The sequence below is a fragment of the Carassius carassius genome, chromosome 36 (assembly GCF_963082965.1).
Source record: "Carassius carassius chromosome 36, fCarCar2.1, whole genome shotgun sequence".
NCBI lineage: Eukaryota > Metazoa > Chordata > Actinopteri > Cypriniformes > Cyprinidae > Carassius > Carassius carassius.
Window position 1 is genome coordinate 29897991 of NC_081790.1, and position 71815 is coordinate 29969805.

A 71815-nucleotide genomic window follows, 5' to 3' on the forward strand; every position below is an offset into this window, starting at 1 on the left:
TTTGGTGACTTGCATTTGTTCATGAAGACTATTGGTGACTTGAATTCTGCCATGAAGAACCCCGGTGACTTAACTCTGTCCTTGAAGATCACCAATGACTTGACTCTGTCCTTGAAGATCACCAGGAACTAGGACTAGGAAGGTCAACAGGAACTAGCCCTGACTCTGGAAGGTCAACGGTGACTAACCCTGACTCTGGAGGGTCCATGAGCACCTGACTCGACTTTGGAGGGTCCACGAGCACCTGACTCTTTTCCATGATATTCTAATTTTTTTAGATGCACCTGTACATGAGAAACACAGTATCTGGAGTTACTTATTTGAAAAAGTAACTCAGATATTTCCTTCTATATTAAAAAGTAATGCTCTACTTTACTAGTTACTTAAAAAAAGGCAATCTGATTAAAAAAACTGTTCCTCAGGAAGGATTTCAAACTGATCTCAGCAAGGATGTAGTGTCAGGCTCAGGAACATCAGTAGCTGCGTTTACATGGACACTACTAATCCGATCAAAATAGGACTAGAAGCACAGTCAGAATAAAAATGTCACACGTAAACGCATCAATCGGATTGAATTGGCCCGATCCGACTAAAATTTTGATTGGATTGTAAGGGGTGGCTTATTCCTTTTGTAATCCGAGCGAGGGGACATGTAAACACTTGATTGGATTAAAAACCGACACTGGAAAGTACTGCGCAGTGACGGATACGTTAAGTAACGTTAAGCAGCACAACAGTTCATGTGCTGGTCGTCGTCTAATTAGGACCCGAAGTAGATAAATATCACGTGTGCTTTTTAAAACAGCAGCGGGAAACTCTGTATATTCATGCAGTGTGCGCATGTCAAAAGAGTAAATCACTTGTGACATGTAAACGAGCACATCAACCCGATTACTTTATTTACCGTTCATGTAAACACTACATTCGGATTCGTCAATCAGAATGAATTCATTCCGATGGAAGCAAAAAGTGACCATGTAAACGCACCTAGTGAGATCAGGCTAATCAGTCCGGCTGTCAGATCATTCCAGAGGTGTTCGCTGGGGTTGAGGTCAAGGCTCTGTGCAGGCCTGTTCTCACACACCCATCTCACCAAACCGTTTCTGGATGGACCTCTCTGTGTGTTCGTGTTCAAACAGGAAAGTGCCGTGTAAACAGATGAGCGTGAATCTGGCGGTGTTTTTATCACAGTGATGTACATATCGTTGGGAAATTAAATGTTCAGTGAGTGGCGCTAAAATCATGTTCAATTTTTTCTAAAATAAATAAAGGTGAATCTGGCCATGTTTTAATATAATTTAATTTGAATGTTTTAATGTTTTTGCATTATTTTATCACTTTAGCTGTACCGGGTGAGCAATAGAGCAAGTTTACTTCTCCAGAAAAGCCACATGTGTTATGTGATAAACACAAATCATGCACTATGGTAGACTTGTTTTGAGCTCATAACAGTATTGTTCAAGGAACTGCAAGAAAATATACTAATTATTAATGGCAACACTTTATTTTTTAAGGACAGATTCTCACTATTAACTATGACTTTTGACTCGATAAACACCTACATTTTTATCAGTAATTTTTATTTTCCTTCAGTGTAACCAGGAATACATTGTATTTCTTCAGTCAACAGCTCCAGCTTCATGATACTCGCATCAGAAACCATTTCATTAAGTTCTTTTGCTGCTGAGTTATCATTTTAGCAGCAGTAGTAAGAACAAATAGATTCAGTTTTTTTATTTCAGGAGATATTGAACCCATGACAGCGTCACACTGATGGAATTTTGTCTCTTTAGTAAACTACACTATATTCCAGAAAGGGCTGTGTGTTTCGATTTAGCATCCATTACCCAGTAAAGTGTGGCATGTTTGCTCAAAGGTGGCTCATGCACACATTTTCTGTAACTGAGGTACTAAGGTGTCCCTCTAAATTGCCCTTGTTTTTCATTTTTCTTACCCGCAGACTCTCCTGCGGTCACTCACGTGTCATCATACTCCTCCTCTGTTGGTTCTGCATGAGGCTCAAGCACAGCTTTGAGGAGAGAGCAGGGTAAATGTGCTGTTTAGACTGACAGAGATCGAGTTACTACAGCTCCTAGCTCACAGAACGGTCCCATACAAAGTCCTGCTGCCTGAATTAGTCACACATGTTTGCATATGTACACAAACACACCCAGCAACAAACACACAGGCAAACACGGCCACTAAGACACACATGCACGCAACACTGGTGGTCCTCTCTCTGTCTGTCTCCTTTATCTCACCTGGAGGCCCAGACAAAGGTGTATTCTCTGTGAATAAACAGGCCCATCATGTTTGGGCTTCTCTCCTAAGAAAACAGCATCTTCAGGAGGAAACAGCCAAGTGGTTAGCCAACATCGTGGTCCGTTTTGCATGCCAATCATATCTGCCACACAGTTAAAGAGTGGAAACATACCGAGAGATGCATGCTTTTCTGCCAAACCGCTTTGTGTTTGAGTCGTGGATTGAGGAGATGCATGCAAACAGCCTATCAGAGCTCTTCTTCAACTGCCCCGTCACAAACGTGCGTGTCTCGCTCTGCTGAGAACCATCACTTTTCATTCTCGCTGAGGATAGCCAGAGTTCATGCCGTTCATTCACATGTGCCTGGATGCCCGTAGACAGGAACGAGGGAAGAGTTCAGATCGTTCCCAGGTACCGTGTTTCGGCAGTCTTTTATTGGCCTTCTAAATGAGTCTGTGTTTGGCTTGAACTTTATCAGAGCCCTGGTCGCAGTGACATTGAAGTGCCTCCTGCTAAAGACTGCCATGAACAGCTTTATGGGGGCAGATAGCATTTTATCTGACCATCTAGATAAAAAAGCCAGGGTTGTTCCTGACTGTGGCGCTTGAGAGGGCTTTTCCCAGATCTGGAGCATGTTGAATTCCTAGGCCTGGCAGTAAATTGTGTTTGAGACAGATGTGTTTCTCTGGACTGATTTCACCCTGAAGAGGCTGGAATGCACTGCCTCGCCGTACAGAAAATGTAAATCAGCAGATCATTGCTACATTCTGATTTTTTGCCCAAGATTAAACTGTAAGAGACGAAAAAACTGTCTATAGTTGATGGTACAAGCTTTGTATCCAGTTGATGCTCTATGAAACAGCTTTTGAATCATCTTGGCAGTGTTTTGTCTCTCTCGTCAGTGTGTTTTCTGATCTGAAGACCTCACCTTCCCCTCATTCAGAAGCCGTGAAGCGAAGGCTCGTGTGTCTGCGCTCCTCCCTGCGCTCTGACATCACCCTGCGTTCACTTTGTCTCTTTGTTTGTCCGAAAAGTTGTTTAAATATGTATTTTCCACAACGGTAATATTTGCTGGATAAATCTTAATGTCAGGACACATAAAGAGCCCAGAATACCGAGAGCAGCAATGCGTAAAGATGCTGAACTCCCACGGATGATGTTTTCCTCATCAAGCCCTGTCAAAACTAGCAGGACACAAGACACTTACTGAGGACTACAGGCTTGGATATATATTACACTCAAACCGTTTCAGTTCGAAGAAATCATGGGGCTTTAACACATTGATTAACAGCTCTTGATGTCAAAACAGACCTCAAGCGAAATGTTTTCGGGGTTTTATCCTCGTGCACTGCATGAGAGTGGCGTCATCATGATCGGTCTAACATTAGCTCAGCATTACTGGAACAACAGGCTAAAGAACAGAAAACCGCAGATAAAGTCACCTGCTTATGTTGGGTTTCAGGCTCTGAGCTGTCTTATGACTATTCTAGTCCAGCAGAGAGACTAATCAGCTCTAATTAACATAATGCTGGTCATTCAGCAGCGTAATGGTGTGCGGATTGTTGTGATGATGCTTCATGACATTGATCAAAAACACTTTACTAAACCAACACAGAGTGGCTGTATTCTGGTTCTTAACCCTTGAGCTGCTCAAACACCCTTCACCTAATTTGGTGTTCCCAGTCAGAAAGGACCAGCCTTTGAAAAATGGCTTATAAATCTCTCTTTATGCTTTGTGCTGTGTTATTACCAGCTTGTTTTCTTTCAGTTATAGCACAGGTTTTGTACTTCTTTTTGGTCATAGGCCTCATTAATCTAAGCTTATGCTCTTCAGTTTTTAGATATGGCATAACAGGAAATTTATGAGCATATTTAGTGGCTGGTTACTTTTGATTGGAAACACTACATGTGTAACAAAGTGAGAAAAAAATACATAGAAAATACAAAAAATATTAGAATATTAGGAAAAAGAAAACCCTCCCCAGCTCAGAATGACACAACATGACGGTTCATCTCAGTCATGAATAAACATGCATTATTAATGCTATATAAAAAACTGAAATTCTACTATATGGGCTGCATCTTAACCAGCCATGAACTGCTAGATAGAGCTGATCAGACCATCAGATCATCATCGGCTGTGAATATATCCAATTCTGTGACTAGTGTTTAAATCACTGATAAAGCAGATTTCTCTCATATTGCATTGATGAATGATCATTTAAAGCAGCTGTTAAATACAGATGTTGGGGAATAAACTAGTATGAACTGTGTGAATATGAAGTGTGTTTAAGAAATGTAGAGTGTATTGTTTTGTAAGATGCAAGACGTATCATTATTTATCAGAGACATCTATAATTTCTTACACTGTTATTCCAATGACTTGACAACATATGAACTATTAAAGTGGCAATACAAACAAAGAATGGGAAAAAGACACAATTTTCAGCGACATTTGTCCCTTTGAACTGGACCAAGGTCCTCTCATGAAATCCCTCAGAGAGACAGAGTAAAGCTGCAGGAGGACCAGGACCTGTTTGAGGACCTCCAGGAGTTATGGCCTGCCACAGGAACAGAGGTCTCCTGGACTGTCCCTGAAACACTGCTGTATGAATCACCTGAAAACACCCCTGATAGGCCTGGTGATGCTTAGCACATTTGAATTAGTGAAGTAAAAAAATTGATTTCGATCCTGAACCTGCATAATAATAAAAGGTGGATTTACCTGCGATTACACTGATTTCGTGAAAACAATTATTTTGTTTAATAAAATATGTATTTGCTTGATAGAAAGGAGAAACCTCATTACAGATTACAAACACTATTTCATTTTCCAAATAAATATGACAACAGCGGGATAAAAATGACGATGCCCGTTTTCTTTTTAAACGACATTAGCGTTCATCTATAGAAAACATCACGCTCTGAAAATGCACATCTATAGCACGATTTTTTCTTTTTTATAGCTGCTTTTTTACATGCAGAAGCTGACTTCTGCATAAACACTGAGAGCATATGATGTGCACCTAGCACACAACCCTACACTCACCATCTCGCCAAACAGAAACAGAGAATCGTGCACTTTCATGAGATCGGGTTAACTCGCACGCGCACAGACACTTGTCCCATGCATTACACGACATCATCAGAAGCGGAGAGGTTACGTCGCAGTTTTAGAAACAGTTCAACTGAAGAATTATTAGAGAGGTACTGAAACCGAACATTCTCTCTCTCTCTCTCTCTCTCTCTCTCTCTCTCCCCCTCTGTCTGTCACACACACACACACACACACACACACACACACACACACACACACGTTTGCTTAGCTAAATAGGGACATTACAGACATACAGATTTTAACCTAAACCCACCCCTACTCCCAACCCTGCCCCTGACAGAAAACTAAAACAATAAATTAATTAATTAATTTAAAAAACCTTTTCTTTAGCCTATTTTTTTTACACCAGTTTAATTTATGAGGACGTCCACAAATGGAGGTTTTTTTTTTTTTGCATACAATGTTTTCCATTTGCAACTTTGTTTTAATTTATAACCAAATTACTAAACTAAACAATATTAGCAAACAAATCAGAGAATAGTCGAAAACATAACTGACTAATCTCGCAGTCATACAGAAGCTCTTGAGTGTTTGAAGGAAATGAATCCAGAAGATCTCATGCTAAACTCAAGTCAGGAATAATCTCAAATAAACAGAGGCATGTAAGTCCGTGCAGTAAAGCGTTCGTGTGCATCTTAATTAAAAGAAAAACTTTTTTAGAGTAATGTGGCACGCGCCGATGATAACCGATGTGAGGAAGTGATGTCATTTACACGACCTAGCTCAGTCAATGCAGAAATATGCTGCCATACACTTCTGGTGAACATATAGGTACGATTTCAAGCGAGATTCATTTGAATGTTTTTTTTGTTTTTGTAAATCCTTAAATGACGAAGCAACATCTTTAAACCCGCCAGTAAACCTTGTCAGTGCATTTATCTTTCATGCAATGAGCTCTTCTGAGATCCCAAAACATTACAAAATATATTCAATGGAACAGCAAATAAGAGTGGAAGTAGTCTAGCATCAACAGACCTTGAGTAACAGTCAGAAATACACGGCTCTCCACAACAATTAAAGGGCTCTGCTCGGCAGTATTCTTTATTAATTAACTTCATTTTTATTTTTAAAGAGAAAATGAAGAAGCGAAGACGGTGAACGTCACTTTATTGTTTGCGAGGCTTGAGGCTCATAAAACATCAGAGAAATCATAGTCTTTCATTTTGAGAATTTGACCTTTGTAGAAGCGACCATAAACTATAGCCTAATATAATTATTGTTATTGTAAGCCGCTTCACTCGTTAATTCAGTCATATATTTGATCAGTGCTTGTGTTTAGAAAAACTAGACTGAATATGGACATACAATTATTAATAGAGGCATCGATAGTGTGAATTCTAACACTTTTAATTCATTATTTTAATAATTAATGTTAATCATTGTAATATTTCTAATATTTTATATTAACATTTCTTGCTTTGCGCGACAGGTTTGTATTCGTATATTCATTTATTCAATGAATGCGGTCTTTTAAGAGCGTGTAGCTCTAGGCTATTCTATTTTAAAATAGTAAATATAATACACAGATTCTCTAAGATTTGATATGCGACAATAACACTTTTCCATTCGTGGAACATAAAGCATATGATTAAAACGCGTAACTGTTTTAATAATCTGTTTCAAAGGAGAAAAACAACAAAAATGGAGTAAATAAACTAACCAGAGAGTGAAATAAAAGTATAGATCTCATAAGTGACCAGCGATCAGCGCGCATATGACAGTAATTTGTGTACTTGATATGAAAGCACACATCCTCGTCCTCTATCAGGCGCGTGACGTCATGCGCCCGTGACGTCACTTGATATACCCGATAGAGGCTGCCCTGCCGCATCTTCAGCCGCATAAACTTGAACATTGCTTACCAACACACACTTGAGGAACTATATGCTATAAATGCATGGAGAGCGTTTAGGCTACACGAGAAAAGGAAGCAAACAGCGTTCAGACTGACACGTGAGTCACTATTCGCCTTTTAACAATGTTTGTTTGGCCTAATATTGTTTAGCATATAAAGTTGATGTTTTTTCTTATTATTATTATCACAGTGCATAACAGGTTCCGTTATTACCCGATAAATCTGCATGTTTCACTTGGAATGTTGTCCGGTCGTCCTGTGGTCAGTGCAGAGCAGATCTAAACACTGTGAGTAGCAGAGAAGTGCTCAGCTGAACAAACCTCTGCAGAAGATCGAGAGAGAGAGAGATAGTTCATATTCATAATTCGCCAAGGAGGTGATCATCACTAAAACAGCCTTGCGATTTCAGTTTGTTGTAGATTTGTATGTATTTATTTATTTTGGAGACACTGTCATGTTGTTCTCGAGACTGAGTGTTTTCTAAATCTAGTAGCTATAGGCCTATTTCCGTATCTTTGTTCAAAATCATCTGGAGGAGTATTTTCATATTGCTATAAATAAATAGTTTATTATTGCGTTGTCACGCGCAACTCATTATGAATGCATCTCTAAATAACAGGCTAATAATAATAATAATAATAACAGCCTATATTTATTTACAGTAAAGTATAGCTGTCACTACTAAGACCAGCTGCATAGTTGTAAACAATTATAATAACATCCACAAGTCAAACAATTATTCACAGGCTTCTTTAAAGCCTTCTATATGCTGCAGACGATTTCACTATAAAAAAAATGCTGGGGTTGTTTCAACCCAACTTTGGGTCAAATATGGACTAACCCAACCGTTGGGTTGAATTTTTACATTAATTTTATTTGACCTAAAAGTTGGGTTAGTCCAATTTTGACCCAAAGTTGGGTTGAAACAACCCCAGCATTTTTTACAGTGAACCCATCAAATGGGTTTTGTTGGTACATAAATGTATTTAGGTTGATTCAGTGATGCTAAATAATATCTTTGACTTGAATAAAATTGAATAAAACCCGTTAATTGGTATTGTTATTTTTTATACATTTTTTTTCAGTGCATGGGCTTCCTTAAAATATTATTCTATTGTACTGTTTATAATAATTATTTATCCGTTTGTCAAATGAGTCAGTCAGATGTGTCTGAATGTGTGTGCGAGCATCATTGTCTAAATGAACCTGATAAGCATCTGAAGCATCGAGGAGTTTAAACCTTCATTAAGAGGAAAATGAGAATGATTTAGTTGTGTGCTCTGGCAGTCAGTGACCGATGGACTATTATTATAACTGTGATTCCACTCTTTATCGCGCTCGTAGGTGTCAAAGCAATGCATTAAAATAAATAAATAAAACACATGATCCATTTATTTGAATGAATTAAACTGTTAGACTAACCTATATCAAATAAGGTAAGATAATGTCCATTTCTTAAAAATATCGAGGACACCTATATTACATGTTCTCCCATTTAAATAATTCTCGCGAACTGTCATTATAGAAATGCACAATTTTCTATTATTGAAATATATTCACCTGCAAACTAACGAAACAAATCTTTAGGTCTTTGTCCATGATGCTGTTTTTAATTGGGAGGATTATTTAAATGGATAGTTATTCACGAGAGTATGGCGACTAATGAACCAAAACTAAAGCAACAGATAGATGAAAATACAATTAAACGAAATAAACCGCAGATATGAGTCAATCCATGCCTACAGAAGAAAGAGCGTGCATCATGCTGTCAGATCTCAGCAATTATTATTACTGTTAAATGTTTGTGTAGGAAAATACAGTCTGACTAAATGATTTCTCCGTAAATTACAATAATGACAATAATAATAATAAAGTAGGCTATTCATTGAAAATAGGTCAGATGCTAAGGCCAAAAACAAGGTTATAAATATGCCGATGTTTTTATTATTTTATTTTTTATATAGCCTATTTTTTTCCAAAGCTACACCAGTAAAAACATTAACCTTCGGTTTCTGTTTATAAAATAAAAATATAAATTGTCTGCAGTGTGCAAATAATTAGATAAAGCTGGTGGCTGACTCTATGTCGTAAACATTTAGAAATGGCGCTTTTCTGAATCTAATCATTTTAGTTGAAGGGCCTCAGATGATTGTAAGGCGGCTCTCAGGCGGCTTTATTCTCACCAAGTCCCGCACAGAACAATCAGACTGAAAGTGAGATGTTTTCTGACTGACAATGAAACAAGGGTCCTGGACAGTCACTGAGCATAATAACGTGTTCATGAACCTCGAATTCAAAGGAGTTTTCCTCTGAACACACTGCTGGGTTTGGGTTTGCTGGTTCTGACATGTCGCAGGATTCAAAGAAACTGCTCACTCAACAAACTGAATTGGCAATGACGAATAAAGTCAGCCTCTTTTTAATGTTAACAATTAGCTAAGTCCTGACATTGCTTCAATGACTGTTCTTAAACCGCACGAGAATAACAGTAATTGGACAAAATATTTTATTTTTAGCTAACAGCCTCTTAATGTTCATGGCGCATGCAGCATGAGTCCAAAAACAGTGTTTCCGATATTAGCCGAAGCTGGACTGAAGGAAGAAGTGTGTGTGAGAAATGATAGTCTCTGTGGGTGGGACTGCCAGTGGACACGGGGGAGAGGAGAGAGGAGGTGGGTCCTCTTCAGGAATATACCTGCAGTCGTCTGGAGGACAGTACTGCGCGAGATCGCTGGCTGGGCACGGGTTTATTCATTAGAAAAGCGCTTTGTAAATACACCGACGCTTGCGTCGCAGCGCTGGAGAGTGTTTGTAACACGCATGATTGTTTTAAAGGTTGAATGAATTTGGACATGGCCTCATCTTTTCCTCTGCCGAGAAGCAACAGCACCAGAGAAACGTTAGAGAACTCGAGCAGCGAATCTTCAGATAATGAAACAGCAGGTAAACGACATGTATTTACATACCCCTCCATAGAATAAAACATACAACATTAACATCCCGAAATATATGCAAGCAAGCCTATTTAACTAAAAGCATGAGTTTACATGTTAAGAATATTGTCTCTTGCCATATCTGCTATGCCTGCGATTTTTGTTTTAGTACATAGAAATAACTTATTTATTTGCTTAGCTGTTTTTAGATTAACTTATCAGAAGCAGTGTAGCGCTTGTTGAACGTTGGAAGCTTGTTGCTTTGCAGTAGTAAAAACTAAATATAAATTCACGTTTAGTCTGTATTATCAACGCATCTGTTGCTTTCTCAATATAATTTCAACTGCTGGACATAGCCTGTTTTGATCCTACATTCCCTAAAGAGATCGATAACCGCTACCAGACCTGTTTCTAGAAATGATATTAGAATTAAATGCGTGTTTATTAGCTGGAGGAAGCTGTTGCATAAACTGCTAATCTTTATATGAAAGTAGTCGAGATGCGTAAACAATGAACTAGGCCTGAGTTTAAAACACGGCCGACAGTTCTTTCCATTGGATAGGCCTTTAACTTCTATGTTGGATATTTAAAATAATACAGCCGTGAGCATTGTATGCAAATAGTTCCCGTTTGAGAAACATGTTTTAATAAGACATGTTTGCATATTTATGTATTGACGAGCAGCACGTCAGTCTGAACACGAAGCGTGATTCCGTTTTGTCCGACTCTCGTTTTGAGTCCGATTCCTTCCAAATCTCTGGCAAAAATAGATGCGACCGAGCACCACATATCACCTCAAAATTATTCTCCCCAGAAAAGGAGAGGTCTGTCGAGCAGAGAAGTGACGATGGGAATGCCGAAGATTCCAAGAAAAAGAAACAGAGACGTCAGAGGACTCACTTCACCAGCCAGCAGCTGCAGGAGCTGGAAGCCACCTTCCAGAGGAACCGGTACCCGGACATGAGCACCCGAGAGGAGATCGCCGTGTGGACCAACCTCACGGAGGCCCGGGTCCGGGTACGACATCACTACACACATTTGCGTTAGCGAAACATTTGGTTACACTTTATTTTAAGGTGTCCTTGTTACAATATAATTATACATTTGAGCCTACTGAGTAATATTAATTAACTATATGCACTAGTACATGGTTAGGGTTTGATTTAGGGATACTTGATCATGCATGTAATTATGCATAATTTGTTGTTATAAGAATAGTACGTAATAATTGAATAAATAATGAATGCATTTAGCAGACGATTTTATCCAAAGTGACTTACAGGTTTTTCTGGCTATACTTTTTTTTTACCCGTATGTTAGGGTTAGGGTTGTAACGTGTTACAAGGACACCTTAAAATAAAGTGTTACCTAACATTTTAGCTAAAGAATGATCTTGGATGCGTTTCAGGCCAAGACTCAATTATTTCCGTGGAATATTTACAAGATGAAGCGGATCAAATGTGCATATTAACTAGCAAATTAAAATGACCTATTTAATAAGCTAAATCAAGTTTTATCAGTTATAAAATGTGTGCAATTTGTAAATTGATTTGTTCGTTCAGTGCGTATCCTGTTATGAATTTGAAAACAGAATTCTTTTTTTTTTTTTTAGACAAAGTGTTGCTTCTCATTATTTTTAAATGACTAAAAGCTTTATATACTTCCAGGCCAAAGCAAAAGTATAGTATTGCCTTTTTAGCCATTTTCAGAAATGAAGCAGATCTTTGAAATAATTCCACATTATTCAAAAAACATATTCCGATCATCATTAGTAAAACGTTCGCTAAAGGACTGATGTTTTACTGTTGGTTAAATGTATAGACAAATACATGCACGAGCTTTCTTGATTGGTTTTCACACCCTAAATGTGACCCTGGAGCACGAAACTAGTAATAAGTGTCCATTTTTTTACCCTTATGAATAAATCATCTCTTGATGTGTGGTTTGTTCGGAGGACAATATTTGTCTGAGATACAACTATTTAAAAATCTGGAATCTGAAGGAGCAAAAAAATCTAAATATTGAGAAAATCATCTTAAAGTTAGAAATGCATATTACTAATAAAAAAAATGTGTTTTGATATGTTTATGTTAGGACACTTACACTTAAATATTTTTAAATAAAGATCTTTATTTAATATTCTAATGATTTTTGGCATAAAATAATGTATAATTGTGACTCATTCAATGTATTGTTGTCTATTTCTACAAATATACCTGAGATACTGATGACCGGTTCTGTGCTGCAGGGGTTTGTGGTTAATTATGCTTATAAATATATCTCGCTGATAATGTAAATGATAAACTATTCACATACAAATGTAGCTAATGTGCTCATCTTATTGTAAATATTATATATTTAGCAAATGACCTCTACATCAGGAAAAAAATGTTTTGCATAAGTTTATGACTAGTACTGCTGTGAGTCAACTTTTCTGAGTAACGCGTCCTCTTCCGTAGGTTTGGTTCAAGAATCGGAGGGCGAAATGGAGAAAACGGGAGCGCAACCAGCAAATGGATTTGTGTAAGAACAGTTACCTGCCCCAGTTCAGCGGACTCATGCAGCCCTACGATGACGTGTACCCCGCGTACACCTACAACAACTGGACCAACAAAGGCCTGGCCACAGCCCCGCTGTCCACCAAGAACTTCACCTTCTTCAATTCCATGAGTCCCCTCACGTCCCAGTCCATGTTCTCCTCCCCGACCTCCATCTCCTCCATGAGCATGGCGTCCGGGATGGGACACTCCGCCGTGCCCGGCATGCCGACCACCGGCCTGAACAACATCGGTAACCTGAACGGTATCGGGAGCTCCGCGATCAGTCCGGCCATGAGCTCGTCCGCGTGCCCCTACGGGCCTCCGGGATCTCCGTACAGCGTCTACAGAGACACTTGTAACTCCTTAAGACTGAAATCCAAGCAGCACGCATCTTTCGGATATAGCGGGTTACAGAGTCCCGGCTCCGGTCTGAACGCGTGCCAGTACAACAGCTGACGAGTGAACGGAACCGGGAGAAATCCCCGTGCTGGATTTTACAGCGGAATATGCGGATTGTCTGTGTTTACCTAAACTTGCACAACCATTTAAATCCATTGTTTGGATTCCAACGTTTTGAAGACAAGTCAAACTCATACATTGTACATAAATATAAACGTGGAACAAAGTTGGACGCAGTGCTCCAGTGGGAACAATGGTTTGTCAAATGTGGTAATTGTGCCCCGTGATGAGTCTGTTCGTCGTGTTTGTGCTCAGTGTCACGGACAGTGTCTGTAGTCCTCGTGGATCTCAGAGACAGCCTGGAGTCTTTCCACGTCGTTGTTTCATTGTGTCGATAGATTTACCGCATGCTTTTCTTCCAGTGAAAACAAAATGTTTTGTAAAAATTATATGAATGTAGACTAAATAACAAAGCTATAGCTTTATGTTGTACCCCTGTTGATTGAAATTGTGTTTATGTTAAAGGCAATGTTTAAATAAACCTAAAAAGAAACAATTCCTAAAATGATTTGTCGAAAGGAGCGTGGACTGTAGACAGATTATAAAAAAAAAAAATTTAAACGGACATTGTACATAATCGAAAACTTTTAATTGAAAAATATTCTATCTTTAAACAATCATTCAATCATATATAAATGATTTTTTTCCTATTCGCCGAGCTTAATTTCAATGCATGCAGAATCAATTCAACTCTAGACTCTATTTCCATATATTACACTTGACATCAATCTGTGTCAATGTCTGCTGTTTGACAATGCACTTAATCCTGCCATTGGATTTTTTAATGCTCCAGCACATTCCTTAATTATAAAAGATTTCCAAAGCACGCAATTATATACAAATATACCTTTAGGATGAAAGAGAGAAAGGCAAACTTTAAAATCTATTCCTTATCACGGTTTGCCACATTAAGTGACTGTTTTATCTGCCTGGGTGTATTTAGGTCTAGCTATTTGGATGATACGTAGGAGAAGGTCTGTCGTAACTGATGTTTTCCCTAATGCCACTGATCCATTTCCACTGATAATAATGCCTTTAATTTCCTAAAAGGTCGGCTCAGAGAGGCCAGTGTTAATGGTCACTTCCTCGGTTTGCTAACAGAATGAGCTCGCTGCACAATGTTGACATGCCTCTTCAAGGACGCATTAAAGTCATTCCCCAAACCAAACAAGAGAAAGAAAGAGCACATCACACACCGAGGACAGAAGAGAATCTGATGAAGATAGAGCCAAGCACTTTTCAGTCTTTACACAAACTGACACGCGTGGACTTGTTAAGCGCTGCCACACATATTATAATAATTATTATGAGTATTGTTTATTTATGCGCAGCAGCCTTGAGTAGAAATAACATTGAAAATAACACTTCGAGCGGTTTTTGAATTGTTTCTGACAAAATCTAGTTAGGATTAGATCAGTTGGATTTAAAGAAGATTTTTTTTTAAATTAGATTTAAATAGGCTAGTATATGGAACTCTACATATAAAGCGCACAAAAGAGAAGCACAAAATACATTGTCGGATCTTTGCAAATGTTTATTTTTTTATAGCTACTGTCCTTCTAAAAGAAAGAAGTGGGGGGAAAAGTTTTTGCTTATATCCAGGTCTAATAAATAATCAGTAAATGATCTTCTCTGATCAATCGATCACTGATATGAAGTCAAACCACATTGTGTTGACTGATATTCTAATCGCTTATGATAAGAAGACAATGCACGTCACTTCCGCGTGTTTAATTACTCATTCTAAATCAATCTTCATCAGTCTCTTAGGAAATCCATACTTTGCCACCTTTAGTTTTCCTATCTCCCTCAATTAAAGCTGGGTTAGAGAAGGTTCTCCTTACGACAGAACTAAGAAAAGCGGAGCATTAATAACCATATGCTCTCAGTTAGGCTTATTTTGACATTTCAAAGTGTCGGGCTTCATAAAAAGCTAACAGATGTTTACTTTTAGTGATACTATCTTCATGTAGCTATTGCTTTTGCAGTATTCAAATTACATACAAGTCGTGGAAATGTAATAAAAGCTTATAACAACGTTGACATAAAAACCGATATTTAACATTACCAGTTTTTAAAATTAAAGTATTTGGAGCACCTATTATAATATTATATATTGTATAATATAACAATAACAAACAACATACATTTATGACAATAAAAAGATAATATTTAGCCTGAAATCGCACTTAGCATTTAAATGATTTTTATGTTTAATTATAATCCATCGGTATAAACATCATAAGAGTTTGTATGTTATAAAGTACAGTTATTGCACTTTGTTATGTGAGTAATATTGTGTAATAATTCTGTCACAACAAACACAAAGGTTGTTTGGCAAAGGAAGATGGGACGCTTGATAAGACAGAACAACCATAACACTGACTGAAAAAGCATGTAGTAAAAATAATATATAGCCTACTTTGAATCTCATAATTCACGAGAAGCAATATAAAGAAAGTGATTAATAACAACCCACAAATATCAAATGTTCTGAGAAAAAAAACCTAATAAACATTTAGAAATACAAATATTGATTATTATCGATATATAATAGGCTACAAAATAGGTTGCTGAAGACTTTTTACCTATAAAAAAATAGAAGAAAAAATAGCACAAATCAATTAAAACCCATTGACTCAAATGTGAAAATAAATGTTCAAAACATAAAGACACACAGTTTAAAACCCTTGCAGCACAAAGCCCTGCGAAGACTCCAGGAACTGCTGATGATCATGATTAACAGATCCTGCAAGAGTTTCTTACTCTCACTCTCTCTGACAGAGCTTCATCTGCTGCTTCAGACTGTTCAGATCTAATGAAAGAAACACACTTCATCTGTTCTGCCAGGCGGCTAATTCGAGAAAGACCGTCAAGACTTCATTACATTCTAAATGCTCAATTACATGTGCTTGCAACAGTTGAATTTTAGTGCAATACGAAAATTAGGTGAAGGAGACTTGGGTGGAATCTCGTGGCGGGACTGTCATATATATATATATATCGGGTATAGACCAAGGGTGAATTCTACAATACTTCCTCTGGGGATTAAAAAATAAAGATCACATTACTGTGTTCCTGTGCGTATTTGTAAGTAATGAGCAATAAATACTAATTGGATTACCTGTAATATAATAATAATAATAATAATGATAATAATAATTAAAGAAAAAAAAAGAGTAATACATTTTTATTACACTTTATTTTAAGGTTTCCGTTTTACAGTGCAATTGTAAATTGCATAATTTTTTGTACTAATGTTAAGTACATGTACAATGTATAACAAGGACTATACTTAAAGAGTTACCCATTTTTTCCCCTAATTGAAATATTTTTTGTAATTAACGTATGATGTGGGCATTGATAGGTAAAGTGTTAATCCAATTATGTATTTAAAAAAAACTTACAAAACTTAAAAGGGATCCTTAAAACACAGGTATAGTGATAAACAATATTTAAACCCGTGGAATAAATATAATACAAACTGATTTAGTTTCGCCACACTAGCCGAGGATGAACAACTCAATGCAGATGGATTGTGTCACGTTTAGCAGCTGTTATTGCTGATTCTGCCCTCTTCAGTCAGTTTCACAGATTAAGAAACATATAGATAGATCACGCACTAAAAGACAGACTTAAGGTTTTCTTTTCCGATTCCCAGTTAAATTAAAAACAATATACTATTGTAATGGACTGAAGTGATGTAATTTATGGAAGAACTTTACCTGTAAACCTAAATCCAGCAGCTTCAGTAGTGTATTTAGTTGAGTGGAAACGGTCTTAGAAAAGATAGTTCACCCAAAAATTAAATTTCCAATCAAATCAAATTTCCATCAAGTTCCAATCATGTATGAGTTTCTTTCTTCTGCTGAACACAGAAGATATTCTGAAGAATGTGAGTAACCAAACAGTTAATGGTAGCCACTGACTGACACTGACACAGTATTTTATTTCCATACGATGGAAGTCAACTGTTTGGTTACTCGCATTCTTCATAATATCTTCTTCTGTGTTCAGCAGGACCCCCTGCAGTAAAGGGTTCTGGCATCAAACTCCAGAAAAGTTATTACTCTACCTCCATAACTGAGGTTTCTATGCCGCGTTTCCCAAAAGCGTTTTTAGATAACACTGGTCATTAGTTCCATTGAACTCTGTTGGTAATGACAGAACTTGCGACCATAGTTGTGTTTGGGAAATGCACCCCTGGCTGTCAGTGGAGGATGATGACTCTTGCAGCCAGAGGGTTAAGTTACAGCATCTACCAGCAGGTTATCATTACTGTTACTGGATCGTGCCAAACTTGAACTTTTGGCTGGAACAGGAATAGGATGACAGGATCATTGAGTGACTGGATCTGTGGCAGGCTTTAATATTACAGAATGGCTAAAACAGGAAGGAGTTACTGAAGGTTACACCTCCTGGCTTGACCACACAAATCTTCTGAATAAAAATGAGAAACTGAATAAAGCTAAGGTGTCATCTAAGGTGTCAATGGAGGACACTGCCAGGCCAAACCAGCAAGGGTATAGAAACATTTATAAAAGTCCTTTCAGGTCTTTTAAGAGGTAAAATGTCTGCTATAGGAGCTGTTTTAGAGGACAGCTGGGATCACGCTTTGGCCCCTCTAACAATATTTGAGAAACAAGATAATATTTCACATTGAATTTGTAGGGCTGAAGGGAGCGAGACTGTAATTTGTGCATTGGAGTCCTTCATGCATTCCAGTCACTGTAGTTGACAAAAAGTCTCCCCAGAAGGAAGAAATGGAGGGAATCCAGGGCCCATGTTCTAGCCAAACCCTTCTTCTAGAGTATCACGGCTCTCAGGGAAATCCGGCTCAGGAAAGCCATTGATATGCAATTCCCTTCTACTGACTCCAGAGGCATCTGTCTGCAGGAGGAACGGTTGCTGGAAGAGTCTCCACTCTCCATTCAAAAGAGCTCCATCCTTTCGGGGACTAACATGATGAAACTACATAAATGTTTTAATGACATCTATGTCCAGTTTATCTGTAATCACATTTATCAGATGTGCGGTGATGCGAAGGCTTGTTTGGAGGGATGGGTTTACCTCAGCACCCGATTAGTAAATCCATGTTTCTTCTGAGTCAACTCAACTGCTCTGCCGGATCTCCTTGAGGTTAAACATCCAGCACTTGTTGTGTGCAGCTAGTTTAGAAGTGCTGTCCTGTTGGAGCATACTCCTTACCAATGGCACAAAGAGTTGGCTCGGCCCCGAGGTGGACTTCTTTCAGCAAGTTAATATAGCAGTTTTGCGCTTTCTTACCCTGCTCTGGGAATGAGATCTTGCAGTTGAAGCTGCCAGTCTTTCACAATACTATGTAGCGTCTATGTCAACAAATCAAGTTTCTTGGCAGTTTCTTGGATTTTCTTTTTTTTCTGAAGCTAGTAGACAGTGCAGTGTGCCAAAATTGGAACAAGTTTAAAAACACCTATAGACTGCCAATGGCAATTATGTTGTGTTTAACGATCAAAATTTTCCTGAAGGTCAAAATCACCTTGTTTAAATATTTTCATTATTGAATTTCACTTTGAATACACTGGGACCTGGACAGTGGTGTTGAATTTCTTTAATTTGTGCAAACTTTCTAGTAGATTGGTGGATTCTAAACTCTTTAGAAAATAGATTTGAAACCATTTCTACTCTGGTAAATATCAACTTTTCTTCAGAGTTTGACTGGGGCATGGTAAACCCTCAGAGACCTGTGTGAAACTCTCTTCAAATATATGGACGCTCTGGGGACCAAGCCAGTATCTTATTGGAGGGCCTGGACCACAGTTTGTTTATCACACAGGCCTACAGGTGACACCAGTGCGGTTCGAGATGACATGAGGAGACCTCGTCATCTTGATTCGCAGATATTTGAGTTCTCTGGCTAGTGCCCAAACACCATAACATTTGACTTCCAGCAGCAGGCAAGAAACACTATTCTTGCCAGCAATACCAGACTACAGTTCCTGAAGATGTTATTTTCTACTGCTAACTCAACCTAGCTCTGTTTTAACACAACGTCCAAGGTTTGTGGAAAGAGTTGGTGCAGTACCCTTTAGTAAAGAGTGAGTTTATTAGATTGGCCATTGGTAATGCAACAAAGCAATTTAAAGCAGATGAGGAGCGAAGCAGTGAGCGACTAATAATAAGAGCACTAAAAATGATCTGCTGGCTGATACAAGTGGCCTGCTAGAAACCAACAGCTCTGTTGACCTATGATCTCCTGCGAATAATGCAGCTTAATAGACCCATTTTATACCTACAGCTTTTCAGAGGTGAAATCATTATAGATGAGTAAACTATGATTATGATAGCAATCAACCAGTGGAAAAAAGTACTGTAGAGTCTACTATAGAAGTTTTACCGAACAAAAAAATCAAGTGAATAAGATATTTGACTGTGTTTGTGGATGTGGAGTCATTCCCTGGATAAACAACAACAACAACAAAAAAGTCATTAATACAGTGCTGGTAAGTGTGGAAATCACTTGCGATACTCACATGGTATAGAAACGATCAATCATTGCATAAAACTATGTTACGGATGTTTTACCAAATACTGAAAATAAATGCACAAAATGAACTTAAAAGTGAGGGAATATAATGCTTGTCGTAATTGAATTTTTAATAAAAGGGACCGTAAGAGACACTTATGGTCTCAACAGAGGATGTAGAAGAAGATTGCAATTGCATCTGTTCCTCACAAAATCACATGCAAACCAGATATTCATATTACAGCACACAAATAAAATACTTTTGATGATAATTTTATGGTGCATTTGGTACGTATTTTATATACATTTTTAAAGCCAAAGCACTTTCATATAATTGATGCACAGCAAACAAAATAAACATTGCATGATAATTATTTACAGAAATAGTATTCCTTTCATAATTTTAAAATGTAGTCTTGTTTAAAATTATGTAATCTCTGTCGGCTCACTGAGGTGCACACCATGTCTATCTGAAACATACTGTATGCTCTTTTTTGTCCTAAGAAATTATGAAAATGTGTTGTCATTATGTGTAGCACAAGTAAAGTGGTACAGTCAAAATGTTGCATGCTTATAAACTGACTAAAATGAAAATATAGGTCTGTCATTACAAATGAAAAGCATGGAGTTCGGTACACAAATCATTATGAAATTAATCTCATTAAACCATTAAAACTAATGGTTTAATGATCTACAGCCAAATATAGAGAGCTTTGGTTATAACTAAGTGGATATTTCATTACTGCAATATTAATTTCTCGCGAGAAAAGTGGAAAACGTTGTTCAGAAACATATTTACACACAAACCGACCACAATTTTCAGACGCCATCTTTATTTTTTGGCTTAACTCTCACAGAATGGAACGCACAGGATTGTGGGATATCGAAGGCAGCGAAGGATACATCTATGCTGCCTTCAAAAATCGGCCGGATGAAGGCATCTCAGGAGACAGGAAATGAAGCTGACATTGATTTCGGACGTGCCTTGATGCCTTCCTACCTTGGAATGCGACCTCCGAAGGCAGCATTTTTCAGTTTTCGGATGCAGCCTTGGTTTGTTTTATTTTTGCCAATAAAAGCCCATTCTCCTGCATCAGTGAGTCCTCGCCTCATTCCTTCAGCCCCTACCCTGACAATATTAGTAAATCACAAAACATATTGTGAACATAAAAAAAATGTAAAATTAATTTTATTTTGCAGTGTGTTGATTAAAACAGCTCTAATAAAAAAAATATCCATGTGTTGTCGGTTTTTTTTATTTTAGCCTAGCAATATACTAACGTCAAACTCTTGTAAGAGTATGAACTGGGAGCTTATTTGTGTGTCTGCCTTCCTAGAGCACATCAGCTCATTTACGTTTAGTAACTGCCTATGTAGAGAGCGGTCAGCTAATTCCTAGTGATGTGACATTTGAGCTTGTGTCGAGAATAAAGGGGCGTGCCAGATGAAGCTTCAATTTTAAGCTTGTGTTGTTTACATAGAAATCACGTGACCAATGACAAACAGAAGCTACCCTTTCTGTCCAGTCACGTGCGAGACTCACTTTGCATGTCGGAATGTTCGATCCAGATCTTCTTTACGAGTAAGTTTTAATTCAGACTTATTCGATTACATTTTAGATGTCCAGTCATACAAGTATTAAGAAGAATACAAATTATTTCAGGAAAATTTAATATTTTTTCATGTGCAATTCATATGTGTACATTATTCTTCTATTTCATCATATTGCTATTCATACTGATATTAAAATTTACAGTTTAATGGGTAAATTAATATACCAGAGACAGAAATTCAACAAACTGTTAGTCTTTTATTTGTGCACGTAACTTGAATCGATCTGTGGAATGTGTGGTGGATGCTTCATCCTACAGAGCGTTTTTCACAGGCTTTAGGCTGCTAATATTGTTTATTATATTGTTCAACACACTCAACGATTTTAATCTTTTCCTGAAAGTCTTCAGTAGTTCACGAGGCTTCATTTGGTCATCACTTCTACTTCCTATTGTCCAACAGCGCCCTGTGAAGGGGACTTAAGTGCTCATCCTAAAGCGCAGGGAGTGTACACGTTTAGTCTGAAGGGCAGCATAGTGAATAAGTGTCCATCGATACAGAAGTAAAGAGGGAAAAATTGTATCAGATATTTAATGAATATGAAATGTATCTACTAACAGTATTCCAACATCTGTTTGATATGCATTTACCAGAATCATGTAGATCCAAATAAAATAAAAATTTTTTTGAAACATACATGTGTGAATTAACAAATGAACTAGTTCTCTTATTGAGAAAATACAAAAGATTTTAAATATTGAAATGAATGTACGTTCAGTAAGGAAGAGCCTCTAAAGGGACAGAGCCACCTTATCAATGAACTTGGCCAGTCGAATGTCCTTCTTGGACAGTCCTCCACAGTCATGTGTCGATAAAGTGATCTGGACCTGAAAAACAGCCAGAAACTTAGTCATGCTCAACAGCTAGCTTTTGATATATCCACACCTTTACAGATCACTATAGGTGTTCCTCAGGGCTCTGTATTGGGGCCTCTACTTATTTCACTCATGTTATTGTTATTATTATAAATGCTAGGTTTCATGTTTATGCTGATGTCACAGTGATGTCTTCTATCCGTGTGTTGGGCGACTGCAGTAGTGAGCACTGAGAACAGCCCAAGCTTGTCCTGTCCTGCAATTACTTTAATAAAGACGTCAGCCTACCGCACAGTAAGCTGATTTACGAAACCACTACTGCTTATTTCACAAAGAAAATTTCCACTACAGATCGTCAGGATTATTTCCCAGCGCTCACTCCAGTTTTCTCACTTGAACTGACATGAAATGTGAGCTAGTGCACTACATAGTGTGATTGTTTGCCGTGCAAATGTGACACTTTCAAAGGCCTGATGTGTGTGGCCTCTCGTGTACTTCAAACACAGTCTATTCATGTTAAACATTTGGAAAAACTTTATAAACTGCTGCTCAAGAGTGAGAAATATGTGGCTCTGTTTGAAGTTATTACCTTGTTATAAACATTGAACCACTCTGGATGATGGTTCATCTTCTCTGCTTGCAGAGCCACTCGACACATGAAGCCGAACGCCTGAGGAGAAGAAAACAGACGCAGCAATGGAAGATCACAGGACTCTCTCAACTCATCTTGCACACAGATTAAAAACCACAATTTTACACCAGACAGGTTCTCCTCAATTATTAGTTGATCAACACCAAATAAGGACGAACTCTGGTGTGGCGTTCAAAAATGACATTTATTTATTTATTTATATTTTTAATGAATATCTTTAGGGTTATATTTTATGGTACTGAAGTATGGATAATTTATTTATTAACTGTTACCAATTTTTGAGGATAGACTTGAAATTGAAATTTAGAACTACAACTGTCATAAATCTTGAGTGAGCATGGCATTAAGTTTGGTCTCTTTTAAAGGAAACACTTGGGAGATTTTTGCTTAAGTGAAAAAAGAGAGAAAATAAGTGTTTGAAGCTAAAAAAGATATAGATGTTATTTTGTTCCAAAACATGTTTTACTCTAAAACTGCTTGAAAATCAAAGCCATAAATTTAAACAAGTTGTGTTTCCACCTCAAAAACATTGAGCTTTCATTTTCCACTAGATGAAAATCACTTGCCATTCCTTTCCATTGTGGTCATTTTTAACAAAGAGAGAGAGTGTGTGTGTGTGTGTGTGTGTGTGTGTGTGTGTGTGTGTGTTCACATAGCAAATGCCAAATCTTTTACCATGTTTCGTACCATTCCGATAAAGTAATAGTAATAATAAATCAAAAATTGGGGTCGAAATTGACTGAACAGCACCAGAGGGTTAAAAAGCTGAACAGTATATTAACTGTGAATACCAATTTTTAAAGGCATATATTTGTAATAACTTAACAAGGCATACATAGTTAAATGCAATAACCCACTGTATATACTGAACAGAGGAATGGGTGGCAGCTTTGGCACAAGGAATAGAGATGCTCTGTAGAGTCCAGTGCAACAATTGTTTCAGAGGAAGTCTCAATCTAAATAGCGTGAGTATGTGAGCTCAGATGTTTAGCTGAGCTGAGATTGGAGGAGGACAGAGTTACTGCATCCTCCAATCAGAGGTGAGATCTCGCTCAAGCCAAACCGCCTGTGACAAAAACACACTGGCTATTTCAGAGCAATTTCCCAATGCAATCTCAATTAAGCCTTTAAATACTTCCTTCGCTAATTAAGTCAACTGAACCGCCATTGTACACAAGCCTTCGCAGACAAATCTGTGGGCTTGGCCAAACGCGCTCATAATGAAACAGGAGTAGTTTAAAAAAAGAGGAGGAGGTAATTACGAGTGTCGTATATTGTAAGCAATTTGGGGAACACATGATGTAACACAATTGGCTATTTTATCAAACCGGCTATCAAGCAAACCGTCCTGTTAACCATTTAAAGTGATTGACAAAATCCTGCAACTCGACTCCATCTGCAATTTAAGCACATGGTCTGCTTCTGCTCAGCTTTCATTAGGAATATTGGCCATTATTCAATCGCAGGGCATGTTAACGTGCGCCAAAACATTTCCTTTTTGACGTTTGGTTTCTGGCAGGCAAAAAAAACAAGTTAAAATAAGCTTTGATTACTGAGCTGGTCCGATTTGATCTGACTCGAGCTCACGCTTCAAACCGAGCTCTGAGCACTGAATCACAAACACAAACAGCATTTTACAATCTAGTGTTGTTAAACATTAGATACACATGCGGCAGACTAAAAGGCCCTAGAGAGGTCAAGGACAGAGGTTCTGGGGTCTTTCATTTGCTCTGTATTGTGCAGCGACGCCTCGCTCTGTCAGGAGCATGTAATTAGTCTTGACATGTTACAGGCCCTCATCTCCAATAATCAGAACCACCACCGCACGTTACCCCGCACACCACTTTAGGGGCATTTTCTGTTATTACGGCATGATTGTCATAAAGCACTGATGAGCGCATGTGGACGTTCCCTGCTGCGCTTCCAAACACATGTGCTGCTGCCGGATTGGGCTCAGTGGCCTAAACGCACACAGACCGGGCGAACGCCTTGCATCGGACGCTTCAGAACATAAATGAGTGTGATTACGTCTCCTCTCAGGGGCTACGGCCCTCCTGATGCCCACAGCTGCCAATCGGCTTCATATAATGCTCTCCCAAATGTGCAGAAAGTCTTTGGAGAAAGGTAATAATACGGCATTGACATGCAACATAGTTTGACCATTTAAATCGCAGAGTTTGAGCATTTATTCCACATCAATGGCTCTCTGTTGGTTTTGTTAGAGGACTCAAATTTTACTGTGGACACCAAAATCTCAGGAAGGTCTAAAGGGTTTGTCGTCTTTTAAAAAAAACTGATGCATCTATTGATTTTGATCAGAACTCAAGTGCTCTGAGACAACAGACTCTGTTAGAGGACATTCCCTGAACAGACTTTCTGAAAATGTAACACTTTTTTTTAAGAGCAAATTTAAGTGATAAATTGAATGGAACACAATATGGCCTCTGAATGCAAATGTCTTGAATTAAGTTTAAAAAACACAACTTCTAAAATATCTTTATTATTTTTTAATTAATTAAAAAAAGAGGGAAAAAAGGTTAAATAGCTCTAGTCACAAATTCTAGATTATGGAAATAACTTCCGATCGCACTGCAAAACAAGTGATGTAATCTAAGGATTATTCACTGCAGAAACAAAATGGCATAGAAACTCATAAAAGTTAAGTTAGTTTATGATTAAAAGAACACATATCTGGTAAGGGATAATCAGCCTAATTGATGTTTTCATTTAACACTGAAAGATGTTTGTTCTTCAAACAAAAAACAAACAAAAAACTCACTTAATTTTGATACATTTTTCAGAAAACAAGACTCTGTGTATTCATTTTACACATACAGTAAATATATCTTGATCTACAGATTGTACTGGAAAACAAGACAAAAATACTGAAGATGATACTGATTTTTTTTGCAGTGCATGCAACATTTAATGCCATTACTTTGTCTAAAGTCCAGGACGATGATGGACGCCGAGAACCAAACACACGCAGAAGAGAGAAAGAGAACGACTGAGATGTGCAAATGGAAAACAGTGAGGTCACTATTACAAGGAGAGGCAAACAAAGTGAACAAAAGACAGCGTGAAAGAGAAACAGAGGGACTGATAGGATAGTTAGTGGTTTTCTGAGGCACATGAAACATTTTAACCAATCTGATTGTTTGTGAAAGAAATAATTTTGATCAAAACCTCAACAGCTGCCAAGAACAGCTCTGCTGTGCCTCACGGTAATACAGACTGACATGAGGAGAAGGAGAGAGAGAGAGAAAGAGAGAGAGACAGAGAGAGAGAGAGAGAGAGAGAGAGAGACCTGAGGCTTAAAAACACTGAGATGTGTTTCTGGGGTCAGTGTGGTTCTGGAATTTGGAATTTGATAACCAGATAAATGTTGTTTTCTCTACATATAAGATAAATTTTAAAGTACAAAACCTTGTTTGAATAATATAAAATGCTGATTTTAAATCATCCAGAGCTTGTTGTCGTCTGCATAAAAGTGGAACCTTGGATTTTCAATATTAACATCTAGACAATGTATATATATAATAAATAATAATGGCCCCAATACAGATCCTTGGGGGACTCCCATACCCACTTACATTAAGTCTGATTTGATGAATTCTTCCCTTTAAATAAACACTTAACCACAAGACTACATTGTCTGATAAACCAACACTTCTAAGCCTATCTAACATAATCTCATGCTCCACTGTATCAGATGCTTTAGTTAAATCAATTGAAAGACACGCACAGTGGTGTTTTCCATCTAGGGACTCCACAAGGTCATTTAGAACAGCCTTAATGATGCTGTTTTTTTTTTTAATGAAATCCTGATTGGTTGATAGACAAAAGTTTATGAGTGTGTAAATACAACAATACATTTGTTATGAAGCTGTTTAACAGCTGTTCAACCAATCAGGATTTAAGTTGGTTTGTCTGGCCTTGCAGCATCCCGCTCAGTGGCGGACTGGGACAGTAAATCAGGCCAAGAATTTGACTCCACCCAAGGCCACCTCTGTTGCTGCAGTCACCACCCAATTCATGTGTCCACCAGACTGATAAACTCTTTGGCTCTTTCAGTTGTTTGAATTGGGTGATACTTAAAAAATAAATCAAAATGCTTAGACTGTGGACGGGCAAAATAATCAAATGGAGTATCAAGGCATTTACTGTCTCTATCATCTTTCCCTTAATCCCCCTCTCTCTCACTCGGCACATTGAGTTTATATGCAATATGAAATAAGCACTTTCAATAATCTATATTAATTATGCAGCCATCAATTGTATGTCTCAATGATCACAGTCCTACTACTGATGACCTTATAAATCATAAAAGCACATATTTTTCTAAGAGTATAGCCAGCATGTTTAGTTTTGCTTATAGCTTAAACTTTACCTGAAGGTTCCTGCACTGACTCAAAAGCTGAACTGTCCACCCTCTCTTGTTCAACAGCAGGAGCACTAACAGCACTAGTGCTACTGCTGCTTCCTTCATCACCTTCAAAATAAATAAATAAGCATTGTAGACTAGGCTACATATTGTAGGCTAGAAATGGAAAAATCAAAATGTCTGGTCAATTTTGGCACTAAAAAAATGCTGTATCCCATATGTAAAACAGTGTGCTAGTTTGAACTTCTATCATTATATACATTTGTAATATTATTATTTTTTGAATAGATTTTATCTATTGTAAGTCGCTTTGAATGAAAGTGTCTGTCTGCCAAATGATATTAGGGTGGAACAGTTCAACATTTTCACAGTTCGGTTTGTTTCACGGTTTTAGAGTCACGGTTTCGGTACCGTTGTATGTGCTATGTTTATGGAAAAACTATACTATACTAAATATATATTTGATTATATTATTAAGAATATTCTAACTACAAGCAACAGCACAAATAAATACAATAGACTAAAGATACAAATAAAATAAACTGACTTTCAGGTTTTTTTAGGTAGGTCTTGCATTAGTTTTTAGATACAGAAATTGAATAAAGTAATCAGAATGAGCTTTATTGCCAGGTATGTTTACACATACGAGGAATTTGTTTTCGTGATGGAAGCTCCACAGTACAACAGAATGACAGCGACAGAACATAAAACACATAATAATAGAATAAAAAATACAAGTAGGTAAGGAATGACAATGTAAAACAGCATTGCATTTTGGACTATAACTTATTAAAGATTATTCTTTATTAAAGTTACAAAAGCTTTTTAAACAAGAGCAGTGAGTGATTTCTTTGTTGTTGTTGTTCGATTAATATAAAGACTGTCACTTTAAAATAATGCACTGATCCAGTGTTGGTATTAGTACTGAACAAGAGTGAATGATGACCGTCAGGCCACCGGGAAATGTCCCGGTGCTCCCGATGGCCAGTCCGCCCCTGATCCCGCTCATGAATGAGGTCTGACAATGCAGTTGAGATCCACGGTTTATCCCAACATTTAACTCTATTTTTTTTAAATAAGTGCATACTTGTCAATTATAATAAAAAAAAATGTCATAAAATCTTTCCAAGCACTTTCAATATCTGGGATTAATGTAATATTGTCCCAGTCAAATTGAGCGAGGACCTTGTATATTAAAGTGTTTCATGCAGCACTTGGTGATAATTTGTGGTTCCTGCTTGAATAATTTGATATCTCTAGCAACAGCAACAACACAATGGTCACTAATATAATTTATAAACACGGAAGCTAGAGAACTACTTAAGCAGTAAATCAGCATATCAGAATGTTTTTTGAAGATCATGTGACACTGAAGACTGGAGTAATGATGCTGAAAATACAGCTGCACATCACAGAATAAATTACAGTTTAACAGAGATTCACACAAAAAACAGCTGATTTATATTCTAATAATATTTCACATTTTTTTACTGTATTTTGGATCAAATAAATGAAGCCTCTGTGAGCAGAAGAACAGTTATAAAAGTATTGTTTTTTTGTCTTCACTCAGCCATCAAAGCACACGCTCCTCAACAAGGGTTTGGGAAAAAGTGCTTGGGTTACACCTGCAACTAAGTGTGAGTGAGGTTTGAGCTCAGCACAAGTGTGCTGAGACAGTCGTGTCAGTAGTTTAGCTAAGCGGAGACAGTTTAGGTGTGTAGACACAGGGGTGTTAGTAGTTTAGCTGAGCGGAGACAGTATAGGTGTGTGGAGACAGTGGTGTTAGTAGTTTAGCTGAGCGGAGACAGTATAGGTGTGTGGAGATAGTGGTGTCAGTAGTTTAGCTGAGCGGAGACAGTTTAGGTGTGTGGAGACAGTGGTGTTAGTAGTTTAGCTGAGCGGAGACAGTTTAGGTGTGTGGAGACAGTGGTGTTAGTAGTTTAGCTGAGCGGAGACAGTTTAGGTGTGTGGACACAGGGGTGTTAGTAGTTTAGCTGAGCGGAGACAGTATAGGTGTGTGGAGACAGTGGTGTTAGTAGTTTAGCTGAGCGGAGACAGTTTAGGTGTGTGGAGACAGTTTAGGTGTGTGGACACAGGGGTGTTAGTAGTTTAGCTGAGCGGAGACAGTTTAGGTGTGTGGAGACAGTGGTGTTAGTAGTTTAGCTGAACGGAGACATTTTAGGTGTGTGGAGACAGTGGTGTTAGTAGTTTAGCTGAACGGAGACAGTATAGGTGTGTGGAGACAGTGGTGTCAGTAGTTTAGGTGTGCGGAGACAGTTTAGGTGTGCTGAGACAGTCGTGTCAGTAGTTTAGGTGTGCGGAGACAGTTTAGGTGTGTGGAGACAGTGGTGTTAGTAGTTTAGCTGAGCGGAGACAGTATAGGTGTGTGGAGACAGTGGTGTTAGTAGTTTAGCTGAGCGGAGACAGTTTAGGTGTGTGGAGACAGTTTAGGTGTGTGGACACAGGGGTGTTAGTAGTTTAGCTGAGCGCAGACAGTTTATGTGTGTGGAGACAGTGGTGTTAGTAGTTTAGCTGAGCGGAGACATTTTAGGTGTGTGGAGACCGTGGTGTTAGTAGTTTAGCTGAACGGAGACAGTATAGGTGTGTGGAGACAGTGGTGTCAGTAGTTTAGGTGTGCGGAGACAGTTTAGGTGTGCTGAGACAGTCGTGTCAGTAGTTTAGGTGTGCGGAGACAGTTTAGGTGTGTGGAGACAGTGGTGTTAGTAGTTTAGCTGAGCGGAGACAGTATAGGTGTGTGGAGACAGTGGTGTTAGTAGTTTAGCTCAGTGGAGACAGTATAGGTGTGTGGAGACAGTGGTGTTAGTAGTTTAGCTCAGTGGAGACAGTATAGGTGTGTGGACACAGGGGTGTTAGTAGTTTAGCTGAGCGGAGACAGTTTAGGTGTGTGGACACAGGGGTGTTAGTAGTTTAGCTGAGCGGAGACAGTTTAGGTGTGTGGAGACAGTGGTGTTAGTAGTTTAGCTCAGTGGAGACAGTATAGGTGTGTGGAGACAGTGGTGTTAGTAGTTTAGCTCAGTGGAGACAGTATAGGTGTGTGGAGACAGTGGTGTCAGTAGTTTAGCTCAGCGGAGACAGTTTAGGTGTGTGGAGACAGTAGTGTTAGTAGTTTAGCTCAGTGGAGCCAGTATAGGTGTGTGGAGACAGTGGTGTTAGTAGTTTAGCTGAGCGGAGACAGTTTAGGTGTGTGGACACAGGGGTGTTAGTAGTTTAGCTGAGCGGAGACAGTATAGGTGTGTGGAGACAGTTTAGGTGTGCGGAGACAGTAGTGTCAGTAGTTTAGGTGTGCGGAGACAGTATAGGTGTGTGGAGACAGTAGTGTCAGTAGTTTAGGTGTGCGGAGACAGTATAGGTGTGTGGAGACAGTCGTGTTAGTAGTTTAGCTGAGCGGAGACAATTTAGGTGTGTGGAGACAGTGGTGTTAGTAGTTTAGCTGAACGGAGACAGTACAGGTGTGTGGAGACAGTGGTGTCAGTAGTTTAGGTGTGCTGAGACAGTTGTGTCAGTAGTTTAGGTGTGCGGAGACAGTTTAGGTGTGTGGAGACAGTGGTGTTAGTAGTTTAGCTGAGCGGAGACAGTATAGGTGTGTGGAGACAGTGGTGTTAGTAGTTTAGCTCAGTGGCGACAGTATAGGTGTGTGGAGACAGTGGTGTCAGTAGTTTAGCTCAGCAGAGACAGTTTAGGTGTGTGGAGACAGTGGTGTTAGTAGTTTAGCTCAGTGGAGACAGTATAGGTGTGTGGAGACAGTGGTGTTAGTAGTTTAGCTGAGCGGAGACAGTTTAGGTGTGTGGACACAGGGGTGTTAGTAGTTTAGCTGAGCGGAGACAGTATAGGTGTGTGGAGACAGTTTAGGTGTGCGGAGACAGTAGTGTCAGTAGTTTAGGTGTGCGGGGAGACAGTATAGGTGTGTGGAGACAGTAGTGTCAGTAGTTTAGGTGTGCGGAGACAGTATAGGTGTGTGGAGACAGTCGTGTTAGTAGTTTAGCTGAGCGGAGACAATTTAGGTGTGTGGAGACAGTGGTGTTAGTAGTTTAGCTGAACGGAGACAGTATAGGTGTGTGGAGACAGTGGTGTCAGTAGTTTAGGTGTGCGGAGACAGTTTAGGTGTGCTGAGACAGTCGTGTCAGTAGTTTAGGTGTGCGGAGACAGTTTAGGTGTGTGGAGACAGTTTAGGTGTGCGGAGACAGTAGTGTCAGTAGTTTAGGTGTGCGGGGAGACAGTATAGGTGTGTGGAGACAGTAGTGTCAGTAGTTTAGGTGTGCGGAGACAGTATAGGTGTGTGGAGACAGTCGTGTTAGTAGTTTAGCTGAGCGGAGACAATTTAGGTGTGTGGAGACAGTGGTGTTAGTAGTTTAGCTGAACGGAGACAGTATAGGTGTGTGGAGACAGTGGTGTCAGTAGTTTAGGTGTGCGGAGACAGTTTAGGTGTGCTGAGACAGTCGTGTCAGTAGTTTAGGTGTGCGGAGACAGTTTAGGTGTGTGGAGACAGTGGTGTTAGTAGTTTAGCTGAGCGGAGACAGTATAGGTGTGTGGAGACAGTGGTGTTAGTAGTTTAGCTCAGTGGAGACAGTATAGGTGTGTGGAGACAGTTTAGGTTTGCGGAGACAGTAGTGTCAGTAGTTTAGGTGTGCGGGGAGACAGTATAGGTGTGTGGAGACAGTAGTGTCAGTAGTTTAGGTGTGCGGAGACAGTATAGGTGTGTGGAGACAGTCGTGTTAGTAGTTTAGCTGAGCGGAGACAATTTAGGTGTGTGGAGACAGTGGTGTTAGTAGTTTAGCTGAACGGAGACAGTATAGGTGTGTGGAGACAGTGGTGTCAGTAGTTTAGGTGTGCGGAGACAGTTTAGGTGTGCTGAGACAGTCGTGTCAGTAGTTTAGGTGTGCGGAGACAGTTTAGGTGTGTGGAGACAGTGGTGTTAGTAGTTTAGCTGAGCGGAGACAGTATAGGTGTGTGGAGACAGTGGTGTTAGTAGTTTAGCTCAGTGGAGACAGTATAGGTGTGTGGAGACAGTGGTGTTAGTAGTTTAGCTGAGCGGAGACAGTATAGGTGTGTGGAGACAGTGGTGTCAGTAGTTTAGGTGTGCGGAGACAGTTTAGGTGTGCTGAGACAGTCGTGTCAGTAGTTTAGGTGTGTGGAGACAGTGGTGTTAGTAGTTTAGCTCAGTGGAGACAGTATAGGTGTGTGGAGACAGTGGTGTCAGTAGTTTAGGTGTGCGGAGACAGTTTAGGTGTGCTGAGACAGTCGTGTCAGTAGTTTAGGTGTGCGGAGACAGTTTAGGTGTGTGGAGACAGTGGTGTTAGTAGTTTAGCTGAGCGGAGACCGTATAGGTGTGTGGAGACAGTGGTGTTAGTAGTTTAGCTCAGTGGAGACAGTATAGGTGTGTGGAGACAGTGGTGTTAGTAGTTTAGCTCAGTGGAGACAGTATAGGTGTGTGGACACAGGGGTGTTAGTAGTTTAGCTGAGCGGAGACAGTTTAGGTGTGTGGACACAGGGGTGTTAGTAGTTTAGCTGAGCGGAGACAGTTTAGGTGTGTGGAGACAGTGGTGTTAGTAGTTTAGCTCAGTGGAGACAGTATAGGTGTGTGGAGACAGTGGTGTTAGTAGTTTAGCTCAGTGGAGACAGTATAGGTGTGTGGAGACAGTGGTGTCAGTAGTTTAGCTCAGCGGAGACAGTTTAGGTGTGTGGAGACAGTGGTGTTAGTAGTTTAGCTCAGTGGAGACAGTATAGGTGTGTGGAGACAGTGGTGTTAGTAGTTTAGCTGAGCGGAGACAGTTTAGGTGTGTGGACACAGGGGTGTTAGTAGTTTAGCTGAGCGGAGACAGTATAGGTGTGTGGAGACAGTTTAGGTGTGCGGAGACAGTAGTGTCAGTAGTTTAGGTGTGCGGAGACAGTATAGGTGTGTGGAGACAGTAGTGTCAGTAGTTTAGGTGTGCGGAGACAGTATAGGTGTGTGGAGACAGTCGTGTTAGTAGTTTAGCTGAGCGGAGACAATTTAGGTGTGTGGAGACAGTGGTGTTAGTAGTTTAGCTGAACGGAGACAGTACAGGTGTGTGGAGACAGTGGTGTCAGTAGTTTAGGTGTGCGGAGACAGTTGTGTCAGTAGTTTAGGTGTGCGGAGACAGTTTAGGTGTGTGGAGACAGTGGTGTTAGTAGTTTAGCTGAGCGGAGACAGTATAGGTGTGTGGAGACAGTGGTGTTAGTAGTTTAGCTCAGCGGAGACAGTATAGGTGTGTGGAGACAGTGGTGTTAGTAGTTTAGCTCAGTGGCGACAGTATAGGTGTGTGGAGACAGTGGTGTCAGTAGTTTAGCTCCGCGGAGACAGTTTAGGTGTGTGGAGACAGTGGTGTTAGTAGTTTAGCTCAGTGGAGACAGTATAGGTGTGTGGACACAGGGGTGTTAGTAGTTTAGCTGAGCGGAGACAGTATAGGTGTGTGGAGACAGTTTAGGTGTGCGGAGACAGTAGTGTCAGTAGTTTAGGTGTGCGGGGAGACAGTATAGGTGTGTGGAGACAGTAGTGTCAGTAGTTTAGGTGTGCGGAGACAGTATAGGTGTGTGGAGACAGTCGTGTTAGTAGTTTAGCTGAGCGGAGACAATTTAGGTGTGTGGAGACAGTGGTGTTAGTAGTTTAGCTGAACGGAGACAGTATAGGTCTGTGGAGACAGTGGTGTCAGTAGTTTAGGTGTGCTGAGACAGTCGTGTCAGTAGTTTAGGTGTGCGGAGACAGTTTAGGTGTGTGGAGACAGTGGTGTTAGTAGTTTAGCTGAGCGGAGACAGTATAGGTGTGTGGAGACAGTGGTGTTAGTAGTTTAGCTCAGTGGAGACAGTATAGGTGTGTGGAGACAGTGGTGTTAGTAGTTTAGCTCAGTGGAGACAGTATAGGTGTGTGGAGACAGTGGTGTTAGTAGTTTAGCTGAGCGGAGACAGTATAGGTGTGTGGAGACAGTGGTGTCAGTAGTTTAGGTGTGCGGAGACAGTTTAGGTGTGCTGAGACAGTCGTGTCAGTAGTTTAGGTGTGCGGAGACAGTTTAGGTGTGTGGAGACAGTGGTGTTAGTAGTTTAGCTCAGTGGAGACAGTATAGGTGTGTGGAGACAGTGGTGTTAGTAGTTTAGCTCAGTGGAGACAGTATAGGTGTGTGGACACAGGGGTGTTAGTAGTTTAGCTGAGCGGAGACAGTTTAGGTGTGTGGAGACAGCCGTGTTAGTAGTTTAGGTGTGTGGAGACAGTGGTGTTAGTAGTTTAGGTGTGCGGAGACAGCCGTTTCAGTAGTTTAGGTGTGCAGAGACAGTCGTTTCAGTAGTTTAGGTGTGCTGAGACAGTCGTGTTAGTAGTTTAGGTGTGCAGAGACAGTCGTTTCAGTAGTTTAGGTGTGCAGAGACAGTCGTTTCAGTAGTTTAGGTGTGCAGAGACAGTCGTTTCAGTAGTTTAGGTGTGCAGAGACAGTTTAGTTGTGCTGAGACAGTGGTGTTAGTAGTTTAGTCGTGCTGAGACAGTTGTGTCAGTAGTTTAGGTGTGCGGAGACAGTGGTGTTAGTAGTTTAGGTGTGTGGAGACAGCCGTTTCAGTAGTTTAGGTGTGCAGAGACAGTCGTTTCAGTAGTTTAGTTGTGCAGAGACAGTCGTTTCAGTAGTTTAGGTGTGCAGAGACAGTTTAGTTGTGCTGAGACAGTGGTGTTAGTAGTTTAGGTGTGTGGAGACAGCCGTGTTAGTAGTTTAGGTGTGCAGAGACAGTCGTTTCAGTAGTTTAGGTGTGCAGAGACAGTTTAGTTGTGCTGAGACAGTCGTGTCCTCAGTTTAGGTGTGCTGAGACAGTCGTGTCCGTAGTTTAGGTGTGCTGAGACAGTCGTGTCCGTAGTTTAGGTGTGCTGAGACAGTCGTGTCAGTAGTTTAGGTGTGCAGAGACAGTTTAGTTGTGCTGAGACAGTGGTGTTAGTAGTTTAGGTGTGCTGAGACAGTTTAGTTGTGCTGAGACAGTGGTGTTAGTAGTTTAGGTGTGCTGAGACAGTCGTGTCAGTAGTTTAGGTGTGCGGAGACAGTTTAGGTGTGTGGAGACAGCCGTGTTAGTAGTTTAGGTGTGCAGAGACAGTCGTGTCCATAGTTTAGGTGTGCTGAGACAGTCGTGTCCTTAGTTTAGGTGTGCAGAGACAGTCATGTCCATAGTTTAGGTGTGCGGAGACAGTTTAGGTGTGCTGAGACAGTCGTGTCCATAGTTTAGGTGTGCGGAGACAGTTTAGTTGCCGGAGACAGTGGTGTTAGTAGTTTAGGTGTGCGGAGACAGTTTAGGTGTGTGGAGTGGCTGACCTGGTTGAAGGTTTTGAAGTGCAGCTCCTTGTAGAGAGCGTCGCGGTCCTCAACCTCCATCCATCCGGTGGCCCTCAGCTCCATGAGGAAGTGTTCTCGCTCAGCGGAGGACAGCCAGTCTGCGGCCTGCACATATCATCATATCACATCAGTAAATTAACACATAATGAGATTAAACTTTCATTCAGATTGAGAGAGTGTGAATAGTGTGCAGTAGTACAGATAAAACTGCACATTGTGTTTTCTATACTTGCACAGATTCAAAACTTCCTTCTTCCATGGTCTAGACCTTTATGCATTCAGAAATTTATTTTAAATATCACTTAACACATAACATTAAACTACCTGTGTATCAAACCAAATTATTACAACGTAACCTCAACATACTAATTTTTATTTTTTATTTTTTTAATGTAAATTTAAAACGTTACTGATTTTAACCTTTAAAATTATTAAAATGATAGCTGATCAAGTTAGTTAAATCATCCATAGTGATTTAGTATTGTTACAAAAATGATTAAAGGGAATGCTTTCATCATGACAGCAGTGATACAGTGATAACAGAAGGAAAATGTAACTTCTAAAATTAATTAACTTTTTAAAAGGTACTAATATGTACTTTTAAAGAACTAATACTAAAACTTTTTTTTACCATTTTGTTTATTTAAATGGGGAGTCATCTCATTTATCACCAGTAAAATATGGAGTGCCACAAGGATCCGACCTAGGTTCTCTGCTATTTTCAATATACATGTTGCCCCTTGGTAATATTATTAGAAAATACAGGATTAGTTTCCACTGTTATGCTGATGATACTCAGCTATATATCTCAACGAGACCAGATGAAACTTCCCAATTATCTAAGCTAACAGAGTGTGTTAAAAATGTAAAAGATTGGATGACCAATAATTTTCTCTTATTAAATTCAGATAAGACGGATAAGATATTAATTATTGGACCAAAAAACACTACACAGAATCTTGTAGATTACTTGTACTGTTACTTCTTCTACAGTCAAAAATCTGGGTGTTATATTGGACAGCAACTTGTCTTTTGAAAATCATATTTCCCATGTTACAAAAACCGCATTCTTCCATCTTAGAAACATTGCCAAGCTACGAAACATGTTATCTGTTTCTGATGCAGAAAAGCTAGTTCATGCTTTCATGACCTCTAGACTGGACTATTGTAATGCACTTCTAGGTGGTTGTCCTGCTTCGTCAATAAACAAGCTACAGGTCGTCCAAAATGCAGCAGCTAGAGTCCTTACCAGGTCAAGAAAATATGATCATATTACCCCAATTTTACAGTCTCTGCACTGGCTACCTATTAAGTTCTGTATCAGTTACAAATTATCATTACTTACCTATAAGGCCCTTAATGGTTTAGCTCCTGCGTACCTAACTAGCCTTCTACCACGCTACAACCCATCACGCACCCTAAGGACACAAAACGCTGGACTTTTGGTAGTTCCTAGGATAGCAAAGTCCACTAAAGGAGGTAGAGCTTTCTCACATTTGGCTCCCAAACTCAGGAATAGCCTTCCTGATAATGTTCGGGGTTCAGACACACTCTCTCTGTTTAAATCTAGATTAAAAACACATCTCTTTCTCCAAGCATTCGAATAATGTATCTCTTAAATTGTGACTGCAGTTGCATCTGATCAAATTCGCATTCTTATTCTTTATCTTGGGTTAAACTAATTAATTTTACTCTGTTGGATCAGCAGCTATGCTAATGATGTCTCTGTTTGTTTCTCTGTTTCTGCTTGGATCTTCATCCCGTGGTAACTAGGATTTACACAAGCTCCAGTCTGGATCCAGAACACCTGAGAAGAGATGATGCTGACCCTCAGAGGACCCCAGATGATGCTGACCCTGAATCAACAAACAGAACTAACAAATACTGCTACAAGTGTGACTGCATCATATAATAATTGCTGTTAATAATGTTCATCGTCTGGCTGAATACGTCTTGTATTCATTTTTCTGAAAAATCCAGTCATATGTGCACAAACTGACAGTCACCACTTATAAGCTACTACTAAATATTGTATAAACGTAATTTTCTGTAAAGTTGCTTTACAATGATTTGTATTGTAAAAAGCGCTATAAAAATAAACTTGCTTTCTAGCTATCTGTTAAATAACGGGTTTATTGCGCCATCTGTCGGGTGAACAGAGTTATAAAACAATCAGACCGATAAAAAAATCAATTTCACTGCAGTTTTAATAGCATGTTTTTTTATCTTTTACCGGACACAATAACGCAAACTACATACAAGGCCATCTGGAATACATTGACATTGTATTAGTGTGTGTTTGACATTGCTTATAAGTGTGCGTTACCTACTTTTGAGGACGAATTTGTACCCGAAAATGATACTCATTTTGTATTAAAAAAAATATATAAATAATAATAATAAAAAAAGGTGACTGTAGGTTATAATCAAATTACCCCAGCAAAAGAAAGAAAGAAAGAAAGATAGATAGATAGATAGATAGATAGATAGATAGATAGATAGATAGATAGATAGATAGATAGATAGATAGATAGATAGATAGATAGATAGATAGATAGATAGAAAGAAAGAATCGCTTTTAAAACGTGTAATTCCAAACGCGTCCTCTAGATGGCGCTCGAGGTTTGTTGACTGGCGCTATCGGGGTTCATTTGGGATGCAACTTATGTCTCAAATTCAACAAACCCATAAACACGGAATGCCTCCCTTTCTGGGAATAACATTTTTTCTTTGATTAGGAGCCAAATACTAGATCATGTTAGCATTCAATCAGTCGCTGACCTCCAGCAGCGACGCCGCTGATTGGTCGAGCAGCTGCCGACGTCACACTCACGCACACACACGCACATCCGCGAAAGAAAGCGTTGGCAAGTGTTGGTCGAAATGAGAATAATGTCTTACCATTTTCCCCGCGCCAGCGTCAGCAGACAGATAACAGCGGGTTAGTTTAGTAACCGCGCTCAGCCTCAGAGTAAACATTAACCAGCTCATCACGCTGCAGGACTGCCCCGAGCGCGCCTGATCACAATCACACTGTGCGCACTAGTGAGGCCCCTTAGAATCCAGCAGTTGAAATGTGTGCCGTGTCACATGACCAGAGCAGTTTACTTCCTGTTTTGCACCATGAGAAGATGATGACTGCTTGTTAACACAAAGATATGACACAGATTTCTAGAACATGTTATCTTTAGGGTGTCTACTGTCTAGTATTAATATATGAATTAATTTATATTCAGTTTTGTTGAGTGTGGTCATAGAATGAGTGAACATGCTGATGGTCACAGTAGTGACCTCTAGATCATGCAGTGCATGTAGGGATACATACAGGTGCTGGTCATATAATTAGAATATCATCAAAAAGTTGATTTATTTCACTAATACCATTCAAAAAGTGAAACTTGTATATTATATTCATTCATTACACACAGACTGATATATTTCAAATGTTTATAATTTTGATGATTATAACTGACAACGAAGGAAAATCCCAAATTCAGTATCTCAGAAAATTAGAATATTGTGAAAAGGTTCAATATTGAAGACATCTGGTGCCACACTCTAATCAGCTAATTAACTCAAAACACCTGCAAAGTCCTTTAAATGGTCTCTCAGTCTAGTTCTGTAGGCTACACAATCATGGGGAAGACTGCTGACCTGACAGATGTCCAAAAGACGACCATTGACACCTTGTACAAGGAGGGCAAGACACAAAAGGTCATTGTAAAAGAGGCTGGCTGTTCACAGAGCTCTGTGTCCAAGCACATTAATAAAGAGGCGAAGGGAAGGAAAGATGTGGTAGAAAAAAAGTGTAAAAGCAATAGGGATAACCACACCCTGGAGAGGATTGTGAAACAAAACCCATTCAATCTGGGGGAGATTCACAAAGAGTGGACTGCAGCTGGAGTCAGTGCTTCAAGAACCACTACACACAGACGTGTGCAAGACATGGGTTTCGCACTCCTTGTGTCAAGCCACTCAGCGTCCTAGCGTCAGAAGCGCTTCGCCTGGGCTTAAGACAAAAAGGACTGGACTGCTGCTGAGTGGACCACAGTTATGTTCTCTGATGAAAGAAAGTAAATCAAGGTCCCAGAGTCTGGAGGAAGAGAGGAGAGGCACACAATCCACGTTGCTTGAGGTCCAGTGTAAAGTTTCCACAGTCAGTGATGGTTTGGGGTCCATGTCATCTGCTGGTGTTGGTCCACTGTGTTTTCTGAGGTCAAAGGTCAACGCAGTCGTATACCAGGAAGTTTTAGAGCACTTGATGTTTCCTGCTGCTGACCAACTTTATGGAGATGCAGATTTCATTTTCCAACAGGACTTGGCACCTGCACACAGTGCCAAAGATACCAGTACCTGGTTTAAGGACCATGGTATCCCTGTTCTTAATTGGCCAGCAAACTCGCCTGACTTTAACCACATAGAAAATCTATGGGGTATTGTGAAGAGGAAGATGTGATGTGCCAGACCGAACAATGCAGAAGAGCTGAAGGCCACTATCAGAGTAACCTGTTCTCTCATAACACCTGAGCAGTGCCACAGACTGATCGACTCCATGCCACGCCGCATTGCTGCAGTCATTCAGGGGAAAGGAGCCACAACTAAGTATTGAGTGCTATACATGCTCATACTTTACATGCTCATACTTTTCAAGATTTCTAAAAAACTTTTCTTTGTATTGGTCTTAAGTTATAATTTAATTTCCTGAGATACTGAATTTGGGATTTTCCTTAGTTGTCAGTAATAATCATCAAAATGAAAAGAAATAAACATTTGAAATATATCAGTCTGTGTGTAACGAATGAATATAATATACACGTTTCACTTTTTGAATGGAATTAGTGAAATAAATCAACTTTTTGATGATATTCTAATTATATGACCAGCACCTGTATATCTACACTGAACAAAATTATAAACACAACACCTGTGCAATAATCATGCAGTCTAATCAGCATCTTGATATGCCACACCTGTGTGGTGGATAGATTATCTCGGTGAAGAAGTGCTCACGAACACAGATTTAGACAGATTTGTGATTTAAACAATATTTGAGAGAAACAGGCCTTGTGTGTACATAGAAAAAGTCTTAGATCTTTGAGTTCAGCTCATGAGAAATGGGGGGCAAAACCAAAAGTGTTGTGTTTATAATTTTGTTCAGTGTATAATGGCAGCTGTTAGTGAAGGCTGCACTTAAATGTTGCAATCACAAATTAACAATGAATAAGAAGTTTGAATATTACAAATAAATTGCTGATGTAACACTAGTGACACTAATATAACCCTTTGATGATATATCAGTGTCCCTGCAGCACAGAAGCAGTCATCATTATCACAGATGTATATTTGTAGAAATAGACAACAATACACTGTATGAGTCACAATTATACATTTCTCTTTTATGACAGAAATCATTAGGATATTAAGATCATGTTCCGTGAAGATATTTAGTAAATCTCCTACTGTAAATATATCAAAACTTAATGTTTGATTAGTAATATGCATTGCTAAGAACTTCATTTGAACAACTTTAAAGATGATTTTCTCAATATTTAGATGTTTGCTCCCTCAGATTCCAGATTTTCAAATAGTTGCATCTCAGACAGATATTGTCCTCCGAACAAACCACACATCAATGGAGAGATGATTTGTTCAGCTTCAGATGATGCATACATCTCAATTTCAGAATTGACTCTTATGACTGGTTTTGTGCTCCAGGGTCACAGATGAAACTCATTAGCAGAATACTTATTAAAATTAATTGTGAAAAAAAGCCTTCATAGTAAAATTCTTTACATTAACAGACTTTTTATTAATGCAGTACAGGTAATGTCACTTAAAAAAAATGTTTTGGACTTGCAGTTTGTAGGTAAATCAGATGAGCTCATTGCTGATTCATTTCTCACGGGCTCTTTTCATGAATCACAATGTGTGCAAAGGATTGTGGGTGACTGGATCCATTACTTTCCCATCCTGGGCTGTGTTCTCAAAGGAGCACTAGTGCACTGACAGAAGTATGCTAACATCTAATGTTGTGTACCATTGTCTTTCTTGTCCAGTAACACACCCCAGGTGATATTCCAAACAATATGAGCAGATTATTTACATTCATACACTTATTCATTCTGCAGGTATGTACACTAGAACCCCAGGAGAGACTCTAGTCCTGATGCACGTGGTCTGGAACGATCCTGAGGACGCTGTCTGAGCAGAGGAGGGCATAGAGACCGAAGCCGGACAGGAACAGGACCGAAAACACAAAGAGCCAGTCGATGCCTCGGACAGGAACCGCAGGCAGAGGTCCTTCCTCCAGGACGGTCTGATCTGGACTCGCTTCAAGACCTACAGGACGGTGAGGAACCACACACAGTCACCGTGTAGTACATACACAGCGTACGCATCACTTCATCAGTTTAACCCCATGAGTGCCACCAGCTCACCTTATCACACAATCTATATCATTTGAAAGCTTAAACCACCTTAATTCACCTTTAAACCACTTTGAAATCGGACATTGCGTTACCATGGAAATTGTACTTTAAAATCATTAAGCAGTCTCCTCCCCCTTCTAGACATTTGTGTCACAAAAATGCATTAAAAAAGAATCAGTGGAGCATTGATGGCCTCCGGTGGCTGTTTGTGGTATAAGCCCTAAATAAAATCTCACAGGAACCGCAGTTTCTTATATACCAACTTCAAATTTGAAACATACCTTATTTTGGATTAAAAAATCTTCAGTAAAATATTTATTTGAAATAAAAGAATGGTACAGTAAGTAAAGTAAAAATGGTACAGTGCGGTTTCTTTCCAGTTAATGTAAACTTCTATAATTTCACATTTTGGAATGATTCCACTTGTGCGATAATAATCTGCAGACTGTCTTCTCATAAAAAGAGCCCAACCTCAGGTCTGTCTTCTAAAGCGTTCCTGAGTTACAGTGATTTAAGTTTGGAGAGTTCACTTTAATGTCTATACGGTGGGCACCTCAGGGGTTAATATAAGCAGAGCTGGATCATGAACAGCACACCTGTCTGGTTTGTGATGAAAGAGCTGAGTGTTTCTAGCGTTCGGTCCGTCTGGTTGAACCTGGCCATGGGTTTGGCTCCTTGAAACAAGAGTATATTGGGGACGGCCACAGTCCCGAAGCGCGTGGACAGACTGTGAACAGAGACAGATGATGAAGACAGAAACAGCCTCAGCGGGACACATCATCATGAAGAACCTCACTCATCAACCTGCTGTGCTGGGACGCGTCGAGCGCCACGAAGTGCATGCTGGGAAAGACTCGCGGCAGGGTGTTGAAGTGAGGGGCGAGGTTTGCTGAAAACTGACACCACGTGGTGTAAAAGAGAACCAGGGAGCATTCAGTGCTGCTGGCATTCAGGAGCACCATCAGGTCCTGCGGAGGAACCAAAACTCATCTGTGGATCGGGTTTATCTGAGAGCCACGCCCCCACATCTCAACAACCAATCACCAGCAGACGCACAGAACCAAGCCCCGCCCACATATTCCGTTTCACTCAGATGTACATCACAATACAGAAGATGTGTTTGTACATCCGTCTTCACTGAGTCTCTCTTCATTAACACTCTCTGTCCTAACTCTGCTTGATCTACTCGTTTTCTTTTTTATTTAAACGACAAAATAAATCTATTCTAAGTACTAGCCAGATCTCTTTATATAACCATATAATAAGCCGGTGTTCTGTTGATTTGTCCTTCACTGTCAGATTTCTTAACCTCACGGTAAAACAGTGGGTATACAATTCAACAATGAGCAATACTACTGTAAAGTTATGGATTATTAACGTCTACATCTACCACCTACAGCTCCGCTGTATTTTCAGCATCATTCCTCCAGTCTTCAGTGTCACATGATCTTCAGAAATCAGAATAATATGATGATTTACTGCTCAAGAAACATTTCTGATTATTATCAGTGTTGAACACAGTTGTGCTGCTCAATATTTCTGTGGAAACTGAAATACATTTTATTTTTCAGGATTCACAGATGAGCAGAAAGTTCAGGAGAACAGTGTTTATTTGATAATAGACATGTAACATTATAAATGTCTCTGATGCGACCTTGCAGGGCTTCACCTGAGACGCGTTGAGGATCTGCACCGTGACGCGCTCGGTGATGCTCCGTCTGTCGCAGGTCACCCCGGGGCTCCGGCTCTCGGTGCCGGTGAGGTTGAGGCTCGGGGTGTCTCCGGGGTCGCTGTGGAGGACGGCGGACAGCAGCGGCTCGGTCTCGGTCTCACAGCGGCCCTCAGCGCACGCTTCCCCCGACACCTGCTCCACCGGCTCCGGGTCCACTGCACCTGCGGAGACAGAGAGCGGTCAGATGAGCGCTCCGGTGTTTGTGTCAGGACTCGGTGTGGTGTGTTTATACCTCCGTCCGACAGACGCACGAGCCCGGCGATGATCAGCCAGACCGCCACGCCGCGGAGTCTGTCCGGTGCTGAGCCCATTCTGCCGCCGTTCACGAACAGAGCTCAGAATCAGCGCATGGCTCGCGAAGATCTTAATGTTGATGTTTACTTTAAATGGACTGAAAGAAAGATTCGGCTTCCGGATCCGGCGCAGCTAGCGGACTCAAACCACTGTGATTGGTTCAGGAACACAATGTGGTTTTTCTTACATTTCTGTGCGCTTCTGTGGAATGACCAATCACAGTGGTTTGTGTTTAACTGCATAATGAATTAAATTTAGTACAGTGTAGAGTTATTACTAGATATTACACTGATATAAATATAACAGATAAAGCTGCCCATTTTAACACTTTTTGTGTAGTTTAAAATAAGGTATCTTGCAGAGGTGATGTGTCCAAGTCACAACATCTAACTACTGGGGTGCCTCAGGGCTCAGTTCTTGGACCACTTCTCTTCTCTGTCTACATGGCATCATTAGGTTCTGTCATTCAGAAACAGGGCTTTTCATACCACTGCTATACTGATGACACTCAACTCTACCTCTCATTCCATCCTGATGATCCGACGGTAGCTGCTCTTAGCTTAGTGTACAAAAGTGTACTGCGTTAAGCTAACTGAGACTTGACTTGTTTTGACTGCTTATGTTGTCCTCATTTGTAAGAGGCTTTAGAAATAAAAGTGTGCTAAATGACTGAATGTAAATGTAATTTCTACCTCGGTCGACTGATTTTGATGTTGAGGTCAAAACATTTCTTTAATCGATATCAAAAACTAAAACTATGAAATCAATGTGGTATTTTTCTTTGATTGTAAGATATAGACTATTCTTGTGTTCTTATATGTAGGCCTACTATTGTTTACGTTATACATTTTATAACCATTAAAGCAAAATACAATTCCAAAGTTATTTGGTTACTGGTGTAAAATGAAATAAACAGAAATAAGACTTCCTTGATTTAGTTACATTTTAATAAAACATCCACAAACATGTATTTCTTCTTATTGTAACTGTATTACAAAGTAAATAAACAAGGAAAAGATAAAAGCCCACGTCACTGATTATATGAATGTAACAGATATTGAACATAAACCTGCTCTTAATGCCACACATTGCTACAAACAGGCTACGAACTACTCACCTCAATCATCGTGATATTAAACCATGAGAAGATTTCTACATCACTTGTTCACAAGATGCTGACAGCATTCCCACACCAACAATACTCATCAGAGTCAGAAGAATCAATACAATACAAAAGGAACTATTACAAGACGTGTGGTGATTGATGTGTGTGATTACAGCGCATGTGTGTGTGTGTATGTGTGTATGTGTCCATGCACACGCTATAGAGAGCTGCTGGAGTTCTTTGGTGGAGTGTTGGAAAGGAGTAACACACTTCAGTGAAACTATGAAAATGAAACGTTATTGTGTCACTACGCAAATCAAGCTTAAGAAACGAGCCCACGAACAACCCAACATGACATGCAGTGGACATTCAGAGTGACCACAGAGCACCAGAGACATATTTACAGCTTCAGCGGAGAGAGAAACGGCCAGACGGTCTGCTGCGGTCAAGAGTCCAGTGACCTGTGAGTGTGTGTGTGTGTGTGAGACAGACGAGTTCAGGAGTATGATGGCAGAGCGCTGTGGATGGGTACCGGCAGAGTGTTTCTCGACTGACCGCCGTCTGGACACGCTGCCGCCGGGGGAAAGGCCTCCGATGGCATGACGCTGATCGGCGGAGGGTTTTTTTGGTTTCGTACGGGGAAGCCGCTGAGGAGGAACGGCGGAGCCTGGAACAGCATTTTTGGCATTCTAGATGAAGAAGAAAAAAACCGACATGATTTCATGAACAGACAAAAGCAGCCAAACACCAGCAGAACATACACCGATGGAAAACACTGACCCAAATACACTGCCAAACATTAAAGGGTTAATTCACAGAAGAATGGATGTGACGGTGGCAGTCAGATTTTTAATTTCTACTTCTACAAAATGATGAATAAAGAAAGTGTGTCAGTGTTTTCTGCTTAGTTTTGATTCAATTTATGAAGGTGCTGTTAAGCAAAGCGGTGTATATTTTATTGTGCACGAGTTCGCCTGTCCATCCAGCCCTGATAGTTAAAGGCTTAGTTCACCCAGAAATGAAAATTCTGTCATTAATTACTCACCCTCATATTGTTCCAAACCTGTGCAAACCTTATTTAATCTTCAGAACACATATTAAGACAGATCCGAGAGCTCTCTGAGCCTCCATAGACAGAAAGGATCCTTACACGATCAAGGCTCAGAAACATAGCAAGCATTAAAATAATCCAAGTGACATCAGGGCTTCAACCGTAATTTTACAAAGATACCAGAATACTTTTTTGTGTGCAAAGAAAACAATAAAATCTTTTATTTAGCAATTTTTCCTTCAACTTACCATCTTCCGCCATTTAGGAGCGTACCCCAGAACATAACCCACAGAGACAGTCGGACCGTTGCTGTCTACAGAGGGTCAGAGAGCTCTCGGATTTCATCAAAAACATCTTCATTTATGTTCTGAAAATAAATTGAGCTCTCACGTGTTTGGAACGATTTGAGGGTGTGTAATTAATGACAGATAGAGATGGGTGATATGGGCCTAAAAATATATCACAATATTTCTGGTATTTATTGGGAAAACATTATCAATGACGATAATTCAGAGAATCCTGTTTCTTTAGAGAAAAGTATTAACTTCGGAAGCCAGAGGGAAACTACACACACACACACATCGCAAAAGTAATACTACTGACAGCAATGGATGCTCTGCAGTGAATGGGTGCCGTCAGAATGAGAGTCTGATAAAAACATCACAATAATCCACAGCACTCCAGTCCATCAGTGAACATCTGGAGAAGACAAAAGATGAAACACATCCAGCATTAAGATGATTTTAACTCAAACACATAGAGTCTATAACCCATAATAACACTTCCTCCAGTGAAAAGTGCATCTGCTGTTGTCTCTCACATCAGAATCCAGACACATATTAGTTTAGATCTGTTTAAACGCTGCTTGATCTGTGCAGATTTCTCTCCTGATTCAGACCAGAACACTTTTTCACTGGAGGAAGTGTTATTATGGATTATAGACTCTATGTGTTTGAGTTAAAATCATCTTAATGCTGGATGTGTTTCATCTTTTGTCTTCTCCAGATGTTCACTGATGGACTGGAGTGCTGTGGATTATTGTGATGTTTTTATCAGCTGTTTGGACTCTCATTCTGACGGAACCCATTCACTGCAGAGCATCCGTTGATGAGACACTGATGCAGTGCTACATTTCTACAAATCTGATGAAGAAACAAACTCATCCTGATCTTAAACGGGCTGAGTATGAGCAGATCTGAATCTGGTCTGAGCTGCAGCAGTATTGTAACATCTCAAGTGAAGGGTGTTGTTACTCTGTGGTGGTCTCCTCCTTCAGCGCGGCGTCACCGGCTCCAGGTTTGTGTATGATGCTGTAGGGAAACGCGGCTCCGCTGCAGGCGCTGTAGCTCAGTTTGCTCGGGCGTGACTGGCTCTTTATGCTCCCCGGCGGGCGACCGGGACTCACTTTATACCCAGCAGCTCTGGTGGTGCCCAGGGGCCGTCCAGGACTGGTCTTGAAGCCGGCGGCCCTGGTGGTGCCCAGAGGTCTGCCTGTGCTGGTTCTGTATCCGGCTGATTTGGTGGTGCCCGGTGGACGCCCGCGCTTCCCAGACCTCCCGGACGCAGTCTTCTTCTTGGAGCTGCTGCTCTTGTCTTTGGTCTGAGTGGCGGCGGGCCCCGGGGACAGCGGTGGCTCCTCGCGGCACGGCGTGGGTTTGAGGACGGCTGGAGGAGGCAGGTAAGTGAAGCACATCTGCCGAGGCCGCTGAGGAGGAGAAGACTGATAGAACTTGGTGGGGCACAAATCAAAGTGGCTCGGCGAGAGTCTCCCATCCTCGGCTAAACACGACGGCCGGCTGTCCACACAGAAATCACTGCTGGCCCCGGGCCCCTGACGCATCATCTTCTGCTGACAGACGCCAGGAGAGAGGGGATAAAGATCCCATGAAACCAGACTCTTTCTTAATGCTTTTAACCACATATACAATATCTGATATCAGTAGCACAGGTGTATTTGTAGCAATAGACAACAATACATTGTATGGGGCAAAATTATTGATTTTTCTTTTATGCCAAAAATCATTAGGATATTAAATAAAGATCATGTTCCATGAAGATATTTAGTAAATTTCCTACTGTAAATATATCAAAACTTAATTTTTTATTAGTAATATGCATTGCTAAGAACTTCATTTGAACAACTTTAAATAGTTGTATCTCAGACTAATATTGTCCTCCTAACAGACCATACATCAAGGGAAAGAGGATTTATTCAGCAAAACTATTAAATAAAACTGACTCTTATGACTGGTTTTGTGCTTCTGGGTCAGATATGTCTGTTTAGGGCGAGACACGACCAACAAAACATTTGTTTTTCATGCACCAGTCATTTCTGAGATGTAGTTTTTTTTAAATGAATTTTTTCAAACTAGTGGAAAAAACATCCAAAATACACATTGTATACACAAGTGTTCATTTTATCAATTTGCAACTTTAGGTTGCAATCCCGATCCTTATCTTTAAAGGGGTCACGAGATGAGAAATGTAATTTACCTTTATCTTTTGGAGTCTTTGCATTATAAAAAAAGCATTTATTTAATCGATCTCCAAAAACCACTCGTTTGGATCCGAAGGGCAAGATGACGTCATACGGGCACAAACATTTGCATAATCACGCCTCCGGAGCTAGACGTCAACGAATAGTCCTTATCAGCATAGGCCCCGCCCACATTATGAGTAAACCTCAAGGAACATATTAAATAATACAAATAAAAATAAAAAATCAATGTCATGACCCCTTTAAAGAGTTTGTTCCATTAGAAACACCAAACTTTAGAGTTTTATTCCTCTCTGTGTTCTGAAGGTTTGTTCATATTTCATTCACACTTATCTATACAACATTTTACTGATTAAAACATGGTACAAATTTGTTTGGTTTCTGTCTGTTGACAGTATTTTCTGATTTATGGAGTGATTAAAAAGAGAAATGTTATATTAAGACTTTAATACATGTAAAAAAACAAGAATTATGAACCTGGCTTTATTCTATATTTTGACATCTGTTCGGAAAATATCAGTGCAGCTGGTTAAAATGCGCATATTAAAAACAGATAATGTCATATTTGCATATTCAAACTAAATTTCTAAAACTGTACTAATACTAAACAGCTGTCTTAAACGTTTTACTGTTCATCTGTAGTGTCCTGCTTTAAAGAGTAGTCAGAATTAATAACTTTCTTCATCTTCATCATCGTCTTCATCATCATCATCACAGTCGTGGACTAAACTAATTTCACGGATCTTCATGTGTTTGGTGTTAAACTCAGCAGCTGTGTGTGTGTGTGTGTGTGTGTGTATTTGAGAAGCTCTTCTAATATTCAGTCAGGACTACATTAGCATGCATAGCTTTAACTGTTATTAACTGAATATTAAAATAAGAGGCATACTACTGTCACACATGACAAAGCCCCTTAATTCTGTCTCCAGCAAATAACATAAATAACAAATAAATAAAATAAAACGTTCGACTGGAAGGAACACAGATCTGAGTCCATGCACAGCGACAGAAACAGTGTTTTAAAGAGATGATCGGTGACTGTACCTCGCGTTAGTGTGACGCTGGAGAGGAAAGGGTTAAACCTGACATTTTTGTCCCATCTTTGAGCTACGGATGAATTCTGACCGATAATGATCGAAGCTCGTCGAATAAAACACAAGAGACTGACGTTCACATCGAAGTTCAGATAACGTGTCAAAGCTTTCTTCGTAATTTAAGGAGATGCTTCAGAAATCAACGTCAGCCATTGATATTAAATATTAAGAAATCAAAAGAATAACGCGCATGCGTTCTGAGCTGCACTGACAGCGAGGGAGAGTAGTATTCATCTGACACGATGGATATAAATACTACTTCATCTAGTTCAAGTCTTTACTCTTTGGTTCCAGATCAGCGATTGAAAGCGTCTGTCTGTGCTGTTATTCAGACGCACATTATTGTTCAGACTGACGCAGAGACGCTGATGCTGACATCTGTTACTTTACTCCGCGCTGCGCAGGATGGACCAATCACAGCCGCTTGCGCTGCAGCAGTTAAACCAGCGCTGAGATTGACAGATGCCCATCATCACACCCGACCAATTACAACGCCACATTTATATAGATACACATTGCTTTGCTTTTGTGTGTTTTTTTTTGTTTTTACCAGTTAATCAGTAAAATCAGCGGAAATTAGTTTAATGTGTTTAAAAGACAAACTCCTTACAAAGTAACAGATGGTAAAATAACTGAGTGAGGAATGATCCAAATAAAAATCAATGTGTTCATCAGTAATTGATGCAGTGTTGAAACAGATTTGTGTAAATCCAGTGCCCAAATGCTGTTAGACACCTGACTAATGACTGATCTCTGAAAGAACGCCCACAAAACTGGAGACTTTCTGACCGTAGGCTAAGATAAATAATTCATTTAGATGAATAATTTATTGTGCTAATAATATGTAATCATCGATAAAAACGTAACTGTAGTCTGATTCAGAGTATTTTAAAATGTCATTTAATCTTATTACAAGTATTTTAGAATCTGATTCCATAATCCAGATCGCATGTAATCGGTCACTTCCCAGCTCTGTCTGATGTTCTCCGTGAGCACCGTTCTAAGCAAATCCATAAAAATCCTACTGACCTTAATGTGCATCAGACACTCCTGTCTTGCTTATCTGCTAATGTCTCCACTGCTAAAAGTACATACTATCATAACAAAACTAATTAAAAATTAAATAACTCTGGCATGCTCTTTAAAACATTTTCCTCGCTCCTATGTGCTCCCCCTCCTGCTTCATCTCTAATAGCTGACGACTGACTGGTGTTTTCCCCTCATCATTTAGACAGGCACGTATAACTCCACTACTTAAGAAACCCAACCTCATAAATGATGCCCACTGCTCCGGGTGTGTGCTCACAGTGTGTGTGTGTGTGTTCACTGCTGTGTGTGTGTGCACTTCGGATGGGTTAAATGCAGAGCACAAATTCTGAGTATGGGTCACCATACTTGGCTGAATGTCACTTCACACTCACTTTTTTTTTTTTTTTAGTCGACTTGACTTTCATCACATCTCTTCAATCTTTATATACTCTCTAACTCAAGCACTCTATTCTAATTCTATTCTTTAAAAAAACCTTTTAGACTTGCACTCCAATTATTTACTAACTGCTTGGTTTTCTTAAAAAACAAAAAACTAATACTAGCTTCTCTATTCTTTTTCTATTCTATCGGTTTTCTTATATACGTACTTGCTATGTGTACCGTGTTAAGCTAACAGACTTGTTATAACACTTGTATATAATTGTTCTTTTGTCGATTCTGATTGCTTTTCTTGATCTCATTTGTAAGTAGCTTTGGATAAAAGCATCTGCTCAATGTAAATCACAAATATAAAATTAAAAATTGTGAATAGCTTAGTGAGAAATGACTGATATTACAGATTCATACGAACAAAACACTTTATTTCCAAATGAAGTTGACTGTCCAGTTACATGGATTATTCTAAAACATTCAACATCATTGATGCAAACTATAAGAAACAATAGGTAAAAACGTCTAGATAAATGCAGCTCACATAGCAGAGAGCATTGTGGGATCAGATAAGAATTGGTAGCGGTCTTCTGTGGTCGGTCTTCGGCTACAGGACCTTGTATCGGCTCTTGCTGGTGGGCTGGTAGGAGTTTTGCTGAGAGCAGAGAGAAAGATGATTCAGTGTGAGTCTGAGCTGGTTCAGAGAGGATCAGTGAGGAGGAACTCACCAGACGGATCAGCTCTTCTTTGATCAGCCGTGTGATTTCTGCTTTGGCCTTCTGCACGGCCAGCTCATTCGCACCTGTCAACAACACAGACTGCTTTAGATACAGCAGACCAGCGGTCCTCTAGCGTCCGGCGAGCACACTTACTCTCGATGGCCAGATAGATCTTGCGCTCTCCCTCTTTGGGCTCTTTGCCTGGTGGGAAATATGTTCCTCGTATAGTGATGGCCGCCTCTGAATACTCTCCGATGCGCTGAAGAGCCTCCTTAGACGTCACCTTCCACCTCGCCGTCTGCAAAACACACACCATCAGATATCAGTCTGTCCTCACCGAGAACACACACACACACACACACCATACAGTACCTCATGCTCCCGGAGCTGTTGGCACAAGCTAGATTAAAGTGATTACGTTTTGAATATAGATATTTTCTATCCAGAAACACATTTCACTACAGAAGTACATAACATAACACATTGAGTCCGAACAGGGGTATTTTAAAATTAATTAACAATCTGAAGCATTCATCTTAATGTTAATGTACAGTGTATCCAAAGTGTTGAGAGGAGTTGTAGGACCTGAGGGAAGTCGTTGATCTCCAGCTCCTCCTCGTATCTCTTGACGGTGTCCGTGGCCTCGGCGGCCTGCCGCTCCTCCTCCAGCTTCTCCACCGGTGTGTAGTTCAGTTTGGCGTTGATCTTCTCCGCCTGCTGCTCCGCGATGGTCTTGGCCGAGACGGAGGGTGCGATCATCGTCCCGCCGCGCAGGATGGCGTTTGTGGCCTGCTGCATCACATCCTGAAAGACAACAGCGTAGCGTTAATATCAGCAGACACGCCTTCAGTGTGAGCTCAAGACCAGCCATTTCCTGAAAATGAGATTCATACATCACCTGAAAGCTGAATAAATACGCTTTTTATTAAGCCTAGATACAACTATTTGAAAATCTGGAATCTAAATATTGGGAAAATCACCTTTAAAGTTTTCCAAATGAATTCTTAGCCATGCATATTACTAATCAAAAATATTTCTTCATATTTTCATCTTCATGGAACATGATCTTTACTTAATATCCTAATGATTTTTGACATAAAAGAGAAATGTATAATTAAGACTCATACAATGTATTGTTGTCTATTGCTCCAAATATAGCTGTGCTACTGATGAATGCTTCTGTGCAGCAGGGACACGTGTTTAAAGTCATCTAGTCTTTCTTGATGATAAGGTTGATGTAAAAGCAGTGTGTCTGACCTGTGCCTCTGCGCCGAGGTTCTTCTGTGCCTGGATCTTGAGGGCCAGTTTCTTGGCGATCTCCAGTTTCTGGATGTTCCCGGCGGACGGAGCGCTCAGGCCACTCAGACCGGACACAGCGGTCAGGGATCCGCTCACGCCGGCCGCAGACGCTCCTGCAGCGCCGCCCGGAGCAGAGAAGTCCTTCACACGCTTCTTAGAGTTAAACATGCTCTCAATCTGCTCGTCGATCTGCAGATGCACCACACACAAACACAGTGTAACTCTATTAGTCACCAGAGCACTGCGAGGATGACAGTATGAATAAATCTGATCACTGATCTGGTCTGTTCACTTCCACATAATCAGACATTAGAGGAAGTCTGAGTATCTTTCACTCATAACGTGTGTGTGTGTGTGTGTGTTTGATGATTCACTCTTATTTCTCTGCTGTAATGAGTCTGTGTTCTATGTTGTGATCAGTGTGTATATGAGCTGATGAGATGAGCTTACGTCTAGAGCTGCGTCCTCGTCGTCAGAGTCGTGCAGACCTAACGCAGCCTTCTGCAACTTCTTCCTCTCGTTAGCCAGCGCATGCTCCGTCTCATCGAACTTAAAGCCCTTCCCGGAGAATCCACTGCTGCTCTTGATGCTCTTGCCCTCCTGCAGAGAACCAACACCCCATCACTGAACACCCGTAACACACACACACACCCCATCACTGAACACCCGTAACACACACACACACACACCCCATCACTGAACACCCGTAACACACACACCATCACTGAACACCCGTAACACACACACCCACACACACACACCATCACTGAACACCCATAACAAACACACATACCATCACTGAACACCCATAACACACACACCCCATCACTGAACACCCATAACACACACACACCATCACTGAACACCCGTAACACACACACACACACACCATCACTGAACACCCGTAACACACACACACACCCCATCACTAAACACCCGTAACACACACACACACTCCCCATCACTGAACACCCGTAACACACACACACACACACACACACCATCACTGAACACCCGTAACACACACACACGCCATCACTGAACACCCGTAACACACACACACCATCACTGAACACCCGTAACACACACACCATCACCGAACACCCGTAACACACACACACACCATCACTGAACACCCGTAACACACACGCCATCACTGAACACCCGTAACACACACACACCATCACTGAACACCCGTAACACACACACACCATCACTGAACACCCGTAACACACACACACCATCACTGAACACCCATAACACACACACCATCACCGAACACCCATAACACACACACACACACACACACACACACACCATCACTAAACACCCGTAACACACACACACATCCCCTCACTAAACACTAGAGCCCGACCGATATATCGGCCGGCCGATATTATCGGCTGATATAAGCTAATTGCATTTAAATCGGCATCGGCATTTATAACGGCCGATGAAACATGAGAAACAGAGTCTCATGCTTCACTCATGTTATGAGTGTTGCATAGTGTGCCCACCAGAGGGAGCTCTGCAGCTCCAGAGTTAGCAACAGCGCCAGAAGTCCACTACAGAAGAAAGGGATCAACTGTTTTGACAGCGAGTCTGTCGTTCGTCATGTGAAATGATTGTAGATTTAGTTCATACCCTGTATATAAAAACTGTGTGGTAGTTCTAGCTAACGGTCCTATCATTATCACTTCTAAATATTCTGTAACATCACTTACAGCCGCTAATGCATTGCTATATTAGATTAGCCACAAAGCTAATACCATGTTTATCAGTGGAAGAGCGCGAACGTTAATAGGAGGTCAAACTATAACGTTAGCGTTTAACTTATTCTTATTCTATTGCGGTGTGTTTCCCACATAATGACCGTGTAATTGGGCCTTTCACACAGTACGCGGTATGCACGGCGCTTGCCGCTGGGCTCAGCGTTGCCCTTCAGATACAACGCGATTTGCGCTGCGCTATGGCGTAGGCGGAGTTTTAAAAACGTTTAGCGGGAGCCCTTTCATAGTCTGTTCCTCCTCCTTTCGGTCAGCAGCAAACATGTATCTGTCCCGTTGTAAGAAGCGAGCGATAGCGCTAGTCCTGCTGATGAGAATTAAGAGAGAAGCAAGGAAGAAGAGGCTACCCTCAGGTCCAGAGAACAATTTGGTGAATTCAGGCTGGTTACGTTACTCTAACGCTAATAGCTTCCTTTTTAGCAGGCCCCTTAAATGCTTGCTATTAACTTGTTTGAAGGTGGTTCTTCTCAAAATTGACAGCGGTGTGTTCATGACACTAACGTTAACCATTCAACTTCGAATTGATTCCGTAATCTTCCGGTAATAGTAGGCAAGACGATGTTTTGATTCAGACTGCACAAAGAGAAGAGGAGAAGATATACGGGTCTGTTGTGAATGTGTCTGTGAGAGCAAATATAGTGTAGTTACAGTAACTACAGTAGGTGCGTCAGAAATGATTAAACCAGAGGGGTCATGTAAATAAATGTGAGCTGAGCAAGCGCTTTTTTTTTTTTTTTTTACATATTGTTTCAAAGCAGCTTTACAGACATAACAGGAAAATGTTGAAATAATATTGTTAAATATAAGTAGGTAATACCTATTGCTTGACAAATAAAAAAATATATATATATTTCTGATTTTTGCCTATGTAGGAGATCCCAGTTTATTATTATTATAATTCTAATGATGACATGAGTAATGATACATGGTGATATTATTAATACACATGCTTATTCTTTCTCCGTCTCTCTTTCTGCCTACAGATGGCTGAAAAAGGTGAATGCTGTAGCAGCAAAGTGTGGGACTACTTCTGCAAATACTTTAACTTTAGTATTATAATTTATTTACAGTAAACACAGACTGTTAAAACCAGCTTCAACTGGAAGAAAGTAAAAGTGTTAAATGTTTAAAACCAGACTGTTTTTTGATCATTAAAAAATATATACTTTTGATGTGCAATTGTTTAGTCATTGAGACTGTAATCTAAGGCTTTTTTTTAACATAGTCCATTCTGGAAAATGGTTTATACAGCCCACATACATAGAACAGGCAGATATTTTGCTATTGAATGTTGTGTAAATGCAGTTTATAGGAAATGGGTCTAATATCCAGATTATTTTTAAAATCAAAATATCGGCTTATAAATCGGCTCTTTTCGAGTTAATATCGGCATCGGCCCCCAAAAATCCAAATCTACACACACACCATCACTGAACACCCGTAACACACACACACCATCACTGAACACCCGTAACACACACACACCATCACTGAACACCCGTAACACACACACCCCATCACTGAACACCCGTAATACACACACACCCCATGACTGAACACCCGTAACACACACAGCACTGAACACCCGTAACACACACAGCACTGAACACCCGTAACACACACACACACACCCCATGACTGAACACCCGTAACACACGCCCCATCACTGAACACCCGTAACACACACAGCACTGAACACCTGTAACACACACACACACACACACCATGACTGAACACCCGTAACACACGCCTCATCACTGAACACCCGTAACACACACACACCCCATCACTGAACACCCGTAACACACACAAACACACCCCATCACTGAACACCCGTAACAAACACACACCTCATCACTGAACACCCGTAACACACACGCACACACACCATCACTGAACACCCGTAACACACCCCATCACTGAACACCCGTAACACACACACACACCCCATGACTGAACACCCTTAACACACACACACCCCTTCACTGAACACCCGTAACATACACACACACCCCATCACTGAACACCCGTAACACACCCAATCACTGAACACCCGTAACACACACACCCCATGACTGAACACCCGTAACACACACCTCATCACTGAACACCCGTAACACACACACACCCCATCACTGAACACCCGTAACACACACACACACCTCATCACTGAACACCCGTAACACACACCCCATCACTGAACACCCGTAACACACACCCCATCACTGAACACCCGTAACACACACACCCACACACACACACACACACACACACACACCCCATCACTGAAAACCCGTAACACACCCCATCACTGAACACCCGTAACACACACACACACCCCATGACTGAACACCCGTAACACACACAGCACTGAACACCCGTAACACACACACACACACCCCATGACTGAACACCCGTAACACACACACACCCCATCACTGAACACCCGTAACACACACACACACCATCACTGAACACCCGTAACACACACAGCACTGAACACCCGTAACACACCCCATCACTGAACACCCGTAACACACACACACACCCCATGACTGAACACCCGTAACACACACACACACACACCCCTTCACTGAACAGCCGTAACACACACACCCCATCACTGAACACCCGTAACACACACACACACACACCCCATGACTGAACACCCGTAACACACACCTCATCACTGAACACCTGTAACACACACACACCTCATCACTGAACACCCGTAACACACACACACACCCCATCACTGAACACCCGTAACACAAACACACACACACACCATCACTGAACACCCGTAACACACCCCATGACTGAACACCCGTAACACACACACACACCCCATGACTGAACACCCGTAACACACACACCCCATCACTGAACACCCGTAACACACACACACACCCCATCACTGAACACCCGTAACACACACACCATCACTGAACACCCGTAACACACACACCCACCCACCCCATCACTGAACACCCGTAACACACCCCATCACTGAACACCCGTAACACACACACACACACACACACCCCATCACTGAACACCCGTAACACACACCATCTCTGAACACCCATAACACACACACCCCATAACTGAACACCCGTAACATACACCTCATCACTGAACACCCGTAACACACACACACACACCCCATCACTGAACACCCGTAACACACCCCATCACTGAACACCCGTAACACACACACACACACACCTCATCACTGAACACCCGTAACACACACACACCCCATCACTGAACACCCGTAACACACACACACACACACACCCCATCACTGAACACCCGTAACACACACACACACACACCCCATCACTGAACACCCGTAACACACACACACACACACCATCACTGAACACCCGTAACACACACACACACACCATCACTGAACACCCGTAACACACACAGCACTGAACACCCGTAACACACACAGCACTGAACACCCGTAACACACCCCATCACTGAACACCCGTAACACACACACACACACACCCCATGACTGAACACCCGTAACACACACACACACACACCCCATCACTGAACACCCGTAACACACACACACACCCCATCACTGAACACCCGTAACACACACGCACACACCCCATCACTGAACACCCATAACACACACACCATCACTGAACACCCGTAACACACACCCCCACCCCATCACTGAACACCCGTAACACACACACCATCACTGAACACCCATAACACACACACACACACATCATCACTGAACACCCGTAACACACACACACCCCATCACTAAACACCAGTAACACACACACACACTCCCCATCACTGAACACCCGTAACACACACACACACACACACACACACACACACACACACACACACACACCATCACTGAACACCCGTAACACATACACACATCACTGAACACCCATAGCACACACCATCACTGAACACCCGTAACACACACACACACACACCATCACTGAACACCCGTAACACACACACACCATCACGGAACACCCGTAACACACACACACCCCATCACTGAACACCCGTAACACACACACCATCACTGAACACCGTAACACACACACACACCATCACTGAACACCCGTAACACACACACACCATCACTGAACACCCGTAACACACACACACACACACACACACCATCACTGAACACCCGTAACACACACACACACACACCCCATCACTAAACACCCGTCACACACACACACTCCCCATCACTGAACACCCGTAACACACACACACACACCATCACTGAACACCCGTAACACACACACACACCATCACCGAACACCCATAACACACACACACACCATCACTGAAAACCCGTAACACACACACACACACACACCCCATCACTAAACACCCGTAACACACACACACTCCCCATAACTGAACACCCGTAACACACACACACACACACACACACCATCACTGAACACCCGTAACACACACACACCATCACCGAACACCCGTAACACACACACACACCATCACTGAACACCCGTAACACACACACCCCATCACTGAACCCCCGTAACACACACACCCCATCACTGAACACCCGTAACACACACACCCCATCACTGAACACCCGTAACACACACACACACCATCACTGAACACCTGTAACACACACACACCTCATCAGTGAACACCCGTAACACACACACACACACCCCAACACTGAAAACCCGTAACACACACCATCACTGAACACCCATAACACACACACCCCATGACTGAACACCCGTAACACACACCCCATCACTGAACACCCGTAACACACACACACCCCATCACTGAACACCCGTAACACACACACCCCATCACTGAACACCCGTAACACACACACACACCCACTGCACATATACACTACACACACTTCATGCTTTATCTGTTTGTGTATATAGATTTCAATTACAGTCTTTATCTTTAAACTTTATTCGCTCTGTGGTTTTATTCCTTTCTATGTCCTGAAGGTTGTTCTTATTTCATTAACAGCGATTAATTCAACACAGTACTCCTGAAAACAGTGACATGTGTTAGTTTTTTCTGTATTCATGAAGTGATAAAAGAAATCCCAAGTCTCCTCTGGAAAAACCCTGAACTCAAAATCAAATGAGAATTATGAACCTGACCTCAGATTTCTGTTCTGGAAGTGTATGCAAATGAGTGCATATTTAATTAGATAATCTCACATTTGCATATTTAAACATGATGTTTCAGAACACAGAGCTGATTTTAATGTCTTGTGTACTGTGATGTATTAATTGTGGAAGTATGGGGTCTCTCTGGAAGCTTGTTTCCAGCACGGGGTTTAGAAAAATGATTGTGCACTTCAAGACTTTTAATCTCACAATGCAGAATGGTCGTCTGTGTGATGTGATGTTCACAGAAGCTCAGGAGCTCTTACAGCTTTCTGCTGCTCCTTGAAGTTGGTCCAGAGCAGCTCCAGCTCCGACGGGACGGCCGACCCGGACAACTCCAGCGCTTTGATGATGTCTCCGGCGTAACGAGCCTGTTCTTCAGTGATGAAGGTGTACGCATAACCCTACCACACACACAGAGAGAGAGAGACATGAGGCTCGTCCTCAGTGCGCACACACACAGAGAGAGAGAGAGAGAGAGAGGAGAGAGAGAGAGAGAGAGAGAGAGAGAGAGAGAGAGAGAGAGAGAGAGAGAGAGAGAGAGAGAGAGAGAGACACACACACATGAGGCTAGTCCTCAGCACACACACACACACACCTTGTTCCCGGCTCGTCCCGTGCGTCCGGCGCGGTGCACGTAGTCCTCGTAGTGGTTGGGACAGCCGTAGTTGATGACCAGGATCAGCTGCTTGACGTCCAGACCTCGCGCCGCCACAGACGTGGCCACCAGCAGACGACACGCGCCGTTCTTGAAGTCATTGATGATGCTGTCCCTGTCGTACTGATCGATGCCTGCACACACACACACACACACACACACACACACACATCAGCACCGCTGCCCAGTGAAGGGTTAACACTTTCACTCACAGCTAGGGCTGGACCATGTGGCAACAATTAAAATCTTGATTTTTCAAAACATTTGAGCCATTCTCCTTCCTATACGGTTTTTAACGAATCAACTTGAAAATAAAACATGACTCGAGTAACTCTTTTAACCATCTATCACACATAAAGTGGTCAACATGATTTTAAACAAATCACTACAACTACATCCTGTACAAACTTGTCTTATACGTAATATATGGTCAGAAGTACAAAGAAAATGGTTTAAAATCTGAGAGGTCAAGGTGATTCAGATGTGAATTAGAAGTGACTGAAGGTATAGCTCCAGTAGATGTTGTGGAAAACAGCAGCTTTCAGTCTGTCTCTGCTGCACACATGTGATATCAGTCACACAGCAGCAGTTCTTCACCGGGTTATTAGATTACGTTCTGAGACGGTGTGTGTGTCAGTGGACAGAGATGCTGACCTCCGTGGAGAGACATGCAGGGGTACGAGGCCTTCATCAGGTCTTTGAGGAGTCCGTCAGCGTGCTCCTGTTTGTCCACGAAGATGATGACCGAGCCCTTCTCCTGATAGTGACCCAGAATCTCCAGCAGCTTCAGGAACTTCTTCTCCTCCGAGATCACGATCTGTGAAACCACAGCCGAGCTTCAGAACACGTCACACTAGCACCAGTTCATCACATACACTACAGCTCAGAAATCTGGAAGAATGGAGATATTCTACATCATATCAGAATGATTTCTGAAGATCATGTGACACTGGAGACTGGAGGAATGATGCTGGAAATACAGCGGAGCATCACAGAAATACATTACACTTTAACACAGATTCACACAGAAAACAGCTAACACACTAACTGATGTTTAAAGAGTGAATCACAATCAAACACTCCTTTAACAGCACAGCATTCCCAAAACATTCCTATCACTTTCTCTCACGGAGACAAAGCACACAACTGAAGAAGACGAGTCAGGTTAATGAACTCAAGCACACACACACACACACACACACTCACCACGTGCTGCTCCACGTCTGAACACACCACGCTCCTGCCGCCCACCTGCACCTCGATGGGTTTGGACAGGATCCTGCGCGCCAGAGCCTCCATGGTGCGAGGGAACGTGGCCGAGAACATGACGGTCTGCCGGTCGGGACGCACATTATCCACGATACGCATCACCTGCGACACACACACACACACACCTGAGGTGAGCAGTGTGACCGGACATACACGTTCATTATTACAGAGCTGCTTTAGATGAGAACACAAACACAAGCCCCTGACCACCATCACAGCACAAGACCAGAGATGACCAGAAGATACGAGCAGATCCTGACACAAGAGAAGTCACTCAGATAAAACACGCCATTAAAGCAAATATTTGATTAATGACTTCATTACTTTAACTTCAATTTATCAAAGCACTCAAATGTAGTTTAGAGATATAAATATCTAACTCTAAATCAGATTTATATATTTTATCATGTGCCTGCGATCAAGTTTTAGTTTAACTTGTGTGGCATTTCTACTAATTTACGGAGCATTATAACAAAAGCGGGCACTTCTAAATGCAAACAAAAACAAATACTGTTTTTATGCATTTTATAATGTTTAAATATATATTTACAAAATATATATCAGAACAGTATTGAGAGGAGCAGTTGGCCACTTCCAGGAAAATGCATGGCTCTCTATGGATCTCTGCTGGATATATATATATATATATATATATATATATATATTCTCATTACACTATTCTCTCAAACAGTTCTTCTCTAACCAGCAGATGGCAGAATTCTACACCATCCAGAAACAGCCATTATATTTACATCATTTAATTTTTTTTCCTAAATAATAATATTTCCCATGCCAGCTAATAGTGCAGTTGAGGAATTTTGTGGTAAACAGTTACATAATGACTTCACATTTCCCAAAACACAGCATTAATGTATAGACGAGAAGTAAACAGACAAACAAAAAGATTTATTTGTAGGATTAAAAATGTATTTTTTTTTTATAATTACTCATATTGACCCCAAAGAGTGTAAACAGGAAACAAGCACCTTGAGGGTTTATATATATATATATATTATTCTAAATGAGTGTAAGTAGTTCTCAAAAGGTATGAATGAAAATGCGATGTGAACTTTCTCTGCTGATTCGTGTTTGTTGTCTCCGTGTGTTTCTGAGTGTATACTAAAATACGGCTACCCAGAATGCAATGCGACAGTGGCCAATACTCTTCTCCATCATTGAAGACCAGCTGTGCTCCGTGTGAATGTGTTATAACCGTGTGTAGTGTGACTGACCTGTGGTTCGAAGCCCATGTCGAACATGCGGTCAGCCTCGTCCATCACCACATACGTGGCCCTGCGCAGGTTGGTCACGCGACCTGAGCAACACAACAGCAGTGAACCTTTACTAGCAGCTCCAGTCTCCAAACCTTACATTCACTACAGATGAACTGAAAACATCAGACTGGAGTGAATCCAGTTAATCACACACAATACTTGATAATACTTGATAAACCTGCCAACTATTGCACGACACCTGTAATACGAAAAAAAATAGCTATTCTGAGCGCATTTATGCACATAAACAAAAAAGGCAGCCTTAATCTCGACTATATTTCAGTGTTTGCACATTAAATTCAATGCATCTGCATTTGAACACATCTTAAGCAGTTTCACAGAGACTAGTGTCTCTTAAACGCCCTGACAGCACAAAAAGGTGACTATACATCACGCTGCTATTTAGTTTTGAAACTGATGCAATTATGTGCTGAATTATATTTATATTGTTGTTTTAGAAAGATACTTGAAGACATCTGCATTAACCAGCACATGCTTGGCATAGCTCATAAGGGAACAGTAAAACAAGAAATATTGCAAAAATGCACAGATTCCGATAGAGTGAATGCGGTTTCTAACAGTATTATGGTGTATAGTAAAGACTCATTACATGTTCTGGGTCAATTAAGGATACATTTTCTGAAATTGAGATGTATGCATCATCTGAAGCTGAATAAATCGTCTCTCCATTGATGTTTGTTCGGAGGACAATATTTGTCTGAGATACAACTATTTGAAAATTTGGAATCCGAGGGAGAAAAGAAATCTAAATATTCAGCTGATGGATGAGTGTGAGGATATCCAGCACGACCTCACGAGGCACGCACCGTTGTTGGCTCCGAGCATGTCGATCATGCGTCCCGGTGTGCACACGATGATCTCTGCGCCGCGCTTCAGCTCTGCGATCTGTGGACAGACACTGGTTTAGATCAGGCTGTGTGTGAGCTCATGAAGCCATCACACACACACACACACCTGCTCGCTGATGCCGGTGCCGCCGTACACACACACCACACGCAGACCTAGAGACTTGGAGAACTTCTTGCACTCTTTGGTGATCTGCAGCGCTAGCTCTCGCGTCGGTGTCATGATCACAGCTGACGGAGAAACACACATTACTCTGATAATCACTCTTAGCTGTTATATATTCACTGTAAACCACGGCTTCACAGGGATTACTGCTTTTATAAAATGGTTATTCCATACACGTAGTAAGCTTTCACAGAATAAAGCAGAGTTCATAAAGTGTAATGATATTCATAAACACAGTATTCTTCCACCAAACAATGTAGCTCCTCAGAAACCGTTGTGGTTGTTACAAAGTGGTTGCCGAGCAACACACAGAAGTAAACAAAGGTGTGTGTTACTTTGTAATTTAAAGCAGCTTTGATCTGCATGACTCGATTCCTGCACAGAGATGAAGCGGAGCAGTAAAGACGCTCACCGATGGGTCCTTCTCCCTCTCCCAGCGGACGCTGGTCCAAGATGTGCCGAAACATGGGCAGCAGGAAGGCGATGGTCTTCCCACTTCCTGTTTTGGCGATGCCGATGAGGTCTCGTCCAGACATGATGGCAGGGATGGCCTGGGCCTGGATCGGGGTGGGCTTCTCATAGTTGTGTCTAGAAGAGAGACAGAGAGGAATAAGAGAAACGTTGGTTCTGTCTGGAGAACGTCCTGAACAGCAGCTCTACTCACTTCTTCATCGCATGCAGCACTTTCATGGATATCCCACACTGCACCCAGGTCTTGATGGGCTTCGGACAGCCCTTGCCTTTGACGGTGATTCCCTCCAGCTCCAGACGGTACTCGTTCACCTCTGAGCAGACACACGGGGTCAGACAGACGTCACCCTGAGCTGCTGTGTAAGAGCGCAGGTGTGTGTGCTGTACCTTCAGGACTCATCCTGGCCAGCTCGGGCACCTCCACATAGAAGTTCTTACGGAAGGATTCGTACTCGATCTTCTGATGATCAACCGGCTCCAGAACCTTCCTCTGTTTGGTCTGGAAGCCTGTGAGGGCCGTCTGCAAGTCCACTTCCTCCTCCTCTGATGAATACTGCACACACACACGCACACACACACACAGAGACACACACACACACACGTCTGTATTGAGGTCTGTGTGAACTCATGTGCCTGTGCTCTTTCATGTTAGTCCAGTTTGAGCTGACCTCATTAATGATCTTTCTCGGCTAACAGCTTCTATTTTTTCTCGAGGTCTTTTCTGCTAGCTATAAAACAATGAGCACATTTACGAGCATGTTTTCAGACAGACTGATCTTGAGATGAGAACACTTGTGATATCCCATCTTCCTCGAACAACATACACTTAAGAAAAAAGACATCAGCACAGACAGATTTTTCCCATTTCCCAGATTTCACTGCATGTAAACACTTTAGCCTGTGTTCTGTCAGCGCTCTGAAGTGTGATACGTGACAGGAGTGCAGTTAAACACAGACGGTGAAATGTGACGTGTGCGTGTGCTGATCACGTCTGTACCTCCATGGCGTCCTGGTCGTTCTCCATCAGCTCTCCTTTCTTCTTGGTGGTGTGCACCATCTTCTTCGTCTTCACAACGGTCACCACTTTGGTCACAGACACACTGCCCTTCTGCTGACACACAGTTCATATTTTCAGCTATACTGAAGAATCATGTATTTAGCCTCAGGTTCGATCCACAGCTCTCTTCTGCACACAAAGACTGGTCAGAGCACGGCCAACAGGAACTAGTCACACGTAACAATTACATGATTTAATCACAAAACACATGTAACTGTAATCTGTTACTGAGAAGAAATACAACTGGTAAATGAATTACAGCGACTTATGAAAATGTTAAAGATTATGAAAGGGGTTACATCTGAATATTTGAAAGATTTTGCAGTGGCTGTGTTTTAAAATGTAATTATTATAATTTTAAGTCAAGAGATGAAGGGTTTGGTCTGACAGTAATCAGGGCGTTTCTAAATGAGTAACAGTTGAAAGCAGTCGATAGAAATGTAAAAAAGTAATCAAAAGCAATCAGTTGCATTACTTTAACACAGTAACTGAAATAGTTACACTACTAATCAGATTGTAACCCGTGTAAGCTTTAATCACAGTGATCTTCCTAACACTGCTGACAGGAGAGAGTCGTGTTCAGACTGAGGGAGGTGTTCGTGAACAGCACCTTGTCGTTTCCTCCTCTCATGGTGCCCATGTTGAACTTCTTGACCTCCTCCTTGACCTCCTCCATGTAAGCGTCCAGCGGGTCCAGCTCCTCTCCGGTCTCCTGCTCCATCTGCGTCTCCTCCTCCGTCCCGGCCGATCCCTCCTTCTCTCCCTCCTCTTCCTCTCCGTCTGGCTCCACAGGCGCTTGAGTCTCCTCATCGTCATCTGAACACACACACACACACACACACACACACACAATTAAAGGAACTGAATTAAAGACGAATAAACTCCAACTTTACTGTTGAGTGCACGGATGTTAGACTCATGCTGTATAATAAAGTTTATTTGTCTTGTGTCTGATCACATTTGAGTGATCCCCATTTATGATATATTGTATTCTTCACATGGTATCAGTTAAATGTGTGGACACACGAGAGGGAGAGTGTCCAAACTATTGACCAGTACTGTACTATAATACACTAGTGTTAGTGGTTAAACAGAAATTGTGATGTGAACCGTGAGATTTGTGATTGCTGCACAAGTGTAATATACAGAATAACATGGGCCGATATATTACTGTCTCAGTGTTTCACAGGCTCTCTGACCGTCATCGTCCTCCAGACTCCACTTCTTGCCCTGCTTCATCTCCTCCAGCTCCTTCTTCAGTTCTCCGATGTTCTCCATGGCTTTCTTCCTCTGCTCCTCCCTCCACTTCTCCACGCGCTCCTTCCTCTTCCTCATCTCCTCCTCCAGAGTGTTCTGGTCGAAGTCCTGCTGCAGAAGCATCATCACACACACAGTTATTGATTAATCATCCTCTGAAGAGAGAAGATCTGAATTAACCCTTACATCTTCAGGCTTCTCCTCCTCCTTCTCCTCCTTGATCTTCTTCTTGTCAGCGGACGGCTCTGTGTTCTCGATCTTCTCCTTGCTGTAACATCAGCAGATCACACGCTTCGGACTCCAAGCCCGTCATTGCCAAAGACAGTATTTCTAATACTTCTGACATAATGACAAAGCTGCTTGTTTACAGAAACTAGGAGTGGCAAAATATTAAAAGAATTGAATAATGATAACTCAAATAATTAAATTCCACATTCCCAAAAACGTAATGTTCTCTATAATGCAATTTCTTTCTTTTTTTTTTACTCACAATTAGCAGTTTCTATCTGATAAAATCGTGACAAAACGTGTACAGTAACAGTGTTTGAACAGTAAGATTTTCAATGTTTTTTAAATACTCTTCTGCTCATTTATTTGATCAGAAATACAGCAAAAACTGGAATATTGTGAAATATTTTTACTATGTAAAATAACTGATGCGCAGCTGTATTTCAGCATCATTACTCTTACTTTAATTGATCAAAAGTGATGATAAAAACATTTATATTGTTACAAAAGATTTCTATTTTCAGATAAATGCTGCTCTTCTGAACTTTCTATTCAAAGACACTTGGAAAAAAAAGTTAAGTAAAGTTAAGTAAAATATATCACATATATATATATATATATATATATCATAAATATATCATATTTTTAGTGACAAGTACACATTTCCATTGCCAACACTTAGTGTCAGATACCTTAAAGGGATAATTTGGTTATATTTGGAGATATCTGGAAGATTGACAGAATCAAACAGATCTCGGTCCCCATTGACTTCCATAGTAGGAAAAATATATACTATGGTAGTCAGTGGGGACCGAGATCTGTTTGGTTACAAACATTCTTCCAAATATCTTCCTTTGTGTTCAGCAGAACAAAGAAACTCATTCAGGTTTGGAACAACTTGAGGGTGAGTAAACGATGATAGAATTTTCATTTTTGGGTGAACTATCTCTTTAAAGACATTGCTATTGCCACACACACACACACACACACACACACACACACTCAAACTCACAAACTTACTGACACACTCAAACACTGGCTCACACACTCAAACATTCAAAAAGACTCACACACACACTCACACACAGACTCAGACACACACAGGCTCACACACACACCAAACTGGACCTGGAGGTGGACATACACAGACTCTGACACACACACACACACCAACCTGAACCTGGAGATAATAATAATGTCTAGTCTGGTGGCTGTGATATATATAAACCTACCAACATCCGTTGCCATGATTTTTGGAAGGACTGATCGCGAGAGGAAAAGAATGACGTTTTAGTCGCATAACATCGGTTAATGGAAACGCCGTCATTTCGCAATAGTTGTTTATCGATATTTAGAAAAAAAACACAAAAGTTTTGCGCGAATCTGTAATGGAAACGCGACAGCGCTTAACATAGACTAACCAACTTCTCAGAGTTATGTTGAGCAACAGTGTTCATTACTAACCATTCAACCCCGGATTGATTCTGTCGGATCTTCGCTGGGGGAATAAGCATTAAGCACCGGTGATCCGTCCTCTAACTAACGCATGCCCATGTTTTGATTCAGATCGTGGCTAGTCGTGCGTGCCTCCGTTGTCAGTTTGTGAGAGGGAGGGAGCAAGCAGCGCGCAGCTCTACAATAAAATACAATTGTACCCATATTAAATAGTTTTAAAATCTGAATCAATCCGTGGCGGTCAGCGTTGATATTGTGGCGGGCCGCCACAAATTAATGAATGTATGGGAAACCCTGAATGATGCTGAAAATACAGCGGAGCATCACAGAAATAAATTACAGTTTAACACAGATTCACACAGAAAACAGCTGCTTTAAATAGTACAGATATTTACATTTTACAGTTTTTGCTGTACTTTGGATCAAATAAAAACATAAAAAATCTTCCTGTTCAAACACTTTTGACTGGTCGTGTATATATACAAACACACACACACACATTTGGATTTAAAAACTAAAATACTGAAGAGTTTGGATCATTATTGCAGTGGTTAGCTTTTCAGCTTAGTTTTTTTTTTATTAAATAAGTTCTGAAGTCAAACTTGGAAGATAGCTGAGGCCTTCTAAACTATATACGTTTTTAATTCAGTGTGTTACTAGCAGTTTGTAAGTAATGATCAGTGAGAGCGCAGCTGTGTTTGAGTGTGTGTGTGTGCGAGTGTGTGAGCTGACCTCCTCCCTCGGCTCCGGGGCTCTCGGCTGCGGGACCGTCTCCTCTCTCGGCTCCTGGAGCGCCTGTGAAGAGACGAGGCAGAGGTTAGTTCTCAGGAGAGCAGCGGAGTGGACGCCTGCGGGAGCGTGTGACCTCTGACCTCGGTCTCTTGCGGTCTCTGGAGCGTGACCTGCGGCGCTCTCGGCTGCGTGACCTCTCTCTCCGGCTGCGCTCGCGGGCCCGGGACCCCGTCTGCTCCTCCTTCTTCAGCCGCTTGGAGTCCGGCGAGCGGCTCTTAGACCTGGAGCCCGAGCGCTTCCTGTAGTGCCTGCAAACACAAACACAGACTCAGTCTAGAGAAGCTGCGACCGGAAGCTGTTCTCACATCCACAGAACACTACACTGAAGCCCCTCTACACCGCTGCTCATCCTCTTCAACAGAAAGTCCTCATATTGAGAAGTATTACAGATATCCGCGCGCGCGCGCGTGTGTGTGTGTGTGTGAGAGAGAGAGAGAGAGAGAGAGAGAGAGAGTGAGAGAGTGTGTGTAGGCAGTACAGGTATTCGCAGCCGGTGTTTTACACACATAATGGTGTAAACGTTATCAATAAAAGCAGTTAACATCAGTTAGCTCGTTAGCTGGTTGGTCGAGCAGAAGCTCAATCTGACTCAAACACAGTCTTTACGACGCTATGGAAGAGTGCAGAGGTTTTAATAACACCTCATTGATAAATGTTTGTCATTAAAAAAAATTTTTTAAAAAACGTTTTAAAATAAAGCTGAATAAACATGGAAATATTTACCGCGACTCTCGTCCCATGGTTTCTTCGCTGTGACGCTCTCACATCCGGCGGCACGATGACAACTTCCGCTGATGCATTTTATTAAAGGGACCGTTCACCCAAAACTGAACGTTCGTCTTTCCAACATTAGCGAGTCTCTTCCGCATGTGAAAGAAGACTTTAGGCAGAAATTCAGAATGTCTTTAGGCACTGTATGGAACCTATTTATAACGTATTTTACGTAATACCCCGATCACCCCCAAAATTATTGTTGTTACATAAACTTCACCAGAAATATTCAAACACTGCAACATTCACTATCACCTGTTAAATCAAATAAATCTGGCATCCCCTTCAAACATTTTCTTCGTCATCTTGTTATTTCTTTATGAGATGGTGGTTTTATTAAAACCCTATTCCTGTAACAATTAGACTTTTAATTATTCCAGCATATCATACAGTTCAGTTTTCACTAGATGCAATAAACACTGATATCATTAATGCAGTTGAGGATAAAGAACCTGAAGATTATACTCCAGTATAGTAGTATGATGTTAAATGCACTTAAATAAAAGTACAAGTAAATGCAAAATAGAAAAGGAGCAAATAAATAAATATGATATATATTATACACCGCTTGAGTTGCAAGATTGTGTTGAGTTTGAACTCTTTCTTCTATCTTGTATCAGAACCACTTCATCTGTACTGAGTGTCTTTTATTCCAACATAAGACAACATTTCTGCAATAGCATTTACAGTTTATTGTATCTCATGGATGGAGTTATTGATGCATAAATAATGATTTAAACATAAAACGTTAATTACTGATATTTTAAGTTATTTCAAACATGAAAAAATAGTCGAAATGTTAAATAAAAAACCGCCATTAAAACAGACAGCAAGTGAATGTTAATGAGTGAGTCATTGAGATTCAACCGATTCATTCAAACAGCTGATTCCCTCAGAAACATTTGACTGTTAATGAGTGAATCACTGAATCATTTATTCAACCGATTCGTTCAAAACGCTGATTCACTCAGAAACATTTGACTGTTAATGAGTGAATCACTGAATCATTTATTCAACCGATTCGTTCAAAACGCTGATTCACTCAGAAACATTTGACTGTTAATGAGTGAATTACTGAATCATTTATTCAACAGATTCGTTCAAATGGCTGAATCGATTGTTCTTCTTTTGATTGGGCAGGTGGTCAAAATTTGGGAAGATTTTTATTTGTTTGTTCGGTTATATTATTTTAATACATTTGAAGGTGTGTAATAAAAAAAAAAAAAGGAGTGTGCATACCAGAAAAGCGTGACACATTTACAAACAATCAGTCCAGATGTTAGTAGTGCCACAAGAACTCTATTTAGAAACAAAGAAAGACAGGATACTAACATTACAATCTACAAAAACAGCTATATAGATATGCAGCAGTCATATAAAAGCAGAGCCGTGTTTGTGTCACAATGCATCAGAGAGCAGTCACTCAGTCTCTCATGCTTTCAATCAGGTCCTCTCTGGACACACGGTGAAGTG

The 71815-nt window shown here is 40.9% G+C and overlaps 6 protein-coding genes across 8 annotated transcripts in view; 1 reads left to right on the forward strand and 5 right to left on the reverse strand.

Annotated features, from left to right (window-relative positions):
• Positions 1 to 9975: 9975 nt before the first annotated feature.
• Positions 9976 to 13345, forward strand: LOC132116824 (pituitary homeobox 1-like). The gene is made up of 3 exons (XM_059525688.1): positions 9976 to 10178; positions 10983 to 11185; positions 12628 to 13345. The coding sequence occupies exons 1-3, from the start codon at positions 10076 to 10078 to the stop codon at positions 13162 to 13164; spliced, it is 843 nt and encodes a 280-aa protein (XP_059381671.1). The 5' UTR covers positions 9976 to 10075; the 3' UTR covers positions 13165 to 13345.
• Positions 13346 to 20852: 7507 nt separating this feature from the next.
• Positions 20853 to 38549, reverse strand: LOC132117565 (pterin-4-alpha-carbinolamine dehydratase 2-like). The gene is made up of 4 exons (XM_059526935.1): positions 38372 to 38549; positions 35450 to 35575; positions 22688 to 22768; positions 20853 to 22110 (listed from the first exon to the last, which is right to left on the reverse strand). Exons 1-4 carry the CDS (start codon positions 38459 to 38461, stop codon positions 22015 to 22017), a joined length of 393 nt encoding a protein of 130 aa, XP_059382918.1. The 5' UTR covers positions 38462 to 38549; the 3' UTR covers positions 20853 to 22014.
• Positions 38550 to 41255: 2706 nt separating this feature from the next.
• On the reverse strand, positions 41256 to 44053 carry LOC132116825 (thioredoxin domain-containing protein 15-like). The gene is made up of 5 exons (XM_059525689.1): positions 43863 to 44053; positions 43568 to 43791; positions 42703 to 42866; positions 42495 to 42625; positions 41256 to 41809 (listed from the first exon to the last, which is right to left on the reverse strand). The coding sequence occupies exons 1-5, from the start codon at positions 43939 to 43941 to the stop codon at positions 41628 to 41630; spliced, it is 780 nt and encodes a 259-aa protein (XP_059381672.1). The 5' UTR covers positions 43942 to 44053; the 3' UTR covers positions 41256 to 41627.
• An 800-nt stretch (positions 44054 to 44853) lies between these two features.
• c36h5orf24 (chromosome 36 C5orf24 homolog) lies at positions 44854 to 50012 on the reverse strand. 2 transcript variants are annotated; one of them, XM_059526937.1, is made up of 3 exons: positions 49622 to 50012; positions 47334 to 47929; positions 44854 to 45718 (listed from the first exon to the last, which is right to left on the reverse strand). In XM_059526937.1, the coding sequence occupies exons 2-3, from the start codon at positions 47921 to 47923 to the stop codon at positions 45526 to 45528; spliced, it is 783 nt and encodes a 260-aa protein (XP_059382920.1). In that variant the 5' UTR covers positions 47924 to 47929; positions 49622 to 50012; the 3' UTR covers positions 44854 to 45525. The 2 variants fall into 2 exon arrangements, with proteins under 2 accessions (XP_059382920.1, XP_059382919.1); XM_059526936.1 differs by having other exon boundaries at positions 47334 to 47926; positions 49622 to 50011.
• A 1488-nt stretch (positions 50013 to 51500) lies between these two features.
• On the reverse strand, positions 51501 to 70443 carry LOC132117568 (probable ATP-dependent RNA helicase DDX46). Of its 2 annotated transcripts, none has more exons than XM_059526939.1 (23): positions 70295 to 70443; positions 69652 to 69819; positions 69512 to 69574; positions 67283 to 67364; positions 67039 to 67204; positions 66450 to 66655; positions 65780 to 65890; positions 65170 to 65335; positions 64976 to 65096; positions 64724 to 64899; positions 64255 to 64376; positions 64107 to 64185; positions 63238 to 63320; positions 61943 to 62107; positions 61391 to 61553; positions 60677 to 60870; positions 60345 to 60482; positions 53559 to 53708; positions 53067 to 53297; positions 52395 to 52613; positions 51963 to 52107; positions 51819 to 51892; positions 51501 to 51745 (listed from the first exon to the last, which is right to left on the reverse strand). In XM_059526939.1, the coding sequence occupies exons 1-23, from the start codon at positions 70309 to 70311 to the stop codon at positions 51698 to 51700; spliced, it is 3087 nt and encodes a 1028-aa protein (XP_059382922.1). In that variant the 5' UTR covers positions 70312 to 70443; the 3' UTR covers positions 51501 to 51697. The 2 variants fall into 2 exon arrangements, with proteins under 2 accessions (XP_059382922.1, XP_059382921.1); XM_059526938.1 differs by having other exon boundaries at positions 67039 to 67207.
• A 1178-nt stretch (positions 70444 to 71621) lies between these two features.
• Positions 71622 to 71815, reverse strand: part of sap30l (sap30-like) — a 2982-nt gene continuing 2788 nt past the window's right edge. The window contains exon 4 of the mRNA XM_059526941.1: positions 71622 to 71815. This exon is cut by the window's right edge and continues 250 nt beyond it. The gene's annotated coding sequence lies outside the window, so the exon portion shown is untranslated.

Coding starts and splice junctions, on each gene's coding strand:
- LOC132116824 (XM_059525688.1), top strand. CDS start 10,076: ATGAATTTGGACATGGCCTCATCTTTTCCTCTGCCGAGAAGCAACAGC. Junction 10,179..10,982: donor TTCAGATAATGAAACAGCAG/GTAAACGACATG, acceptor TATTCTCCCCAG/AAAAGGAGAGGTCTGTCGAG. Junction 11,186..12,627: donor TCACGGAGGCCCGGGTCCGG/GTACGACATCAC, acceptor CCTCTTCCGTAG/GTTTGGTTCAAGAATCGGAG.
- LOC132117565 (XM_059526935.1), bottom strand. CDS start 38,461: ATGAGCTGGTTAATGTTTACTCTGAGGCTGAGCGCGGTTACTAAACTA. Junction 22,769..35,449: donor ACTTCAAAACCTTCAACCAG/GTCAGCCACTCC, acceptor TCTTCTCCTCAG/GCGTTCGGCTTCATGTGTCG. Junction 22,111..22,687: donor GGTTCAATGTTTATAACAAG/GTAATAACTTCA, acceptor GCTGTTTTTCAG/GTCCAGATCACTTTATCGAC.
- LOC132116825 (XM_059525689.1), bottom strand. CDS start 43,941: ATGGGCTCAGCACCGGACAGACTCCGCGGCGTGGCGGTCTGGCTGATC. Junction 43,792..43,862: donor CGTGCGTCTGTCGGACGGAG/GTATAAACACAC, acceptor CTGTCTCCGCAG/GTGCAGTGGACCCGGAGCCG. Junction 42,867..43,567: donor AGATCCTCAACGCGTCTCAG/GTGAAGCCCTGC, acceptor GTTCCTCCGCAG/GACCTGATGGTGCTCCTGAA.
- c36h5orf24 (XM_059526937.1), bottom strand. CDS start 47,923: ATGATGCGTCAGGGGCCCGGGGCCAGCAGTGATTTCTGTGTGGACAGC. Junction 45,719..47,333: donor AAGGAGGAGACCACCACAGA/GTAACAACACCC, acceptor TTCTTCATCTAG/AATGCCAAAAATGCTGTTCC.
- LOC132117568 (XM_059526938.1), bottom strand. Junction 65,891..66,449: donor TGAGAGGAGGAAACGACAAG/GTGCTGTTCACG, acceptor GTGTGTCAGCAG/AAGGGCAGTGTGTCTGTGAC. Junction 65,097..65,169: donor GGCCAGGATGAGTCCTGAAG/GTACAGCACACA, acceptor GTGTCTGCTCAG/AGGTGAACGAGTACCGTCTG.